Below are 72,089 nucleotides of genomic sequence, written 5' to 3' on the forward strand. Positions count from 1 at the left end.
AATTGTTACACCAGCATGAGGATGTGCCACAACTCCTTTATAGAGGCTATTCTTTGATTGAAGTTTTTTGTGAGTGGCCTGACTTCTGGAATATTGGGTGGTATTCTTTATGGATATTATTTTAGTTATACTTTTTTCGAAGATCGTGGTCTGCACTTTGTAGTGAGGCAATGAATATATTTGGAGGAAAAAAAAAGGGCATCAAATTTGGAGTGGAACATTTAAGAACATGGAAATTATGCAGAAGATATTTGGAGTGGAACATATGAGAAATGGAAATTATGCAGTAGCTTTCACATGTTACTATTTTCAGTGATATGGTGATTGGGTCATTTTGAGCTATGTCTGTGGTGGTCAAAAAATTGCTGATGAGTCATTTGAAGTAGAAGGGCCTGATTTTATTTTCTATTGCAGACATAGGGTTTTGCATATAAAATGGTTTCATAAGCACGTGCACACCTTCCATAGGGTTTTGCATACAAAATGGTTTCATAAGCATGTGCACACCTTCCATAGGGTTTTGCATACAAAATGGTTTCATAAGCATGTGCACACCTTCCATCATGACATCTTGTTGAGTATTTTGAAAGCAAAATTCGAGAAGAAACTTGATAATGGGATGATTGTACCTGCAAAAGTGATATGTGATGATAATGGGATGAGCAACATGTTTTGGTTTTGGCAAGTTTGAAAGGAAGATAAATGTACGAGGTTGTATTTTCATCGTAAAGAAACTTGATACAGGGTTCTGGAAGATTACTATGGTCTTCACTGGTTATAAAGATATGATCGGCTTCCAATTTCTAACTACATTGGAAAAGATTCGACATTGGCACCTAAGAGGCTGAATGAACAACTTAAAGATGTGTACAGAGAAGAGAATGCTTTGAATGATATTGTAGACGTCAAAATTTCGGTGAAATGAATGTTGACCAATAATTAAAATTTCAACGCTCACGTGTCACATAAATTTTACATGTAGCGTGTGACTCAACGAAAAATCGAAATAAATTGGAAAGGTCATCAAATAGGACACGTGTCAATACCTGGCAGAAATGATTTATTTCATCTGATTATTTAAATCCAAAAATCAAGTTTTGGAATTCTATAAATAGGAAGCCAAGGCATTCATTTGTGGGGAGAAAGAAAGAAAGAAGAGAAATTTACATACACACCAAAACCTTGAAGCCTTGAAGCTCTAAAGCTGTCAAGAAAATCTCGAAGGATCAAGAAAGCACTTTTCGTTCTTCGTCAAATCCTCCTTCAAGGTCAAGCCCCAACGGCCCTTGAAGAACTTCCACCGACTCAAGATCAAGCCCCGACGGCCCCTTGAAGAAAGTGTTCATCGTTCATCATCCGTTCATCCTAAGATCAAGCCCCAACGGCCCTTTGGATCAACAATCTCAAACAAACCTATACACCCATTCTTCAAGATCAAGCCCAACGCCCCTTGAAGATCCATTCATCAACTGTTCATCCCTAGATCAAGCCCCGACGGCCCTTTGGATCAACAGCTCATCCACAAACCTACACCCTACGAAGATAGAATCAGAGGATCAAATTACAAAGAGATTGTAACCCCAAAATCATTAAACAAAAAAATATATTTTGTACACCGTATTCTTGTTTCTTGTTTCAGGAATTTTTCGTGTTTACAAATTTGGCACGCCCAGTGGGACATCTCTACCTCTCATCTCTATCCTCAAATCATCGAAAAACGCAAATGGCATCAAGAAATGATCAAGTTGTTCCTGCGATCAAAGCAAAGAACAAGAACATCATCGCCGCAAGTGGTGATATTTCGGGCATCATAACCCGAAGTAAGGCAAGAGATCTTTTTGCCGCGGCTTCCGCCCCTACATTAACTCTGTCAAAGGAACAAGAGCACCTGAGGTACGAGCCTGTGATCACCCTAGCCTCGCTAAAGGCATCAAAGGGGGAAAGCCCGAGGAAATACTCAGAGTCCCTACTCTCCGACGCTGATTCGAGCGGCAGTACAACCATGCAAGTCATGACCACTGGAGCAACTTCAATCGAGGAGCAGCTAGCTCAGATGAATGAAGCAATCGCAAAGCTCACACGGACTGTGGAAGAGAATGACTTGCAGATTGCCGCACTTGTCAACCAACTAGATGCGCTGCCCGACGTGAAAGTCGACCCAAATGTTGGCCTATTAAAGAAAGAAGTCGACAAAGAAGAGGAGCCACCAGCGGAGAAAGTTGAAGAGAAGCCGAAGCTAGACCAAGCAACGGCATCCACGGGATCTTTCTCTATCCAGCAGCTACAGGAGATGATCGCAAGCACTATCAAGACACAGTACGAAGGAAGCTCGCATGACTCCGTACTGTACTCAAAGCCTTACTCCAAGAAGATTGATGCTTTGAAGATGCCAAGGGGTTATCAGCCCCCAAAATTCATGCAGTTCGATGAAAAAGGCAACCCGAAGCAACATGTCGCCCATTTCATTGAAACTTGCAACAATGCTGGGACAGAGGGAGACTACCTCGTCAAACAGTTCGTGCGTTCGCTGAAAAGTAACGCTTTTGACTGGTACACTGACCTCGAACCTGAGTCTATCAACAGTTGGGACCAGCTAGAAAGGGAATTCCTCAACCGTTTCTACAGCACTTGTTGTACTGTAAGCATGCTAGAGCTGACAAGTACAAAACAGTGGAGAGATGAACCTGTCGTCGACTACATAAATAGATGGCACTCCTTAAGTCTGGATTGCAAAGATCGGCTTTCTGAAACCTCTGCCATTGAGATGTGCGTTCAAGGCATGCACTGAGGGTTACATTACATCCTCCAAGGCATAAAACCAAGAACATTCGAAGAGCTAGCAACTCGTTCCCACGACATGGAGCTAAGTATCGCTAATCACAGGAAAAAGGAGCCGATTACTAACTTCAATAAGGATAAAGTATTCGCCCCAAATGTAGACAAGATCGGGAAGAAGCCCGCTAAGGAAGCTTTCACCGTTAACACTACCCCCATCAAGACCTCCTCAGCACCCATCAAGACCTCCTCAGCGCCCATCAAGATCTCCTCCAAGAAGAAGGCGAAGGAGATAAAGACAAGTGAGCCTTCTCGCACCCAAGACAGATACAAGAGCACCTTGAGAGAGTTGGAACAGAAAACGTACCCTTTTCCTGACTCTGACATGGCTGCCATGCTAGATGATTTGCTGGAAAAAAAGGTGATTGAGCTACCCGAATGCAAGCGTCCTGAAGAAATGAATCGCACAAACGATCCTAGGTACTGCAAGTACCATCGTATTGTGAGCCATCCTGTTGGCAAGTGCTTCGTTCTTAAAGAACTCATCATGAAGCTAGCACAACAAGGGCAAATTGAGCTCGACCTTGAGGACACGGCCGCAACGCATACCACTACAATTGCGTTTGGATCGTTTAATCCTGTGCCTCTCCAAACGACACCTGACCGTTCCCGTGAATGCTCAAGTTGCACGGCACCTCCTACACAACCATCACTGGAGAGAAACGACCAAGATGCACATGCTGATGATGAAGAATGATGGATATTGGTAACCTACAAAAAGACAAGGAAACCAAGACCACAAGTCATACAACCAAAGGTGGAACAAAGAAGAAATCACCATGACCGCAACAATGCGAAGCCTAAAAGAAACATAAAGCATAATAAAACAACATATGCCAGGGAACCTATGGAGCAGGAGCCACGCATTCCCGTTTCCTTGCGTGAGTACTTCCCGAATGACTTTTTCCAACAGTGCACTACCGTGGCCTGTCATATGGTTGAAGTAGAAATAGAAGAGCCCTCAAAACGCAAAGCTATCGCCACTGAGGTAGAAAATACCCTTACACCTGGAGAAGGTCTGCCAACACACTTTAGCATCGAGGAAGCGCTACCATTGCCAAAAAAGATGCGAAGAGCACTAGCAGCAGTTTTGGCAGGTCCCGACGACCACGAAGTGCAAGAAAGTAACGACGAAGGCTCGAAGCTTCAACCACATGAATGTGCCACATGTTGTGCCACCCATGACATAATTAACTTCACTGACGAAGACCTACTGTTGGGATCAAAGCCTCACAACCGTCATCTCTTCGTCTCCGGGTACATAAGGGAATACAAAGTCAACCGCATGCTTGTGGATGGTGGGTCGGCCATAAACATCATGCCAAAATCAACAATGACCATAATCGGCATCAAGGTGAATGAACTATCCCTGAGCCGTCTGCTGATCCAGGGTTTTAACCAAGGAGGACAAAGGGCGATGGGCATGATCCGAGTAGAGATGACCATGGGTGAGCTCAAATCAAGCACGATATTCCACGTGATTGATGCAAGAACTTCCTACAGCTTGCTCTTAGGAAGACCTTGGATCCACGCAAATGGGGTAGTGCCGTCCACCCTTCACCAATGCCTAAAGTTTTACCGAGAAGGAGTGAAGGTGATTCAAGGTGACACCAAGCCATTCACCGAAGCCGAATCACACTTTGCAAATGCCAAGTTCTACATGGATGAAGAGACGGTACCCGAAGCCTTTCCGGAAGAGATCAAATCCATGGGCAGAGCAGCACCTAAAAAGCAGGAGTGGCAAGCCATGCCTAAAAAGCAAAAAGAGCAGGCCATGCCATCTTCAAGCAAAGACGATGACGAGTTTGCTAAACCTGTAACAACCAAAGGGAGTAGGATGCCGTCAGAAGGACCGAACGCACCCATATTCCGGTATATCCCGATGTCAAGAAGAAAGAATGGTCAATCTCCATTCGAAACTAGAAAAGCCGACACACAGTGGCACACGGATAACGTGAAGTTGCTCAAGACGAATGCAGTTTTGCCTCTGACACAGCTAGGGGGTGCTAAGGCCGCAAGACTACCACAAGGCTTCATAAAAGCTCTACCAAAGAAGGTGGAATCAAGCTTTCTTCCAACCAAAAGGACCGAGGAAGGTTTCGACCCTAACGCCTACAAACTCATGTCAAAGGCCGGGTACGACTTCGCTTCTTCTGCGGTGGCTGGAAAGAAGGTTTCAAACACTGTCAATGACGAAGAACGTAACCTCACCAAAACTCAAAAGAAGTTGAAGGAGCATGGTTACGGAGTTGACAACAACAAAGCCGGACTTGGTTTCATACCAAATGCACCTGTGATGATTTCAAACAAAGCGAAAAACACTAGCACTCAATTCGTCAGCATGAGCATTGAACAAGACCAAGAAAAGCCTAAACCCTCCCCTCGGACGTCGGTCTTCGATAGGATGAGCCATTCAAGCTCCAGAACTTCAGTGCTTAATCGCATTGGTGGTCAAGATCGAACCTCTGTCTTCAAGAGGCTTAACGCGCTGACATCCCAAAGCTCTGTTTTTGAAAGGTTGTTAAAGCTTAAGAAAGATTTGAAGGTAATGAGAAGCCTTTTGGAAAGAGGAAGACAACACCAAAGGAAGAAAAACTCGATGGGTTAGGAGAAAAAGACGACGTTCGAAGCTTGATTCCTTCAAGGATGAAGCGCCAAGTAATCCTAGAGGTCGACACAAAAGGACCACTGAAGGTAAGGAGGCGCATCATCGTCCACACTGGCCAATCTTCATGCCAACAAACCCAAGAGAACGGCACTGAAGATGAAATCCCTAAGAAAGATGTCACTTCTGGCTCTTTCAACTCCAAGTCTTCACCTCGACTGTTGGGGGCATGCTCCAAGTCAAGTGAAATTGAAGGATGGACTCAGGTCACTCTGAAGAAACTGCACGAGAAACATATGTCTTCTCCACAAGTGCACCAATCAGAAAGGAGGGAAATCAGCTTTTGCCAACCTCCAGGACAATGTGAAAGTGTTGGAGATAATGAAATTTCGACACAAAGATCGTCCATCCCCATCACAATGTGCGACCTCTTCCTAGAAGACTTCTTCAATTACTCGGTCAAGGCTCATTCCTATGAAGATTACGAGGAACGCCTCTCCCAGAACACCAGACAATCCTTATGCCGACAAGCTCGAGAAGACAGCACTGAAGAGGAGATCCAAGATGTTTTCCACATCACGGTTCAAGAAGGTAAAGAAGACGAAATCCCCGAGGAAGATGTCACTGCTGCACCACCACAGCTCGAAGATGGGGGGCAAGCCATGATCGATGATCTCAAGGAACTCAACTTAGGTACAAGCAAGGAACCAAAGCCTATCTTCGTAAGTGCATTATTAAGTACAGATGAGATAGAGGAGTATTATCAGCTGTTGTTAGAGTACAAAGACGTCTTTGCCTGGACCTACAAAGAAATGCCCGGCCTGGACCCTATCATCGTTGTTCATCATCTTGCGGTCAGGCCTGGAACACGACTGATAAAGCAAACTCAAAGACGCTATCGATCTGAGCTTATCCCACAAATCGAGGTCGAGATCGACAAGCTAATCGAAGCAAGCTTTATTCGAGAAGTGCAATACCCCAAGTGGATCTCCAACATCGTCATTGTCCTTAAGAAATTAGGACAAATACGTGTTTGCGTAGACTTCCGGGACCTCAACGATGCTTGCCCAAAGGATGACTTCCCCTTGCCAATCATTGAAATCATGGTGGATGCAACCACTGGCCATGAGGCATTATCATTCATGGATGGCGCTTCTGGGTACAATCAAATTCGCATGGCCTTCGAAGACGAGGAACTAACAGCCTTTCGTACTCCAAAAGGTATCTACTGCTACAAGGTGATGCCCTTTGGTCTAAAGAACGCTGGAGCTACGTATCAACGCGCAATGCAGAAAATCTTCAATGACATGCTACACAAAAACGTAGAATGTTACGTAGATGATGTGGTGGTTAAGATGAAGAAAAGATCAGACCACTTGAAGGATCTGCGAATGGTGTTCGAAAGGCTGCGAAAATACAACCTCAAGATGAACCCGTTAAAGTGTGCGTTTGGCGTCACCTCTAGAAAATTCCTCGGCTTCATCGTCAAGCACCGTGGTATTGAAGTAGACCAATCAAAGATCAAGGCCATTCAAAGCATGCCCGAGCCAAGAAACCTGCACGAGCTGAAAAGTCTACAAGGACGGCTAGCCTTCATCAGACACTTTATCTCTAACCTCGCAGGGCGTTGTCAACCGTTTAGTCGCCTTATGAAGAAAGATGTTCCATTCCTATGGGACAAAGCATGTCATAATGCTTTTGAAAGCATAAAGAAATATTTGTCAAGTCCACCTGTCCTAGGGGCACCTGTGCCCGGGAAACCACTCATATTGTATATTGTTGCTCAGGAAAGTTCAATCGGAGCACTCTTGGCGCAAGAGAATGAATCCCAAAAAGAAGGAGCACTTTACTACCTCAGTCGAACTCTCACCGGCGCTGAGCTGAACTATTCCCCAATAGAAAAGATGTGCCTCGCTTTGGTGTTTGCCATTCAGAAACTCAGACATTACATGCATGCTTACACCATCCACTTGGTTGCTAAAGCCGACCCTGTCAAATACGTTATGACTAAGCCAGTCTTGACAGGGCGACTCGCTAAATGGGCTTTGCTTTTTAATCAATATGAGATCATCTACGTTCCAGCTAAAGCCGTCAAGGGACAAGCGCTAGCAGACTTCCTTGCCGATCATCCAATCCCGGCTGATTGGAAAATCTCAGACGACTTGCCTGACGAGGAGGTGTTCTACATCGACATCTTTCCGACATGGACGATGTTCTTCGACGGATCCGCACGAGCAGACGGAGCGGGGGCAGGAGTAGTATTCATGTCGCCACAAAGGCAAATACTACCTTACTCCTTCCAACTGAATGATCTATGCTCCAACAATGTTGCTGAGTACCAAACATTGATCATCGGGCTCTAAATGGCGATCAACATGAAAATCACAGCTCTTGAGGTATATGGCGATTCCAAGCTCATAATCAATCAACTCTTAACTGAATATGAGGTAAGGAAAGATGATCTCGTCCCATACTTCCGGCTAGCGACCCAACTGCTACAAAAGTTCGAAGCTGTGACACTAGAACATGTGCCAAGAAAGGAAAATCAAATGGCAGATGCTCTCGCCAATCTAGCCTCGAGTATGACACTAGGAAAAGATGAAGTTGCAGACGTGCCAATTTGCCAAAGATGGGTGATTTCGCTCGTTAATGAAATGTCACTAGATGATACAAATGTCATCTCAGTACTTCCAGTCGATGCTGAATAGTGGAGACAGCCGCTGATCGACTACTTAGAGCACGGAAAGCTTCCAGATGATCTTAGACACCGTTCCGAAATATGTCGACGAGGACCTCGCTTCCTTTACTACAAAAGAACACTCTACCGACGCTCTTTTGAAGGAGTGCTCCTGAGATGCCTAGGTGAGGAAGAAGTTAATCAAGCCATGGAAGAAGCACATTCAGGTGTGTGTGGGGCACATCAGTCTGGACCAAAGCTACATTTCCAGCTTAAAAGAATGGGTTACTACTGGCCGAGCATGGTGAAGGACTGCCTGGAACACGCCAAAAGGTGCCAAGCCTGCCAATTCCACGCCAACTTCATACATCAACTGTCTGAACCATTACACCCTACAGTTGCTTCATGGCCGTTCGACGCATGGGGATTGGACGTTGTAGGACCAATTACGCCAAAGTCATTTGCAGGGGAAGCTTACATCCTAGCTGCAACAGATTACTTCTCCAAGTGGGCTGAAGCCATACCTTTAAGGGAAGTAAAAAAGGAAACTGTTGTTCGTTTCATCAAGGAGCATATCATCCACCGATATGGGGTGCCTCGCCACATTATCACTGACAACGGAAAGCAGTTCTCCAACCGACTCGTGGATGAACTTTGCGACAAATACAAGTTCAAGCAGCACAAGTCTTCCATGTATCATGCTCCGGCCAACGGCCTCGCGGAAGCATTCAACAAGATGCTGTGCAACCTCCGGAAAAAGGTAATCGGCCGAACAAAGAGAGACTGGCATGAAAGAATAAGTGAAGCACTTTGGGCATATAGGACTACACATAGGACTCCTACCCAAGCTACACCTTATTCTCTCGTATATGGCGTAGAAGCTGTTCTACCGCTCGAAAGTCAAATTCCCTCACTAAGGATGGCTATACAAGAAGGCTTGACTGATGAAGAAAATGCAAAGTTGCGCCTTCAGGAGTTGGAAGCGCTGGATGAGAGAAGGCTCGAAGCTCAACAACACTTGGAATGCTACCAAGCACGGTTATCCAAGGCATTCAACAAGAAAGTCCGCCCAAGGTCTTTCCAAGACGGAGATCTCGTGCTGGCATTGCGTAGGCCTATCATTACAACTCATAAGACAAAAAGCAAGTTCACATCAAAGTGGGATGGACCCTACGTAATACAAGAGATCTACACCAATAGCGCCTACTTAATCATGGCAGAAGACGGGTTGAAGATCAGCCCCATCAACGGCAGATTTTTGAAGCGCTATTACCCCTAAAGTAAACGCACCACGCTCCTGGCCCGCAAGAGCATAAACTGTGTACGGCAAAATCATCATCAAAACCATCACCCATTTGAACTACGTCATGACTTGATCCCTCCTCAACCAAGGGTACGTAGGCAACTTGAAACTTCAAAACTTCAAGTACAGTCACATCATCAAAAAAAAAAAAAAAACAAAAAAAAAATTTGGAGAATAAAGAGCAAATTCAAGAATGCAAACACTTTATTTCTTTAAAGGAATGATTTGGTTACAAAGTCGTATTACAAGGGTGAGCATCACACCAACGTCACCATTGAGGGAAAACCGTGACCAAAAGGCACTACACAACGAAATCCCGCTACACTTAATGTATACATGTTAGAAGGAGTCCTTCTACACTTAAGACTTGTGCCAAATCAAAGAAAACAGAAGTTGAGACCCACAAAAAAAAAAAGGAACCCAAATGTCAGGCCCATCCCTTCTCAAACACACATAATTGTTTTGAGCTTGCTGTGCAAGGAGCTCTGCTTCTTCTCCCGCCAAGCCCGGGCCCGGCTCTCAAAGCCCAATTTGCGTGTTCTCCTTCGTCCGTCCCTTCGACTTGCAGCTCTCCATAACACAGGTCACGGCCCATTCAAATCCAAGCCCAAGCCATGCATCCCCTCGACGTTGTCCGTACCAGGTTTCAAGTCAACGACGGTCGAGTCTTGAATCTTCCGACTTATAAGAACACGGCTCACGCTATTTTTTACCATTGCTCGGGCGGAGGGCCTGAGAGGACTCTACGCAGGCTTCTCTCCTGCGGTTCTAGGTTCCACTGTTTCATGGGGTTTATATTTCTTCTTCTATGGAAGAGCAAAAGAAAGGTATTCTGAGGACAGGGAAAAGCAGCTGAGCGCTGGCCTTCATCTTGCTTCTGCAGCAGAAGCTAGTGTTTTGGTTTCTTTGTGCACGAATCCTATTTGGCTTGTAAAAACAAGATTGCAGCCTCAGACTCCAAGGAAGAATCTATGCTACGCTTAGCCGACATCAAAGAAGCCGCGGGAATCCCCGAGCACTGCACCGACGACGTGGTTCAGGTCGCTAAACGCAGCAAAGGCCAAGACGTCTGGAAAAAGCTGCTCCTCCATCCCACGCCAACCATTCGTCATATTTTGATCTGTGCCGTCGGTATCCACTTCTTTCAACAAGCCTCGGGCATAGACGCCGTTGTTTTGTACAGCCCCAGGATCTTTGAGAAGGCGGGGATCACCAACGACGATAAAAAGCTACTCTGCACCGTGGCCGTTGGATTCGTTAAGACCGTTTTCATCCTGGTCGCCACCTTTTTCGTCGACAAAGTCGGACGGCGTCCGTTGCTTCTTGCCAGCGTGGCGGGGATGATATTGTCGCTGATGGGGCTCGGCCTAGGCCTTACGATCATTGTTCAGAACCACGAACGGATCATGTGGGCCGCCGTTTTGTGCATTACCATAGTTTTACTCTACGTCGCGTTCTTCTCGATCGGGATGGGTCCAATTACGTGGGTTTACAGTTCCGAGATCTTCCCGTTGAAGCTACGTGCTCAGGGGTGCAGTCTCGGAGTGGTGATGAACAGGGTGGTGAGTGGGGTTCTTTCGATGACTGTTATTTCGTTGTGTGAGGCCATCACGATCGGTGGGGCCTTCTCCCTTCGATCATCGACCTCCGCCATGGCTGCTGCCTTTGAATGTGATCAACAAAACCAAAGTTTGTCAACTCACACCCAAAGACTTCATCCATCTTCTTGCCTCTGCTGCTGCATTTGAATTGGAGAAGAACTTCAATGACCGCTGTCAAACGACTAGCTGATCGTGAAGCTCGACGCTTTGCACTACCTCCAAGCTCGACTCCAGCTCTCTGTTCGTCTTCGTCCTCCTCTGCGAGCCCTCTCCTTCTACCGATCAGCTTCAGCAGGACGGACACCCCTTCCTCCTCCGTCTTCTCTCGAACTCGGCCTGGGTTTTCACCCACAAACCTAGCCTTGCAGAGCACCATATATATATATATAAATAAAAAATAAAATAAATAAAAAATAAAATAAAATAAATAAATAAACAAAATAATAATAAAGAAGAAAAGTATTGATGGTGCCAGGCGCACCGAGAGCAATTATACAGAAAGAAAAAAGATGATGCATGCTACTATTAGCAAGTCAAAAGAAAAAGGAAAAGAGGAAGCAATGATGATGTTGGGAAGCAATGATGAAGGTAAAAAAAAAAATATAAAAAAAAAGGGACACACCAGTCTGGAAAGAAGAAGAAATGATGGAATCTTGGTGGATCAGCACCACCGAAAGCAAAGAAAAGAAAAAAATAATAATAAAATAAAATAAAAGGGAATGATGATGGACGACATCAAGTGAAAAAAAAAAACACATCTTGGTGATGTATATGTTTTATCTGTATTTATCACAATACACTGAATAAAATAAAGCATGTCTATTGATCTCCGAGAGATTACAAGTGCGTACAAAAAAAAAAAAAAAAAAAAAAAAAAAAAAGATGGAGCTTTCACAAAGGATGTTCACGTGAAGCCCCATTACTTGGCAAAACTCTAGGAACGGGAGGCATCAGAGCGGGAGGCATCGGAGATAGATCATTCGAGGCCTCAATACTTGGTGGAACGCTGGATGACCCAGGAAAAAGGTGCCTCTGGAGATAAGCCGTAAGCCTTTGACGGTCACTTTGAATCCGACCTTCAGATTCTTGCAGCTCATCAAGCTTCCTCTTCATGCCCGTCGAATAGTTATTTGCAAGCACGTGCAAACTTCTATTCTCGTGCTTAAGCTGTTTGATCTCTTGCTTGAGATTTTCCACCTCTGCCATCAACGATTCAACTTGACGGGAGCGAGCAAGTAGGCGTTGGCCCATGTTGGACACAGAGCCCAAACACTGAACGCTGAGAGCTAGGGACTCTTGAACGGCCAACTCATCGGACCGTCCTGAAAGCAGCCTACTATCTTTAGGAGTGAGGAGGTTCCTAGCTATTATCGTAACTGTTGTTGCATCCGTCATCATGGAGTCTTCACCTGTAAGAGGACCATTAGAAGATAAGAAAGACGGGCGCCATACATTACCTTGACGCGGCGCACCCGTATCACTGCTGAGACTCAAATCTAAGCAAATGTTAGATGGGTTAGCCATTTTCAAGGGTGTTAAAAGAGAAGGGTTGGATGGAGTAAAATCTCAAAGGGCCGTTAAAACAAAATACACCGAAGATGATGTTCACGAATGGGCAATCTTCAAAGTGTGCATGTTGGAGGTGATCGATACCTCTATTAAAAGGAAAGGCGACACGACCACCGATTCAAAAAGCCAGATTTTCCTGCGTAAAGTTCGGCGACGCTCTCTCGGCTTTTCAGAAAACGCGTGCAACTTTGTCAAAAGATCTCTGACAAAGCCGCATCCGCACTACTACTTGCCATTCAGAAATCAAAGAGGCGTTTGTTCAGAAATCGAAGAGGCGCTTGCTCAGAAATCGAAGAGTCATCACTTTTTTTTTCAAAAAGCCTGATTTGCTGGATCAAAACTTTTGTCGACAATGGTAAAGGAGCAGTACCACCACTTGCTATTGGGAAATCCTTATATATGTCGACCTTCATCTTTTATGGCAAGGCAGACCTGCAAAAAATGCCCAATTCTTCCTCACCTCTGAGGGCGCACTCCCAGCAAAGCCTCTCGAAATACTCAATTTTTTCTTCTTCCCCAAAGAAGATACCAGATGCCTGGAGTACAGATGAGGCAGGAGGAAACGGTAGATCGAAGCATGTGGAGACAAGCACAACAAATATATGTGCTGATTCATTCGCTGCTTCTTCAAAAGCAAAAGTATCTCATATCAACAAGGGCGAAAGCAAAGGTATCTCATATCATGCTTTTTCCCTGTCTTTTCCTTTGCCCTTGTTCTCACCTGCCAAGACAAGGGCAGAGAAAGCAATATGTCGGAACCTCAACTCAAACTTGCGCTGCCACCAAGAAGTGATGGTCCATTAAAATGCAAGGTTTGCATTTCACTCCTGCATCAGAGGACAAATACTACAAGAGAAGATGCTAAACCTGCATAAGGAAATACCACTTCTGCAAAGGGAGCAAGTAAGGCAAGTGAAAATGATACATCGAAGCATGTGGAGACAAGCACAACAAATATATATGCTGATTCATTCGCTGCTTCTTCGAAAGCAAAGGTATCTCATATCATGTTTTTTCCCTGCCTTTTCCTTTGTCCTTGTTATTACTCGCATGGCAAAGAGAAAGAGAGCAATCAGCCGGCACTTGGAGTCAGTCATCCGATCTGGAACCGACCACCTGGAATCTATTCCCTGGTTGCTTACCTAGCGTTGCTCTCGAGTAGTCATCTTCAAAGGTTGATACACTTCCAAAGAAGGGACCACATCTGCTTGGAGAACAGTTAAGACGAGTGACAATGAAACATCAATCTTGTGGATCGTCAGCAAACGCAACAACTGCATATGCTGAGTCATCCTCTAACCCTCTTCAAATATGAATTGGACAGATTGAACAAAGAAACAGGTCATCACCTCCACCTCGTGCTTGCCTGCCATGTGTCTGAATCCTGAAACCGCTCATGGTCTTACCATTACTCAAGATCAAGCCTCGATGGCCCTTGAAGAAATCACAAGTCCGATTCAAAATCAAGTGTTCACCACCCTTGAATCAAGTTCAACTCTAGATAAAAGGAGTTAAGTTCAGACCTTCGGGGGAGACCAAAAGAATCCTCCAGCCCAGTTCAAGATTAAGCCTGTGGAAAATCAACGATTGGAGGAAACCAGAAAATCTTCCAGTCGAACTCAAGATCAAGCCTCGATGGCCCTTGAAGAAATTTTCAGCCTAATTCAAGATCAAGCCTCAACGGCCTTTGGGTTGACATCTACATTAAGGGACTTCAAAACGCATCTTCTATACGTGACAAGCACATGTCTACGACGCGCCTTGAAGTGGGGGCATTTGTAGACGTCAAAATTTCGGTGAAATGAATGTTGACCAATAATTAAAATTTCAACGCTCACTTGTCACATAAATTTTACATGTAGCGTGTGACTCAACGAAAAATCGAAATAAATTTTACATGCAGAAATGATTTATTTCATCTGATTATTTAAATCCAAAAATCAAGTTTTGGAATTCTATAAATAGGAAGCCAAGGCATTCATTTGTGGGGAGAAAGAAAGAAAGAAGAGAAATTTACATACACACCAAAACCTTGAAGCCTTGAAGCTCTAAAGCTCTCAAGAAAATCCCGAAGGATCAAGAAAGCACTTTTCGTTCTTCATCAAATCCTCCTTCAAGGTCAAGCCCCAACGGCCCTTGAAGAACTTTCACCGACTTAAGATCAAGCCCCGACAGCCCCTTGAAGAAAGTGTTCATCGTTCATCATCCGTTCATCCTAAGATCAAGCCCCAACGGCCCTTTGGATCAACAATCTCAAACAAACCTATACACCCATTCTTCAAGATCAAGCCCAACGCCCCTTGAAGATCCATTCATCAACTGTTCATCCCTAGATCAAGCCCCGACGGTCCTTTGGATCAACAGCTCATCCACAAACCTACACCCTACGAAGATAGAATCAGAGGATCAAATTACAAAGAGATTGTAACCCCAAAATCATTAAACACAAAAATATATTTTGTACACCGTATTCTTGTTTCTTGTTTCAGGAATTTTTCGTGTTTATAGATATGTTTATTCTTCTCAGGAAGAAGTATAATATACAATCTTAATCCTAACCAAATAAGGAAGAATAATTACATGAGATTACAAAGAGATTTTTCCCAGATTACACGGGATCCATCCTAAACGAGGAAATACTAAATTATAGGAAACTATACAAGTCAACACTCATTCTCAAGTTGGTGCATATATGTTACACATGTCCAACTTGTGTAGAAACTTAGAGAACTTTTCACTAGAAACTGTTTTGGTGAAAATGTCAGCTATTTAATCTTTCGTTCTAATTGGAGGCACTTCAATTATTTTACCTTCTAGCTTTTCTTTAATAAAGAACCTGTCAACCTTTACATGTTTAGTTCTATCATGTTCCACCGGATTATGAGCAATATCGCGAGCAGCCTTATTATCACAAAACAACTTCATCGCTTGACTATGTTTGACACCCAAATCTTGTAGTAATAGTTTAAGCCATAAAATCTCACAAATACCAAGGGCCATACTTCTGTATTCTGCTTCCACACTCGACCTTGCTACTACTCCTTGCTTCTTCCTTCTCCAAGTAACCAAATTTCCACTAACAAAGGTGAAGTAACCTGATGTTGAGCACCTATCATCACTCGAATTGGCCCAGTCAGCATCCGTATAACCTTTAATACTAAAATGACCATTCTTCTTAAATAAAATCCTTTTTCCCGGACTTCCTTTCAAATAACTCAATATTCTCATAACTGCATTCATATGTTGCTCTTCTGGATCAAGCATGTATTGACTAACGACACTCGAGGCATGAGCAAGGTCTGGTTTAGTATGTGCCAAATACATTAATCTTCCCACTAACCATTGATACCTCCCTTTATCTACAGGTACTTGGTTTAAATCAATGCTCAGCCTCATTCCTTCTGCCAATGGAGTAGTCCCTGGTTTGTATGCTGACATGCCATTTTCTTTTAACAGGTCAAGAATATACTTTCTTTGTGACAAGAAGATTCTTAACTTGCTCCTTGATACCTCAATCCCGAGAAAATATTTTAGAGACTCAAGATCTTTCATCTCGAATTTTGTACTTAAATATTTCTGTAAGGCTGCACGCTCATTCAGATCATTACCGGTAACTAACATGTCATCCATATATACAATGAGTGTTGTAAGCTTTCCATTCCGACGTTTCAAGAACAGCGTGTGATCATAGTTACTTTGCTTATATCCAAATGCTCTCATAGACTTGGTAAATCTACTGAACCAAGCTCTTGGGGACTTCTTCAACCCATACAATGATTTTCGAAGCCTTCACACCTTTTGTCTATGCATATCTGGAATGCTACTCCCTGGTGGGAGTTCCATGTAAATATTTTTTGTGAAATCCCCATGCAAGAATGTATTCTTCACATTGAACTGCTATAATGGCCAGTTAAGATTTGTAGCCAAGGACAACAAAACACGAACTGTATTGATCTTGGTCATAGGGGCAAATGTATCTATATAGTCAATTCTATATTTTTTTTAGCATATCCTTTTGCTACTAGTTTTTGCCTTGAAGTGATCCACCATCCCATCAGCTTTATACTTCACCGTATAGACCCATTTGCATCCCACAAGTTTCTTGTCAGCTGGCAAGTTTGTGATCTCCCAAAGAATGCTACTTTTCATTCATTGTTGCTTGCCAACATGGATTAGCTAAAGCCTCATGCACACTGTTAGGCATAGATACAGTAGATAATTGATGCACAAATGACTTATTTGATTTTAACAGGTGACAGGTAGACACATAATTACTTAACTGGTAGACACATAATAACTTAACAGGTATAACACATTAGACTTAGGGTTGTGCTTACTCACCAAATACCTAATTTTACATTTAGGGTCGACTTCATAAGTAAATTTATGAATACCTTGGTTGACGCGATCAAGGGGAAGACGTGGTGGTGGTGCATCCGGGATTGAAGAGTATTGATTACAGTTATTGGGATTCAAGATCGATTGTGAGGTAGTTGGCGACATGACTGTTCGGTGGTGAGAAAACTGGAAGTGAGCTATCAGGCAGTGAATTATCTGGCGATGTCGACTTGTCCCTTTCAAGGTTTTCAACATTGTTTCCATGTGAATGATCACCACTTGTCTCCAAGACATTAACATTTAGCTCCAATTCATTCACATCATTGTTTACGTGTGAATGATCACCACTTATCTCCAAGACATCACCATTTAAATCCAAATCATCCACACTATCTAAATCTAGAATAGTATAATCAAGAGTTTGAACTTCTGTCTGATTCTCCCCCTGAAGTGAAGACTCGAGATTGGCAAAGTACATACCATTCTCATGAAATGCAACATCCACAATGACAAACAATTTCTTCGTCAGAAGGTGATAACAACGATACCCCTTTTAATTTGAGGCATACCCCATAAACACACACTGTAAGGCTCGAGGTTCAAGCGTACTTCTCTGCTGTTTGTGAAGATGAATGAAGGCAACACAGCCAAACACATGAGGTGGAAGGTTAGGAACTGTAAGAGCATCAACATATGAAGAGAGAGTCTGAAGCAGTGTCTGAAAGTCGACTGATAGGGAAGGAACACAATTCATGAGATATGTAACTGAGGTGGGAGTTTCTCCCCAAAAAGATAACAGGAGACGTGCCTCTAGCAAAGAGGCACGAACAACCTCTAAAAGCTGACGATTCTTGAATTCTGCAACACCATTTTATTGTGGAGTATATGGACATGTAGTCCGATGAACAATACCATGATGATTAAGAAAGACACGAAGTTCAGAGTTTACATATTCACCGTCATTGTCACTCATGAGAACCTGTATTTGTGACTTATATTGTAGTTGTACCATTTTGTAAAACCGCTGAAACAAAGAAGTAACTTCACTTTTGGACTTCATCAAACAAACCCAAGTCATACATGTGCAATCATTAATAAAATTAACAAACCAATGAGTATCACCAAGTGTAGTAGTTTTAGATGGTCCCCAAACATCATAATGAATTATCATAAATTAGATTGAACTTTTATTCAAACTAGGCGGAAACGAAGTATGATGACTTTTAGCCATTTCACAAACACCACATTTAAAGTTAGAAATATCATGCTTAACAAATAGGCTAGGAAACAACCACCACAGATAGCCGAACGAAGCATTTCCAAGTCAACGATGCCACAACCAAATCTTCGAAACTTTATTCTTATCCCCCTGATTTCCTTCCACTGCAAGAGCTTGAGTCAACAGTCGAGAACTGTTCGATGTCAGCTCCAAATAGTAGAGCTTCCCCTTCCTAATACAATAACCAATCATCTTGCGAGTCCGAATGTCTTTAAAAACACAAAAAGAAGGCCAAAAAATCACAAGACAATGCAGGGCGACAGCTATTTGAGAAACAAATAATAAATTATAGTCAAGAGAAGGAACAACGAGTACAGAATCAAGATTCAAGGTATCAGAAAGTGAGACATTGCCTTCCCCGATAATGGGGGCAACATTACCATTGGTTATGGTTTTAGATCTGTACCTGTCTAGAATCACAAGTCATATGTTCAATAACACTAGAATCAATTATCTATGTATTATTCGTAACAGATGCAGAAACCTTTAACGCCTTACCATCGTTAACTGTATGTTCAAAATGTACCTTAGTTTCACCAATCAATACACGTGGCTTATTACATTCGGGATGACGAGTCTTGTCCCAATTAACAGTATAGCCAATAAGTTCTAAACAACGATTTTTAGAATGTCCTCTCAAGCCACAATAAGGACAGTTGTTGGGCGGATGATAGGAAAAACCACAGGTCCGAGCAGTAATGATTTCATCACGAGCCATTTTAATTGCAGCGTGTGGGCCACAAAAAAAAAAAAAAAAAAACAAACAAAAAAACAAACAAAAACTCAAAAACAATGTTTTCCCCTTTTTTTTCTTTTTTCTTTTTTCTTTTTTTCTTTTTTTTTCTTTATTCCTTTTTTTCTTTTTTCCTTTTTATTTTTTATTTTTTTTCTTTTTCAACGCTTTTGCATTTTCCTTTTTTAATTGTTTCCTTTCTCTAGACTTCCTTCAATTCACACAGATATCAAAAGTTTGCAGTGGATGGGACTTGTGCAAGCAAAAGAAAAAAGAAAAAAAAAACTTGCAGCAAATGGTTCGTGGACTGATGCGATGGTGGGTGCAAGCAAGTTGAGTGGCGGATCAGACGTGGCTGGTTGGTTCAGGCAAAGAGGTTCGGCAGCGGAAACGATTGTCGGGTTCGGATTTTGGATTGCAGCAGGCGACAGCCAACAGTGGCAGATGTGGGGGTCTAAGTTCTAGGCATCAACACAATTCATATAGACTTCGATGCAACGAAGCAAACGAACATGAGGGTTCGGTCCAGCAACGATGGTGCCGCTCACTAGTTATATGGCGCATAGCATAACTAGCGGTGTGGCTAATGATCAGACAGCGTGCTGCACAATCTGGTCGTGCGGCTTGGTGATTTGGATTCTTCACACAGCAACGAGTTTTTTTTTTGCTTAACCTAGGCTCTGGTGCCAAGAAGAGAATGCTTTAAATGATATCTTTATTCTTCTCAGGAAGAGGTATAATATACAATCTAAATCCTAACCAAATAGGGAAGAATAATTACAGAAGATTACAAAGAGATTTCTCCCAGATTATATGGGATCTATTCTAAATTAGGAAATCCTAAATTATAGGAAACTATACAAGTCAACATACAGGTGTTCTGAAATATTTCAATGTAGGCATAGGCGATCTTCTTTTCTTGTGTGAAACTCCTATTAGAGCCTTAGAGGAAGTAAAGTTTTGTGTTCACAGAAACTACATAGAAGATATGTTGTTCATTCCGCTGTTTGTTTAAAAGATTAGGAAGGAAAGTTATGGGTGGGTGAATTAGGACATGAAAATGAGAAAGGAGAAGATATTATTGTTGTGCACTCATGAGATGAACTTCCCTTGCAAATGCTTCTATCCTTTGTTTCTACAAGTTGTTGTTGCCTATATTGGAAGTATTTTGAAAATTTCTTGCAGATCTTTTGTGTTTTAGCAAGTTGTAGCAGGACATGTTCTAGCTTTTCCATATTATTACAGATATGAAGATCAAGCGGATGTCTCAAATTGCAAGACTCAATAGTCTATTTCATACTCATATTGCTGCAATCTCAGGCTTGGTACCCACTAAGATTGAGGGGGGATGTAGACATATGTCTCTTTATCATTGCCACATCAGCCTAAGTAGTTAGAATGTTTGTTAGGTGGTTAGGGGATTTGCTAGTAGTTAATTGTTACTTTGTGCTTAAGTAACCTTGTATTGTTCAGTATATAAGGTGCTTCAATTTACAAATGTAATGAGTCAATCATCTTTTTAGAAATATAGAAATATATAACTATCTTTTCTCTCTGAAGTTTTTATCTAATTCTTCATTTTCCTTTGATTCTTTCGCAATGTAGTTAACAAGGAGGTGATTTTTTTTTTTTGGAATTCAACCTCCTTGCAACCACCCCCACCATCTGTACAAAAACCTAGATAACATATCACCGATGTTGATCGGACGTGGAGAAGGAAAAAGAGAGAAGGAATACTTGGATGTGGATTTTACGATGCGTAGGAGAAGAGAAGTTGGAGAAAGCGAGCGTGATTTGTGAACCGACTAATTATACGGGGTTTTGGAGAGTAAAATTAGCGGGTGTGAGGGGAACTAAATGGTGGGATAGGTTTAGTGTATCCGATGCTTAATTTGTACAAATAAGCACCAAACAACTACTACAGTATTATTAATACTATTCGATCGTTTATATGACATGCCAAACAAGGCTTAAATGTATCTCATCTCTATTAGAAATATGATACAAATGATATTATACATAAATGGTAAGAATAACATTTTTATATCTAAATTCAGAATTCATAAAATTAATATTACTAGTAACCTGGCAAAATTCGAAGAAAATTAGTGAATATTAAAAATGGGTCATTCAATCTTATCAAACATAACGAAAAAAACTATTAATGAGAAGGCATCACCATTGTGTGTGAAACTCATTATAATCAGAGACATGCATACATTATCAAGTACAGTTATGTACTAGGAGTAGGGCCAGGCATAAAGCGGTGACAAATACAACGGCAGAAACTTTTTTAAAAGGCCCACCTAAACCATGGCACATCAAGATTAGGGGTGGCCATAAAAACCACCAAACCGAGAAACGGAATCGAACCGTGATAAAAAAAAACCATAAAAAACCGCGTTGACAAAAAATATCAAAACGTGAACAAAAACCGAACTGAACCATTTCAAACGGTTCCGGTTTGGAAATATTAAGAACTAGACCGAACTACTTTTAATATAAATTATTGTTTTATTATTATTTTTATATAAATAAGACATTTTTCCAAGAAGACCATGTGCATAAGCCCAATATTTTTCTTCACTTCTCTCTCCCTCCTTTGTTGTTTTATCACTTTTCTCCCCTACATTATTTTTCTCCGTTCTTTTCCAGTATATTATACATTATGTACATTTTAGTTTTAGTTTAAGGTCTACACTTTGGTCTTGATATGAACCTTTCTATCTTTTGATTTATTATATGCACACTTTCTATCTTCCGGTCACAAATCTCCTAGATCTAGTAGTGGAAACTCAAATTTACTTGAATTTGTGGTTGAAATATGTGTTTGGTCTTAGAAGTAGAAAATTAGAAAAAACATATATATAATTTTGGTTGGAACCGTAAACCGGCATGAACCGAACCGGAACCGTTATGAACTGAACCATACGGTTTTAGTAATAAATATAAGCAGAATTGCACCGTTGAAATTTTCCGATTTTAATTCTATTTTGAAAATGAAACCGGGGCGAACTGGACCGTGCCCACCCCTAATCAAGATAACCCTCTCCTTTGGTGGGAGAGATTCCATTAATTTAATCAAATGACTTGCTGAATTTTAAAAACTCGCCCATTGAAAAATAAATATTGAATACATTGTCTGACGAATACTTCACATTGCGCGATGAAAAATTAATACTTCATCGCGTAAATTCCAAAATAAAAATTAATTCGAGTGCCCAACTTTTCGTTCCAATTTAAATTTAAGACTGATTGAGCGACGAATCTACCTTAATTGTGACAGCCCGTCCCGGAATTTTTAAAACGTACGTGTGAAAGGACGATTTTGCCCCTAGTGTGATTTTTACGTTGTGTGGTTGTTTTGAGCTTGGTGTGGTTGGTTGTGGACCATACACATTTCCCTACACATTTCCCTTATCCTTTCCCTGCCCTGCACCCTGTCCCTTGCCATTTCCTTTCCCCATTTGTATGGACACACCCCAAAACCCTCAAAATCTTCACATATCGAGGAAACAAAGTACATATTCATGCTCGTGAGGTCCGTAGAAGGTAAGGATACCTTCGTTTTCACGTCGAACTCGGGATACCCGATTTTTGTCACTGTTCATGCACACGTTAATTGTTGTGTTTTTTGGAATTTCAAGCTTGTAGGAAGCTTGGTGAGGTCTTTATGAGACTCGAGGTGGTTCGTTTGAAGGTTTTAAACGTCGGGATCGTGAGTTTTGAGGTTGGTCGGAGTTGGTGGTGTTTTCTCGGTGAGATTCTGTGTGTTTTAGCACTTGAAAGTGGTATGAATTTGTTCCTCTCGTTGTAAGCTTCATTTTGGTACCAATTTTGTGAAATTTGGTTGAAAAACGAAGAATATACGAAGTTTTAAAGATTTCACGATTTTCCGGCGCCGGCGGCAGCGCTAGAACCTCGCCGGAGAAGACGACAGAATATTCCTTACGGCGTTAACGGAATCCGTTAAAGTTAATGGAATATTCCTGATGGCGTTAACTGACGCCGTCAGTGTGCCAGGCACGTGCCTGCGCGTGGCCGGCGCGTGTGACGGTGAAATTTTTTTCTAAAAATATGGGGATGTTCCTAAGGTTGAGTAGATCACGTTGGTGTATTCATACACCCCATTTGAGCATTGTGTGAGAAGTTATTTCATAAGGTAGGTTATGTGCTTTAAAATTAACGTTTTTATAGTTGTTTCGCATATAGGTGATACCTATCCCGAGGACGAGCGTGGTCACTCAAGGCAAGGGGGTTACGACCCTTCCATACCAGTGAGTGGGCTTTTGGTTTTCCGTATATACCTATATACTTACGTTTTTCCCAGAAATTGATTTGAAACATTATACGTTATATGCCATGCCTATAGTTTGTTATTTATTTACGCATTATGAGTTGCATATGTTTATATATGTTTGGTGCTGCGGAAGCACAGGTAAGTGCCAGGTGAGTTATGATTTATGTTTACATTCAGTAGTGATTTGAGATGCATAGAGAGCTCATAACCTGCACCCCCGGTGTTAGTGCTCCCGCCCAGAGTTAGGCACAGTCCTTCACGTGATGTTCACCTCCCGCACCACACGCTCATCTTGGATCCAAGTTAGGTGCACAGGCTTGTCGTACAGACTACTTTAGGTGGTTCCGACTCGTAGGTGACCGGCGATTATTCGCTCAGCCTTCACGTGATCGTAGCACTTGAGCGTACTTATATTACACCCAGGCTTGTCGTACAGACTACTTTAGGTGGTTCCGACTCGTGTGCAGGTCTAGTTAGTGGGACGGAGATTTGAGCTTTAGATTCAGCCGTACAGGTCACGTTAGGTGACTCCGGCTGACATTGATGTGATATTACTTTAGCACTTGCATTTTACTTCGAGGTTTTGGCATAGCATATTTTTCCGAGCATGATACATATGTATATTATTTTTCTGGGAAGTATACAAGTTTTACGGCGAGGGGTTAGAACTTATTTATGAAATGGTTTTTGAAAAGCTTTGTTTTTGCCCACTCACGCTTTTGTTTTGCACCCCTCCAGGTTCTAGTTGGCTAGCATGTTTGGTGGCTTCCCTGAGGATTTCCCCGGCATATCTAATAGACTATCACCAGTGTAGAACCACCTTCGGGTATGCTTTTGTAGTATCGTTGTCTCCCAGACTGCATTAGGTCTTCGTGCTCTGAACTTTGTGTTCACACTTACGCTTGTACTTGTTTGTTATTACTTTGTGTAAAGCTGGTTCTTTTTATTTATTCGTACTATTTTTACTATTATTTTATTTAGCTTCCGCACTGTGCACATGGTTACGTCACTTCCACGTGACGGCTAGCATGCCTTGATCTCGATCGAGGTGTGTCATTAATCCATCGTCACGCAAGTTCCAAAAATTTTAAAACCTGCCAAATTTGGCTTACCTTTGAAATTAAAAACCTTGCGCTACAATGTCATATTTGCGAGACGAAATTTATATAAGGAAAATTAATGAAAGGGTTTGAAAATTTTGAGTTTCAACGATAAGGACAAAATAAAGGGTAAAGTGAATAGTACCAAGATTGATTTTTTAGTGTAAAAATGTAGTTTTTTGTTAAAGTGAACAGTACCGATAGCTTTTCGTTAAAGTTCCCTTTTATATATTTGTAGCATAAGTGCTATTTAATTTGTTTTATTTAGCCTTTAATTTATTACAAATTTAATATATACAAAATAAATAGAATACAATTAATATTATTAAAATTAATTCACAAGTTTACATTAATCCTCATCAAACTATAATAAATGTCACAATCGTCACTTTCATCATTTTTGGTATCTCATTCCTCCTCATCGGTTGGTACATCAACATTGTTGTTCGGGGCCTCAGGTGCATTGTATATTGACAAGTCACTAAGGTCAAATGTTAGACAATATTAGTATCTAGAGTGTTTCTACACGAATTTATATTGAAGTTTCAAGCTGTTGGTCAACGAAGTTGTTGTCGGCATCGTTAATAGGATCTCAGTTCAGAATATAATACATCCCTCTGTGGTCAATCTTCTGAACAATTTCCATCCTCTCCTAGCTTTTGGGTTCGATGTAGAAAATTTGTTTGGCCATCGTTGCTATCGTCTCGCATAACGCTTCTATTCCTATGTGGGTTTATATCAAACCAACAACACTTAAAAAGAATCACTTGGCAACAATCTTTGTAAAGCAATTGCACAACATTGGTTAATTTGCTATAGAAATCAATATCTGCAATATCGCCCATTCCCAGGACATGTACCCCTCTATTTTTAGTGCACAACTTGTCATCACGAACCGCCGCCCCCCAAAAACCTAACGCCATATTCATGACTACCTAAGTACAATAGCTTAGGGTTCAGATAGCCAAGTTGTATAATTCCTCAGTGTAAGCAGGCGAATTCAGTTCCTTCAATTTCTTCACCTAATTTATTACAAACAGTTAACATGTTAGTTTTACCAAATGTGAGCAATTGACATGAAATTACAATTATGAAAATAGACTAAAACAAAGACAACTTACTTGTTTGAAAACCAATGAGGAAACTTAGGAAACTTAATGGTGCTTCTAGGCATATAAATGCGAATGATATTCCTGCTTCATTAACTCTAAATGCTAATTCAGGTATGCCATAATCTCGTCACAATTGTTAAGTACAAACCAATGCACTATCTCCATGTCCCCTTGGATAAACGACTCACCTAGTACTAGTTCACCAAAGGGTCATCCGATTTGGCCAAAAACAGAAAGTTTTTCCTTCCTTACTCCACCATTATTATTGCGCTAAGGATGATTGAATGCCATCTCAACACCTTGTAGGTACATAGCACAGTATGTAAGGGACTCATACAACCCAAGCCTTCATAATTGATTTTTCGGGCTTTGTCCCTATTCCATACACTTTTATTTAATTCACTGAGTTGTCTGTAGAAATATAATATTATGATTCAAATTAATTAAATCATCAATTAATCACGAATTAATAAATTTCTGAAGATGAAATACCTTTCTATTGGATACGTCCATCGATAGTTGGCAGGTCCGGCAAGCATTGCCTCATCCGACAAGTGAATCATCATGTGGATCATGTTTATGAAGAAAGATGGAGGAAATATTTGTTCAAACTTGCACAGGACTTCGACAATGTCATTATGCAACTGTTTAACATCGGACTTTCGCAATGACCTTGCTGATAACTAAGGAAAAAAAAAAAAAAAAAATCTCTCCAACAACATAATTGGCTTAACCACATCTTCGGGTAAGAGGTGTCGAAAACCAACCTGGAGAAGGCATTAGAGTATCACATGACACATTTTGATAAGTTTTTTTGCTACGCATACAAGTCTTAAACACACACTCATTTTTTTTAGATGTACCGACTTAAGCATCGAAGGTCCATTGACCAAACTCCCCCTTCCCCTTCCCCCCACCCCACCTTATGTGTGCGCAAGGTTTTGGTCATTGATCAAAGGTGTTGATTGTATTGTAGGTACAAATTCGTCAAAACTGAGGACGACGAATTTTTACGACCACACTTATTACTTAAAAAACAATCTCACTTATTTGGATAATAGTATAATACTTGTTTGGTGCACTTTTTTTTTTTTTTTGGGTAAATTACACAAAATTACCTTAATTTTGAGTCAAACCACAATATCATACCTCAAGTTTTAAATATTGCAATGTCATACCTCAACTCATGAATTCATTGCAACGTTAGACTTCCGTTAAATTTTCTGTCAATAGGCAACTCAATCCCCTAAGAGCACTTCCAGTGTAGGAAGGCCCCCCTGAACAATATGCAACTCAATCCCTTGAAATGAACAGTAACTGACCAAGTGCATATCCACTCTGAAATTGCATAGCCTACACAATTCAATATTAAAATATTAGCATTTGTTATTTTATAAAATAACAAAAGATAACATTATTTTTAATTTCAAATAATAATAAAAGATTAGTTGAAAGTACTCAAAAATGTTGAAATGTAAAGTAAAGTGAAAAGGCATGGTTACGTATTTATAGAAAAAAAAATTAGTTTTTTATATTTTTTTAATTAGTTTTTTTTTTTTTTATAATTTTTAAATAATTTAAATTGTGGCTTGTGGCTTACGTTAAATATGCAAGCGTTGGGCTAGGCTATTATTGCCTAACTTCTCTATCAGATTCGCTTTGGATCCAATTGTCTGAGTAAACTGGAGTGTTTTGGAGAAGGGAGAGTGGATTGGGTTATCTTATCCAAATGGGTGTTTTTATGCACCAAATTAAAGGGGCCTACTCCCGTCAACCCCTCGAAACCCCTCCTGCACTTCTCCAAAACCTCCCGCCGTCACAGCCTCCACCAAGTCCTCTGCCAGTCCACCAGCACGCAAACCATTTCCCAGCTCGCACATCAGGAACTTCGCGTGATAGCGGCAACGACGCCGACCATTTCTTCAACTTGGAGTTTGCAGAAAAACCCAAGAGCTCTGTGGAAATGGGGATTGTACGGACCACAAGGACGTGGAGGCCCGAGCTCACGGCGTCGCTCACACGTGGCATAAGATTTCAAAATTGGGGAAAACATTGAAAATGATATGGATCAGGGTTTGTAGGTGCATCAGTCGTTGGGAGATAATAATTGGGACAACTGGTTGTGCAGGCTGCATCTTAATTTCCTAGAATAAACTGAAGCATTGGGTCTTTTCCTGAGTGCTCGCGACTCAAGCCGGTTGTGGATTGAGCTGCAGCTGCGTCGCGAGGAAGGTGATTCGTTGTTGTTAGACAAATAAGGAATATGGTTGGAGTCCTTGTGTAATTGTATATAATATTATTATTGGAAGAATAAGCCGTCCTACAGCCGTCCTACCTTGTCTTACCTACACACTAGCCGTCCTACAGCCGTCTTACCTTGTCCTACCTACACACTAGGACGGCTACCTTGTCCTACCTACACATTTGTATCATGTATATATATCCTTGTAATCTTGTAGAGAAAAATTAATGAGAAAAAGCATTTTCTTCCATATTTTCTACATGGTATACAGAGCAGGTTTATAACCCTAGCCCTAATTTTTTTTTCGGCAGCTTTCTCTGCCGTTCCCATGGCTGTTCGTGGCCCGTCCCGTCCCTCCTCTGCTCGTCCTCCCCTCCACTGCACCTACTGCAATTTTGATTATCATATCCGAGACACCTGCCATAAACTTCATGGCTATCCCGTTGGCCATCCCCTCCATGGCCAACCGTGGCGACCACCGCGCCGTGCCACTGCTTCCAGTTTTTCCCGCAGCTATGCACCTTCCAGTCCTCCCCGGCAGCCGCGGTTTTCTGCTTCCCGGCCCCATAATTTCACCCAGGCCCATCACGTGCAAGGCACCCAGGCCCCCGCCTCCTCTTCTACTCCAGCGACCCACCAAGTGCACGGGGCCCAGCCCACTTTGCATGACTTGCAGCTTGCCATTCCTGACCTCTCTGCCGAGCAGCACTCCCGTGTTCTAGCTGCTCTACGTGACACTACCACCCCTCCTCAGGCCAATGCCGTTCTCACTACTGATTTTGCCCAAGGACTTGGTTTCGAAGGCGATGATTGGTGTGGGTAAGCGACGTGGCAATCTGTATTACCTTGTGGCCCTTACCTCTTCTTTCCCCACCCGTCAACTTCTCTGCAACATCATTACCATCCCCTCCTTCCCCCCCCCCCCCCGCTACTTCCTTACCTTTCACCCTTTTACCCACGAACATCCCTACCCCCCCCCCCCCCACTACCTACTAATCCTCCCCTTCCCCGCACCTCTTCCCGTGCCCATAAACCTTCATCCTATTTAAAAGACTACGTTTGCTCGCAGGTGATTCTGCCATCCCACCCATCTTCGACTTCGCAACCCGGTTCTACACAAGGTACGCGATATCCACTTTGTAATTTTCTCTCTTATCACCGTTACTCTCCCAGGCATTTTTCTTACATTAACTCTGTCAGTCGGACTGTGGAGCCTTCCTCCTTTGCCGAGGCTGCCACTGACCCCAATTGGCAACGTGCTATAACTGAGGAGCTTCAAGCTTTACATGCTAATGGTACTTGGACTTTAACTTCCTTGCCCCCTGGCAAAATTCCCATTGGTTGTAAGTGGGTGTACAAACTCAAGCACAATTTCGACGGCTCTATTGACTGCTACAAAGCTCGTTTGGTTGCTAAAGGCTTCACTTAGGCTGAAGGTATTGATTATCATGACATTTTTTCTCCTACTGCTAAGATGATTACGGTGCGTTGTCTTCTTGCTCTTGCTGCTAGTCAGTCTTGGTCTCTTCATCAGCTTGATGTTAATAATGCTTTCTTACATGGTGACTTACATGAAGAAATCTATATGTTTCATCCTCCTAGTCTTCGGCGACAGGGGGAGAATCTTGTGTGTCGCCTTCACAAGTCACTTTATGGTCTTAAGCAGGCTTCTCGCCAATGGTTTGCCAAATTCACTAGTGCCATCATTTCTGCCGGTTTTCAACAATCCAAAGCTGACTATTCATTGTTCACTAAAAAGTCTGGTATTTCTTTCACAGCTTTGCTCATTTATGTGGATGATATTGTGATTATAGGCAATGATGCTAGTGCCATTAATTATCTGAAGTCTTTTCTCCGTGATCATTTTCGGATAAAAGACCTTGGTGATTTAAAATATTTTTTGGGTATTGAGGTTTCTCGTTCCAAACAAGGGATTTATATTTCTCAACGCAAGTATGCATTAGAGATTCTCAAGGACTATGGTTTTTTGGGAGCACGACCCATTGCTTTTCCTATGGATGACACAAAATTATCTAATAAAGGAGAACTTCTCAAGGATCCTGAAAAGTATCGACGATTAGTAGGTCGGTTAATATATCTCACTATCACTCGGCCGGATATCACCTATTCTGTGCATGTTCTAAGTCGTTTTATGCACGAGCCAAGGATATCTCATATGGATGTTGCGCTTCGTATTGTTCGTTATTTGAAGGCTACTCCAGGTCAAGGTTTATTATTTCGTTCTGACAACCAGACCAAGTTAACTGCGTTTTGTGATTCTGATTGGGCAGGTTGCCCTATTACTCGCCGTTCGACTACTGGGTATTGTGTATTCTTGGGCGGTTCTTTGATTTCTTGGCGGACGAAACGACAGAAAACCGTTTCGCTCTCTTCAGCAGAGGCGGAATATAGGGCCATGGCAGGTGCTTGTTGCGAGATAGTTTGGCTTCGTTTTTTGTTGAAGGATTTGAACATTGCTTTGGATGGTCCTTACATTTTATTTTATGATAATCAAGCAGCGTTACATATAGCTGCCAATCCTGTTTTTCATGAACGAACTCGTCACATTGAGATGGATTGTCACTTTATACGAGATAAGATTGTAGATGGCACAATAGAGACCAAGCATGTGGGTACGGCACAACAGTTGGCAGACTTGTTTACCAAACCTCTTGGGAAAGAAAAGTTTTCGGGTATGTTACGCAAGTTGGGAGTTCTTGACATCCACTCTCCAACTTGAGGGGGAGTGTTAGACAAATAAGGAATATGGTTGGAGTCCTTGTGTAATTGTATATAATATTATTATTGGAAGAATAAGCCGTCCTACCTTGTCCTACCTACACACTAGCCGTCCTACAGCCGTCAAGCCGTCATACAGCGGTCCTACCTTGTCCTACCTACACACTAGCCGTCCTACAGCCGTCAAGCCGTCCTACAGCCGTCCTACCTTGTCCTACCTACACACTAGGACGGCTACCTTGTCCTACCTACACATTTGTATCATATATATATATCCTTGTAATCTTGTAGAGAAAAATTAATGAGAAAAAGCATTCTCTTCCATATTTTCCACAAAACATTCTCTTCCATATTTTCTACAGTTGTTGATGGTGACAGAGAACCTTAATTTTTTCGAATTTTGTTTTAAAAAATCGGGCGCTCGAAGCTGTTAAAGTGGTCTCTGCTTGGTGGTGCCTACTGTTGCACGAGTTGAAATTGGCGTCGAAGGAAATTGGAGAATGGTAGAAGAGTATAATGTGGGAGAAGAATCTGGGTGTGTGCATGTTGTTCAGGTTGCTGTTCAAATTGGGATGGAAAATTGGAAATGGTGATGTCGCTCAGCAAAGGAAAAAAGGGGATGTTGATGTCGCTGCAAGCCTCCACATCTCCATATCTGGGCTCATCATTTATTAATATTTAACTTTAATTTATTAAAAAAAACCTTAATTTATTACTATTTAATTAATTTCTCAATTTAATTGGAGGGAGTGGATCTTGACACGTCAGCAGTTAACAGACATATTGACGGGTTTTTTAACGGAAGTCTAACAATATAACGAATTCATAAAATGAGGCATGACATTCCAATGATGTTTAAAATACAAGGTATAATATTGTGGTTCGTTCTATAATTAAAGTAATTTTGTGTAATTTATCTTTTTTTTTTCTTTTTGGTTAGGCCGGGTTGAAAATGGCAACTTTCTTTAATTTATTAATTTAATTATTCATACATATATTATATATAGTATTATGGTGCATGTGGCGCAAGCTTGAATGCCTGACTTAACCATGCATGTCTGTGTTTATGAATATTTCTCAGCAATATTTTGGAGACAGGAGAACAACTCCACAGATTTAGAGAGCATGACCACGTGATCAGAACCGTTTATCACTTTCACTTCATTTGGCGGATTGTTTTTTATCATGTAGTTTTGCACATCCAACACTATCGCATGGTCTTGGTCGGACACGATGAACACTCTAGGAACTGATCCATATTTCTCTTTCGTGAGCCTTATTACATCGTAATTGTATAGAGGAGTAAATCTCACCAATGATAACCCTAGGGTTAAATCCTGCACATTATATAAATCACCAACCAATAAGAGAGCAGAATAGGTTTCCTATCTATTGCAATAGACACACTTTAAGACTTACCTGTGGTGGTGAGAGCTGGTAAAGTTCTGTCGCCAAGACCTTAGGCCCAAAGAGAAAGGAGGTTGCAGGGTTGTTGGTCCCGTTATCATATCTGAACTGAGAGTCCATAAAATCAAATCTTTTGGTAACCTATACATTTTTTTGAAGAAAATTATTTGTTAGTTAATTACCCTTTTATATCTCATTCAGTAGGATTTGGACAACAATTTACAAGAGATCAGAGACACACACATATAGTTTCATTTTACTGAGACACACCCAAATAAGTTTATCTAAATAATCTCTTGTAGGGTCCAATTTCCAATATATTTCAACGATCTAGTTGTTTATCTTTAAGGTCTTCCGTCAAAGATCATTCTACATCATCCAAATCTAAAACTATATATACGGACTTTGAACTAAATGGTAGCCATTTCATTGTTTTATTAAGAATCGTATTTGTCTACTTGCTTCACTATATGTAATTTGATTGATGCCTTAATGGTTTTTTATTGTGTATTTTTTTTGCAAGTATGATGTATGCATGATGAACGACAATATAGACGACTTGAGTCATTGAAAAAAGTTACAAAATGCACACAAGGTGTCTTCTAAATAAGTTTATTTGTGGAACTTCCAATAGAGAGGGATATAGTTATCCCATGCCTATTCATCACATTTTTTATTCACAAGATACGATGAATAAGGTACGGCATATGGTCAATTACAACTCATAGTAATAAAGCACTATTAAGGACATATAGCGCAACTGAATCCATGTGTGCGAAATTCATTACCTCTGCAAATATAGTTGAGTAATTAAGAGTTGGACCAGACATGAAAGCCGTCACATATACCGCAGCAGCAATTTTCTGAGGAAACCTCTCCATGAAAATAGATATTACGGCTCCACCCAAGCTGTGAGCTACAAGGATTACCTTCTCCTTTGGTGGTAGTGACACCATGAGCTCCGTCAGAGGCTCGACATATTCCGATAACGAAGGGAGTTGCTGTACCTGGATCGGGTTGATCCCGGATGCTCCCAAGTCTAGAGCTGTGACATTGTGACCCGAGTCCTTCAGGAGAGTCGCCACCTTATACCAACTCCATGCTCCATGACAAGCTCCATGTATCAACACAAAATGTTTAGTCCCAGATGGAATTTGGGGTTTGTCGTTGAAGTTGGGTTTGGGTTGGGCGGATGATGTACTATGTTTTGCTAAGCAAATAAATAAAAGAAAAAACGCAAAATGCTTTTCTACCATGTTTCCCATTTTCTGTATCATTTACCTCTATTTCCTTTGCTTTGCATCTCTCGTCTTGCTTATATATATATATATATAGAAATCGATCTTAGAACTAAAATTTGCTTAAAAGTCAAAAGTCAGCGAAGTTCAAAAGTATAAATCCCAACTTTAATTTGCTAGAAAAGTATTCCTAACTCGTAGGTACGTTACTTGGTAAAGAACCTAACTGGTTAATTTCGTCTTCTTTTTTAGTAATGCATGGACTTGAGAGGATATATATATATATATATATATATATATATATATATATATATATATATATATTTTAAACAAGAAATTAATTTATCAACAAAGCGCCGAGGACAACCGATACAAGAGGAGATAAATAATAAAGTTTGCAGAACAATAGCAGGACAAGAATGAAACCAAACATAATGTGAAGCAATAGAATGACCATAGTTGGCAACAGAATGACTTTAGAGGATATGTTACCTCCGTCATGTAACATATGTAAAATGAAAAGAAAAATTTTCATTTGTCGTCGATTTAAACAATTATTTCGAAAATTAAGGCATATGTTCTGACTCTTGAATCTCATTCTCATGCATAGTAATACTTATTTGTGATAGATTCTGCTTCTCAGAAATAACATCATACCTACGTACTATTCCCTTTCACCCACTTACCCTTGTAAAATGCACAGACTGGTCCTCTGATTCGCCCTGGTGTTGGACCAGAGGTTTGGCTAATTTTGGTATTGGACGGTAGCTGAAATTCAACGAAAGGACGTAGATTTGTTTGGATTTATGGACTCTATTTTGACACATGCAGGCAATAAGTTAGCCGTTCTTTTGGTGAAAGGCAATAACTTTGCTGTTATTAAATTACGAAATGCCTCCAGAATGTTATGATTTAACAAGCTGAAAGTACAACAATGTCTAGGAATTTTTACAAACATATAATCGTAGTACGTACATATGCTTTGTAATGAAATGAAAAAAAATTGTGAAAACCAAATACAATTAGGATTATAATGATTTTGTTTCCGCAACAACATGAAAGACTTGAAGAATTGAAAACTAGACTGTTGAAGTGCTTTCCAACAGTATAAGTCTTGATTTTCAAGGAATAAATTGTATCTCATTCATTCATTCATCATTTTTAGTTACAAGAACAACAAAACATATATAGAGGAACCTATAGAAAAACTAAGAGGAAAGCTACGGAAACAATGGAGAGTTAAGACCCCTCCATGACACCTCCACCTAACTTAAACCACTAATTAATCCTTACAATGATGATGAGGTCTCCACTCTACCTAACTAAACATCATCAAGGCTTGCATTATGCCTAAAGTAGATATTAAACTAAGATGCACTAAAGCATCACTTAAGTTTTAGCCGAAAGTTTGAATCCATGCATTAGCTAGCTTTCCATTATTCTATTCTTCCATGATACTCCATGATGCTTCCAACTCTTAGGAACCCTACTTCCAACCCTACTTCAAATAAACAACCATCCAATACTCCTCCTCAAGCTGGATCCAGAAGGTTGATGGATCCAAGCTTGGAGAGGAGTCTTTGAAACTGATGAGAGGCCAGAGGTTTGGTGAATATATCGGCCAGCTGATCGGAGCTTTTTACATAATGTGTCTGAATCACCTGCGACTGTACTTGTTCACGAACATAGTGACAGTCGACTTCAATGTGCTTCGTCCTCTCGTGAAAGACTGGATTTGATGCTATGTGCATAGCAGCCTGGTTGTCACAAAATAAGGTCATTGGTTGAGTCGTGAACACACCTAAGTCACATAGAAGTCCTTTTAGCCATATCAGCTCACACGCGGTTGAGGCCATTGCACGATATTCAGCTTCGGCACTTGATCTTGCGATGACAGTTTGTTTTTTGCTCTTCCATGTGACCAAATTTCCACCGATAAAGGTACAGTAACCAGTGGTGGACTTGCGATCGATGGCATTTCCTGCCCAATCTGCATCGCAGTACCCCATGATTTGAGTGTTGTCATTCTTCGTCATGAGGATGCCACGACCAACGGACCCTTTTAAGTAACGTAAGATCCTTTTTACAAAGTTCAAATGCTCGATGGTGGGGGAATGCATGAATTGACTGGCTATACTCACTGAATATGAGATGTCAGGTCTGGTGATCGTTAGGTAAATCAGCTTACCGACAAGCCTCTGATAGGAACTGATATCCGAGAGTGGTGTGCCTCCCAAGTCAAGTTTGAGCTTGCTATCGAGAGGAGTAAGTGCAGGCTTAGCATCGCTTATATTAGCATCCTTGAGTAGGTCCATGACATATTTTCGTTGATTAAGAAATAGTCCCTTGTGAGAAGATGCCATTTCGATTCCAAGAAAATACTTCAGCACCCCAAGATCTTTAATCGCAAATCTTTGTTGAAGTGACTTTTTGAGTGTGGAGATCTCTGCAGCATTATCACCTGTAATTATTAAGTCATCCACGTATATCAACACAACTAATTTGCTCGCAGCTCCCGTGCGAACAAATAATGATGAATCTGCATTACTCCTTTTGAAACCAACACTATGAAGAACTGAACTTAGTTTTGCATACCAAGCACGAGGCGATTGCTTCAATCCATAAATCGACTTATGCAACTTACACACCAAATCAGGCTCCTGGCTTTGAGGGTGTCCTGGTGGCAATCTCATATAGACCTCTTCTTCAAGATCACCATGTAGAAAGGCGTTCTTTACGTCCATTTGGTACATGGACCAACCCTTATTGACGGCAACAGACAATAGGACCCTAACTGAGTTCATTTTTGCAACAGGAGCAAATGTTTCTTTGTAATCTACCTCAAATGTTTGAGTGAATCCTCGAGCCACCAGCCTGGCTTTATGTCTTTCAATTGAACCATCAGAATTAAACTTGATCTTATAGATCCGCAGCCCACTGCCCTTTTTCCTTTTGGAAGTTTGGTGATGCTCCAGGTGTTATGTTGGTCCAGTGCTTTGAGTTCATCTCGCATTGCTTCTTTCCACACAACTTGGTTATTAGCCTCATGAAAGTTTTGAGGCTCACTGTGACTTGAAATGGTATTAAGAAAAGCAGCATGAGATGGAGTCACCTTTTGATACGACACGCAATTGGAGATTGGATACCTCGGTTTATATGTGACAAAATCTTGAAGTCTTGTGGGAGGTTGTCTATCACGCCGAGGGTTGCGTCGAGGTACTGGGAGAGTTGTCTCATCCTCGTTCAAATTATCAGCCACACTTTGAAGATTTTCTTGGTTGCCGATGTTATCATCATCCACAGAACCATCAGGATGAGTGCCTTCATTGTTGACTTCAGTGAGTGGTGTAGGAGATTCATCATTGTTGTCATGGTTAGAACCTCTTTCGTTTAAAACATCTGGAGTGCTGATTCTTGGTAGAGGAAGCAGATCAAAGATACACTCCCCCTGACCTGTGGCTTCAAGTGACTTGCTGAAAAAAGGGTTAGCTTCATGAAATCGAACATCTTTGGATACAATGATTTTTCTCAGTTGGGGATCATAGCACTTATATCCTTTTTGTGTTGATGAATAACCAAGCAAAATGCATTTGAGAGCTCTAGGGTCCAATTTATCTTGATGGTGTGACTGAACATGAACAAAACAGACACAACCAAAGGTTCTAAGATGTGAGAGGTCGATTTTTCTTCCTTTCATGACTTCAAGGGGAGATTTAAACCCCAAGACTCGGCTAGGAAGTCTATTGATGATGTACACAGCCGCCATGGCTCCTTGGGACCAAAATCTCTTTGGTACATTCATGTGTAACATTAATGCTCTTGTTTTTTCCAGTATGTCACGATTTTTCCTTTCGGCTACACCATTTTGTTGAGGTGTGCCAACACAGCTTGTTTGATGCATGATACCATGATTGCTCAAATATTGTGACATGAGATGGGACGTGTATTCGGTGCCATTGTCAGATCTTAAAGTTTGAATTTGAGAAGAAAAATGGTTCTTAACAAGGTTGTGAAAATTCTTAAATACTTCCATCACTTCACTCTTAGACTTTAAAAGGTACAACCAAGTGGCTCTAGAGAAATCATCAACAAAGATCACATAATACTTATAACCATCAAAAGATTCAAACTTTGGTCCCCATATATCTGAGTGAACTAGTTCGAAAACTTTACTAGTCCTAGATAAGGATGGGTTAAAAGGCAATCTAGTGTCCTTAGACAAATGACAGGTTTCACACGAAATTAAATCATTCCCTAAATTTGGAAACAAAGATGACAAAACAGGTTGAGAAGGATGAGCTAGACGTTGAAGCCACAATTGACTATCTTGGGATGGATTGGACTTGGCTTGAAATCCCCTGGGACTGCTCTTTGATATGTAATAGAGACCATCTAGATAAAACCCTTCACCAATCGTCTTCTTGGTGAGACAATCCTGAAAAATGACATTGTGAGGAGAGAAGATGGCTAAACAATTCAAGGTATTGGTGATTTTTCCCACAGATAGAAGTTGAAATGGAAAAGAAGGAACATATAAGGCTACTGACTCAATTTTGTCCGACATTAAGTGGATATTTCCCTTGCCTAAAACCTTGGAACTCTCACCATTGGCAGTTGAGACTTGAGAAGGTTGCGAAAATTTTTCAAACTTTTGAAACTTAGAAACATGATTGGTCATATGATCTGTGGCACCCGAATCAACAATCCAAAAATCATGCATCATATTTACATTAAGAGCAGTTTTGAAAGCAGTCATGATACCTTGCATGTCATCTCGGGACATGTGTTGTGTGTCTCTCAGAAAACCAGCGAACTTGCCTAGCAAAGCTGTTAAGTTTCCATCTTCAAAAACGACCGTTTGATCACTTTTAACCTCTTCTTTCTTGCTTTGAAGATATGCTGCAAACTCATTTATGAGTGCAGCCGGATTTGTTGTGAAGCTCTTGAGTGCGTCAGACCCATGTGAGGTTGAGGTAGATGCATTGTTGGCTTTGTGTGGTGCACGGTTCAGTCTTTGTGAGCCCTTGTTATCCTTCATGAACTCTGGCTTTAATTCTGGATGTAAAATCCAGCATGTCTCCTTAACATGGCCAGTATAGTTGCAATGTTGGCACTTCAAGTGTGGATTCTTCACTTTGTATTTTCTTTCGTTGGTTAGGTAAGACCTTGCTTCAGTTACATTGGTCTTTATGCCAATGTTCATGACTTTCCTTCGTACTTCTTCACGTTGGATTGTTGCACATACACTAGTGAAGGAAGGTAGTTCAGGGTTCATGAGTATGTGGCTTCGTAGGTCTTCGTATCCTGAATCGAGGCTTGACAAGAGTTGGAATATCTTGTCTTCTTCTGCCCTTTTCAGTAGCACGGACGCTTCAGTTGTATGAGGCCGATACATTTCCAACTCATTCCACATGCTCTTCATGCTGCCAAAAAGTTGAACAAATGGCTTTCCTTCTTGTTGCAGGTTGGAAATGTCCTTATTTAGTTGAAACACACGTGCAGCATTGTTTTGATTGCCATACATCTCCTTGACTGTCTCCCATAGCTCGAATAATGATTCAGAATAACTGAATATTTCAGCTAGTTTACGCTCCATGGAATTTAGGAGCCATGACATAACTAGCTGATCCTTGCAAAGCCAGTTTTCATATGTTGGTGAGGAAGCATCAGGAACTTCGATGCTTCCATTTATGAACCCTAGCTTGGACCTTCCACCTAGAGCAAGGCTCACCGCTCTCGACCAAGGTAAGTAATTAAACTCATTTAACAAGACTGAGCTTAACCTTTGATTTGGATTTACATCCACCTCAGACATATTTCCGGAAGAAAGAACTGGTGAACTTTCAGCATCTGACCTAAGAGGATTGTCTTCAGCCATCTTGAGGATTGATCACGTTCGGATGAAGCTGAAGCAGGTTATTTTTCCTGCTCTGATACCATCTTGATTTTCAAGGAATAAATTGTATCTCATTCGTTCGTTCATCATTTTTAGTTACAAGAACAACAAAACATATATAGAGGAACCTATAGAAAAACTAAGAGGAAAGCTACGGAAACAATGGAGAGTTAAGACCCCTCCATGACACCTCCACCTAACTTAAACCACTAATTAATCCTTACAATGATGATGAGGTCTCCACTCTACCTAACTAAACATCATCAAGGCTTGCATTATGCCTAAAGTAGATATTAAACTAAGATGCACTAAAGCATCACTTAAGTTTTAGCCGAAAGTTTGAATCCATGCATTAGCTAGCTTTCCATTATTCTATTCTTCCATGATACTCCATGATGCTTCCAACTCTTAGGAACCCTACTTCCAACCCTACTTCAAATAAACAACCATCCAATAATAAGGATTTAAAATATGAGCACAAAATAACGAACTCCAATTTATCCTGCAACTATACATGATTTTTCTTTCCACAGTAGCACTAACCACTCTGGTGTTTTGCGAATATCTACTCACAAAAAATTTGGTTTCACTGTTCATTGCATTGGAAACTACACTTCTGCAGCTTTCTGACGATCTATAATTGTCTGGGCGAAAGAGTTAGACACCGAATCAATTTTGACGACCAATGAACATGATGCGCCCATCGGGACTTCGAATATAAATATAAAAATCCACTATGATGCCACTTGATGTAGGACAAGATAAGGGTCTCGAAGAGACCGGGGGATAGGAACTTGGGATTCACTCAAGACGAAACACACTCTTCATAATTTTTTATTTTTTTTTTAAGTTAACTAATTGATTGTTTTAACTACTTGACTATCTTTTGAGTACGGAGCCCTTTAAATAGAGAGATACCTTACAAAAATGGGTAACGCTACACTTGCAACATTTTTCATATCACATTTACACCACCTCTCTAATAGAGATAGAGCCCAACAACATAAATGTGTTAAAAGTATTATTTTTGTACGAAGATAGGATAAATAGTTAAATAGTAGGGGATAGTTGCTAGATAGCCCAATAACCACACTGCTACAAAAAAGTGTTTCCCGAGGAAAGACCATTTGTAACATATAAGTTTCTCAATACTCGGGCAAAATTCGAGAAGTAAACATTTGCCTGACGAAACCAAAACCTTTCGTTGTGCAAAATACTTTAGGCGACAAACGACTTCGTCGCACTAAGCTTTAAGGGACGAAGCAATTTCTTTGCAAGAATATTAAGGCTACAACATAATTTCATTGCTTTAAGGTTTAGGCGACGACTTCTCTTTGTTTCAAAAACCTTTGTGTGATGAAAGTTGTCGTCGGGCATAATTTGTCCTATCATATTTGGTTTTCGATTTTTTTTATTTTGTTTTTTATGTAAAAATATTTCAGCGAGCATAATTTTAAGCAACGGAATGTGTACTAGCGTTAAATTTGGGGTGACGACATCTTTTCGTTGGGCAAAAAAATTTTTAAAAATTATTTTTTATTATTTATTATTCTTAGTTATTAATTGTATTATTAAATTAGATATTTTAATTAACTTAATGGTTTGGTATTTAAAACAAAAAAAAATAATTAATTTAATTATTATTTATATTATACTTAGAAATGTACTTACAAACAATAAAAACTTATACTACCCTAATACCAAAAAAGCTATAGAAGTAGGGGCTCGAGGTCATCTGGGTGGGACGGCTGGGAATCTGTTGAATGGAGCGGCTGGGAACCTGATGGCTAATGTGGCTGGGAATCAGATGATGACATCAGAAATCTATATCGGACAACTGGAAGGTTTGTAAGATCTGGCTCATCTGGTCTTCCTGGATTGCAAGCTGCCACTTCAAGTCTTGAATTTCCGTCGTCAACGTGGCGAGTTGTTTCAAGCTGTCTCCGGAAGATGAGGCATCAATGTCATTGTGTTGTGCATTTCCCATCCCACTTAGAAACGTACTTACAAACAAGAAAAAAAATATACCACCCTAATACCAAAAAAGCTATAGAAGAAGGGGCTCAAGGTCATCTGGGTAGGACGATTGGGAATCTGTTGAATTGAGTGGCTAGGAACCCAATGGCTAATGTGACTAGGAATCAGATGATGACATCAGAAATCTATATCGAACAACTAGAAGGTAAGATTTGGCTCATCTGGTCGCCTTAGATTCCAAGCTGCCGTTTCAAGTCCTGAACTTCTGTCGTCAACGTGGCGAGTTGTTTCAAGCTGTCTTTGAAAATGAGGCATCAATGTCATTGTGTCGTGCATTTCCCATCCCCTGATAAACCCTACCAGACCTATAACTAAAAGTCTGATCAAGCGTCTCAATCATGATTTGAAGACCCACATCCTCGGTCAAAGTCACCCCCTTAGAGCAAGCCCAGCGTGGGCAAATGCTCGGGGGACAGGGGACAGAACAGGGGCCCAAGGCCCGGTGGATCAGCTCCAGCGTGGGCAAACCCGAGTGAAGGTGGAGGCCCGAGCTCCGGGCCCGTGGAGAATTGCCAGCCCGAGAGCCTGAGGCCATGTGATGTCATCGTTGACGTCAGCCTGGCGTCAGGCAATATTTAATTTTTTTTGTGTCAGGCGCGTGCACCCCACTCGCACGTGGGGGCGCGTCGCCGACACAAAATCAGAAAAAAAAAAAAAAAAAAAAAAAAACTTTTCAGTTACCGTTGGGAAGCCACGTGGCTTCCCATGGTCCGTTCGATCTCAACGGTTATTTAATTTGGACCGTTCGATCTCAACGGTCAAAAAAATTAAAAAAGTCTTATTTAATATCCACCGTTCGATTTGAGATCAACGGTGGATATTAATATGCTTTATAAATAAAAAAAAATAGTTTTAAAATTAAGAAAAGTTACCGTTGTGACACGTGGCACAATCTGGAGTGTTGGAATTCAAATTTTCTTATATCCAACGGTAGAGATTAATTAATTGAATAAAAATTAAAAAAAATTGTAAAAAATTCAAAAAAAAAAATCTGAAAAGTCTGAAAAAATCTGAAAAAATCTAAAAAATCTGAAAAAAATTGTAAAAAAAATTGTTTTTACTTTTCTATAAATACATTCTCATTATCATCTACCTTACACAACAATTTCATATTTTCTCAACTACTTTCAATCACATTCCTTTCTTTGTCTCAAAGTTTGAATCCTTTTTTTTTCAACAAAATGACCACTGGTGCAAGTACGAATTGGTCGCTTATTGAAGATGTTGCGTTGTGTACTAGCTGGGTTGAAGTTACTCATAATTCGTTTACGGGTAATGAGATGCAGTTGCGAGAAATGTGGAGTCTTATTCATACCAATTATCTTGAGAAAATTGGTGGGAAAAGAACCAAAGAATCGATGTCCAGTCGTTGGAAATTACTTAGCCAATCGTTTAGTACGTGGAGAGACGCCTTGGCACAAACTAGTAGTAATATTCGAAGTAGGGAAAATTACTCGGATCAGGTAACAATATAATATTTATTTGATACTCAAATTTACATTATAATTATTTGTTTGTATTATTTATTTGTTACCTACATAATTTATTATTTATTGTTTGTATTATTTATTTGTTACCTACATAATTTATTACTTATTGTTTGTATTATTTATTTGTTACCTACTTAAATTATAATTATGTTGTTTGTATTATTTATTTGTTACTTATTTTCATTATAATTATTTATTTGTATTATTTATTTGTTACTTATTTTCATTGTGTAGGAACTTCAAGCACAAGCTTGGTACGCTGCCAAAACCAAAAGCAAAAATAAATCATTCAACCGGTGGGAATGTTGGAATATTGTCAAAGATTGTCCTAAATTTAGAGTTGTGCCAGTCGGTCCAGAAGTGCACATGAACATCACCCCTCTACACTCTACACCCGATCATGTCTCGCATGTTCATGAAGATGATGCAGAAGAAGTGCCCGAAACGCCCCTCCTTGAACAAGCGTCGGGTTCGACCCGTTATCCAATTAGGCCTCAAGGTAAGAAGGCTTCAAAGAGAAAATGGAGTGCTTCCAAGAATGATTATGCAAAGTTCATGGAAGAACTTACTCACCAAGGTGAATTGACTTTGGCGAGGGAACTGGCGAAATATGAGGTTGATAAGGCTAGAGAGGACGCAAAAGCTGCAGCTATTGAAAGGAATTTCAGGCTAATGAGAGAGAAAGAGAGCTACTTAGGCAAGAAAGGGAACATGTTAGAGAAGAAAGACGGGCTCAACGAGATCGTGAGATTATGAACACGTCTTTAGAAGGGAAGTCTCCAAATTCCAAATTTTTTTGGAAGTCAGAGAAAGCGGACGTGGTGCGAAGGAGGCGTGCAAGAGAAGCGATAGTAAGCCAAGGTGGTCTTAGCACCATAAGAGAATATCATCCTAGCACCACAAATTGGTTAAGTGATGATGAATAGAGTACTTTTTGTAATCGGAGCCCATAATTTTCCAATCACTTTGGGTTGTAATTTATTATTTATTGTTTGTATTATTTATGTTGTTTCCAATTTATTGAATATTTATTCAAATTAATTTGGTAAGTTATTTATACTAAGAGAATATTTATTGAAATGACAAAAACACACCAAATAAAATTACATAAGCATACGGAATAATTAAAAACTGACTAAGAAAATTACATAAACATACCAAATAATAAAACACACCAAATAAAATAACATAAACATACCAAATTCAAAAAAACACACTAAATGAACTTAATTATCTTCAGCTTGTTTCAATGCCCACTGGTGCTTTATCAAGTCAATTTGTCGGGCATTGTGCATGTCAGGCATTTGAAATACAGTATATCGTTGAATGAGTCTTTCATTGTAACGTCCATCCCTTTGTAATGGCTCATGTTGCACGGGCTCATCGGTGGCGTCATGAGCACAATATATATGTGTTCTTGAATTGTTCATCATGTCTGGCTCATATTCATCAACGGCTTCATAATCGTACTCATCTTCCATAATCATGTTGTAAATAATGATGCACGTCATCATGATGGATCAAAGCGACTCTACATCAAACAATCTGGCAGCACCCCTGATGATCGCCCAGCAAGCTTGGAGGATACCGAAACAACGCTCCACATCCTTCCTGCACCCCTCTTGACAGCTTGCAAAGTGTTTTTCCTTTGCACTTCACGGACGTGACACTGTTTTGACAAATGTTGACCATCGCGGGTAAATGCCGTCAGCTAGGTAGTATGGCCCGTTGTACATACGTCTGTTGACCTCATACGTGACTTTTGGTGCCTTTCCTTGCAGGACATCGTTGAACACTGGGGATTGGGCAAGGACGTTGATGTCATTTTGAGCTCCCGAGACCCCGAAAAAGGAGTGCCAAATCCATGTATCAAAAGATGCCACCGCCTACAGAATGATACTTTTTGCTCATTTTCTGTCCCCATAAGCGCCTTGCCACGCACTTAGACAGTTTTTCCACGTCCAGTGCATACAATCAATGCTTCCAATCATCCCAAGAAAACCACGCATCTCGGCCTTCTTCAACAGCCGTTCCAAGTCCATGTTTGTAGGTTTGCGGAGGTACTCAACGGTGTAGATAGATTCGATTGCTCCTCAAAACCTCATCAGGGACTCAAGAATGGTTGATTTCCCCATCCTCGTTATCTCATCCACTTGGTCTGCAGATGCTCCATATGCAAGTATCCGCAAGGCAGCAGTAATTTTTTGCTTAGGCAGTAGACCCATAGCACCAAAAGGATCTTTCTTTTGCACAAAGTAAGAATCATGGTTGCAAACAGCAATCAATATTTTGTTGAACAAATGTCGTTCCATTCTAAAACGACGTCTAAAGTACGTATCAAGGAATGCACTATTAGGAACAAAATAATCATCCAAGAGTTTCATACCTCGTCGTTGCCTGCTTCTATCAAGGTTTCCGGAACGGTTGGGCCTGCAGATCTGAGCCATAGCTTGGACGACTCGACGGGAATGTGAGGCTCTGCCCATTCTTACTTCGTCATCTCTCCTTTTATGCTCCTCATCCTCTTTCCTCTCATTTTTTGCCCCCTGGTGATTAAACATTGCTTCTGATTGGTTAAACAATTCTTCCTCTTCCTGATCGAGTTCCCACATCATCCTTGAGGAAGAAGAAGACATTGTAAGAAAGAAACAGAAACTATGAATAATGATACAGACTTTTGTGAAGAAGGAAGCAGAAACTATGAATAATGATAGAGATCTTGAGAAAATTGGTGTGAGATTTGTGAGGATAGATGGTGGATTATATGGAGGATTCAGAAAGGATTATGTTGTACATAATGCCACGTGACATGCCATCATTCGTTACAAATCTGATGGAAATCTATCCTCAAAGATTGTGAATAGATTATGACACGTGGCGCGACGTGATTGGTTAATAATCTTATCAGAAATCCATCACCAATAATTGTATTTTCAGATAATGACACGTGACATAACGAGTACGATTAAAAAAAATTTCGAAAATCCATCCCCAATAATTGTCTTTCAGATTTTATGACAAGTGGCGCAACAACAACAATTAAAAATCTTATTCGAAATTACAAATAAAATTATTTTGTATTATTTAGTAATACTTCGGATAATGACACGTGGTGCAACGAGAACAATTAAAAATCTTATCCGATATTACAATTAAAATTATTTTGTATTATTTTATAAATAAAAAAATACTAATATTTTATTGCCTATTGCCAGGACTATTGAAGTGTAACGGTGGAGATGCAAATGCTATTGCCAGGGTTATTACTGTTCATTAGGTGGATTGAATAGTGCATAGCCTGGGGGGGAGGGCTCCAACGCTGGAGTTGCTCTTAGTGGGGATGTCTGGGGTAGCTGCGATACAAGAGCATTGTGATAAGAAAATACATACATATTATTATTTTTAATACTTATAAATGAAAGAAAAGTAACAGTTAAATAAACTTACATGAAACTGCTCAACCGTCTTATCCCTAGGTCAAATATAAACTTCCTTGAACATGTTGATCTCTAGAAACTTATAATCCTCCTAAAAAAAAAGTTAAACATATAATCCTATAGGAACAATATACTTTTACCTCTCGTTGCTTCTCCAACCTATATGAGAAGGGCTTCAAATCCAACTGGTGGAGAAGTTTCTTGTTTGACCTATTGATCTTGTTGGTCTAAGATCCCTTCTGTTAAACACAAATTTATTAGTGCATATATTATAAATAAAAAATATTGCTAAAATATTATTATACCTACCAAAAACTTTAGGTCCTGAAAATGTTTGCACAGTCACTCCCAATCCTTTGGGCTCTCCACCAATTACTTAGGGTGCCTTTTGCAAGAACGGACTCCACATCAGGAAAAGCCTCAAAATGGTGATGGAGGTTGCTCTTCCATTAGGCGCACCGTTTCGTAAAGAGCTCTTCTATGTATGTGGTCAAGTTGGCATCGAGGTATTCAACATTATAGTTCAGCTGCAAATATCAAAAATATTAAAATATAAATAATAGTAGACTTAATTATAAAAAGTATTATTAAAATTTGAAAATACTCACCAACAACTCATGTTACATCGCCTTCTTCATCCCCTTTGACACTTGTCTTCAAGTTCCCACTGCATAGGGCAATGGGTCCGCACAACGCCGTGGATCAGCGAGTTGTACTGGTCAGACATACGCGCGACATGGTATCAAAGATCATAACTGAAGGTGATTCTCTAATAACATGTAAACCATAATACAACACATGTCCACATCTGGCCAATATTTTCAACAATTATATCATCTAATATCCACATAAAACCAACATTGCAGTGGATGACGTGGGCACCTAAGAAACCACAGGAGCAGACGATGTAATCGGCGTAGGCGCCACAATCGATGGAGCATTAGCCGGAGCAGGATGTGCGGGAGGTGCACTAGCAGCTGAGCGACGGTGCATGGTAATCAAACGCGACATTGTAAAATTTGTGAACGAAAAAAATATCAAATTATTCCTAAAATTATAAAAATTAATCCCCACTCGAAGAAAAATGCTCATCTACCACGGTTAATGTCCGTGATAGATTGCAATCCATCATGGACATTGTGCCCGTTAGTAATTTGGATGTGATAAAAAGTCTCAGTTTCTACCACTGGCTATGCCCGTTGTCAAATATAATGTAACCACAAACAGTGCCCGTTATAAATTGGAATTTAACACCACGGGTACTATGGTCGTTGTGGATTACTAATTTACCACAAGTAATGCCCGCTATAAAAAAAAAATAAAAAAAAAAAAAAAAAAAATTCCAAAAAAAAAATATATATATAAAAACCCACAAAATTGGAAATTTACTAAATATACAATTTTTTTTTTTTTAAAATAATCACATATTAAAAAAGAATTACTACTTGTACAAAGCTAACAACACCACCATTGATTTATACTATGAAATATCAAACTACATAGGAAGCATTCACTAGGCCTCAGATAACAAGGAAAGTTAGTTGAAAGACTTCACTTTTCCTTAAACACCTCCAAACGCCTTTTAAAGTTAATACTATGAATTTGTCATTAACCTATGAACAACTGAAATTATAAACGTAATCACAAACATTCAGTAGTATTGAAAATCAATAAGCACCGACAACAACAAACAGACTCAAAACTAACGAAAAAGCATTACTTGAATTCTCCTATCGGTCAATATATATGGAATCATTGTACTAAATAAACAATTACTTGAAATTGGGAATTACCATTTCAACCAAGTTTCTTGAAGTTATTTAGTGAGCCACCGAAGAGAAGGATCTTGGAGTCCTTGACCTTGAGGTAGAATTACAACTTGAGGTAGAAGCTTGAACAAGGGAAATTGCCATTACTGCAGAAAAGATTCAAATAAAGCAATAAAGCATAGTGTGAGAAAAGACTCGAGTGCACATCAAAATACACATAAAGGAAGAAAACAAAAAAATATATAATGAATAGGCAAAGAACATGGATAAGGCAAATACATTTTCTGAGAAGCCATGAACACGAGTCGCACCATTCATAGCCACCATCTGCGTCTCCATTCATTAAACACCCATAACCAAAACGTATAAGAAAACAACTTGAAATTAGAAGTGCCATTTATTTACATCAAAGTAATTTGATGCAATTATATATAGAGCAGGCGAGAGACAAAGTGACCTTCGTACAAACTGTTCTTTATTACACTGGAGCTTTTCCCTTAACATCTCAATCAGAACAAGACATACTCATGCACATACCTAAGAAGCAAAGCCGATCATCCCACTGATTTTTTATCACAATGGACATATTTCAATTATATGGGTTACCAAGATTTATTCAAGCTTAAGTTATTTAATGAAATTGAGGGAAACATCTTCAATTTACTAACCATATGATGGCCCCTGAACTAGTTTAGTGGAGAAAATGGAAGCTGCGATCAAACAAACAAAACAACTACAGCAGTATTAGAACAAATATAATACAAAATTAAAATACAAGAGCAAAGTTCCAAATTTTGAGTGAGAATATAGAGAATCAAATTCAAAACCCTAAACCAAAAATCCGTCCAAAAATTTGCATACCAATTTCTAAGCCATAAAGTGAGAAAGGCTAGCAAATGCAAACTGCCCTGCAACCTAATCGTCATCCACCATCATTCATAAGAGAAAATAAGCATAGGGGTAGTTTTTTAACAAGAAAAACATTACTGCGATAAGTTATTATCAAAGGCTCATTAATAAAGGAATCTCCAAAAAAAAAAAAAACGATGCAAATGAAACTCAAACTTACCCAACCCAAAAAAAAAAAAGGAATATTCATCCAAATTTAAACTCTTCCTACAGACGAATCGATGGAGTGCGGAGCAATGGACAGACGGATCAATGGAGTGAGCAGCGGAGGTGAGAAAGAAACCAAGGCCGAATTTATAAGGTTTTTCAACGAAATTGGGTAAATTGCTACAAAAACAAAGCTTTTGATGGCAGTTTTGAAGATATTCTGGTGCATAGAGTCCCATCTTCACAAAGTTGGCTCGGAGGAGGAAGAAGGGTTCTTCTGGCATAAGCAGAGGGACGAATGGGAAAACGTGAAGAAGGTTTGAGAGGAAGTATAAACAAGGGTGCTTGTGGGGACATAGGATTAAAGTAGATATGGAAGCCACTATGAGAGAGAGAAAAGAAGAGGACAAAAATTGAGGAACTGAAAAAGAGGAAGGTGTTGAAAACATTGGCATTGTTATGAATGCCCAGACACAGATTTTTCAATACCCACAAATGTGATGTAGACTTTGGAAACAAAATGGTCGTATTTTCAAAGTCATGTGATGTAAATTTCAAAATGTAATAATGCTAGTTGCTCTATAAATAGAGCACTCGATTGCAATCAAAACACATAGCAAGAAAGGAAAGATCTATAACATCAATATCTATTCCTACCTCTTTTATTTGTCATCCTCTTGTGCTATAGTTACAGTGTAATATTTTGCACCTACTTCGCTCCTGTTACTAGTAAATGTTATCTCTCTAACTTTGACCTATTTATAATACGTTATCAGCACAACTTTCTAAATATAACCATTCCTCATTTCTCTTCGCCGAAAGAAATCATTTCTCTTCACTGAAAAAAAAAACGTTTTCTCTAAGGATTTTACTGTTCATCTTCTTCCTCTGCCTCAACTACTGGATATACCCTCGCGAAGAACTGTTTGCATCATGCTTGCTTTTAGTTCTCAACCTAACAGTTACATATATCTTTGATTTCTTGTTTGGTGTAAATCTTGATTACTAATCCAGTATTTATTTATATTAATTTTACTACAATGCAAGATCGTGCGGTACAATTGCCCATCTTGAACTGCAAATTTAATCTTACTGCAATCCATGATGGTGCGGTATCATCTCCTATCTTAGACTGCAGATCTAATTTTACTGCAAATTTTAGGTGGAGCGGTATAATCGCTCACCCTACCCTGCGTATTTAAATTTGCCTGCTGTTTAATTTCATTGCAATTTTAGGTGGTGCGGTATAATCGCCCACCCTGCTCTGCATATTTAAATTTTCCTGCTACTTGAGTGGTGTGGAATAATCACCCATTCTATGTTATGAGAATGGTGCGATACAATTGCCCTCCTCATTCATCATGTAAATCTTGAGCTTGAAGTTTCGAGTGCTTATCATTTTGGCCTAAAGATCAAAACGAAAAATTTGTAAGAACCAGATTTTCTAACACTATATTCCCCATATTACATATTATTGCAAGTTCTTACACATCTCAGTTTTCTTTCAGAAAAGAAAATAGCAAACTTGGCAAAGCTTGATTTTGCTGCCCTGTACCTTACCTGGGTATCTGGAAGCAGGAAATCTTGGAGATACCATTACGGAAGAAAACAATTCATCCTTTCAAGATTTGGCGAAGGCCATGATCTTTCTTCGTCGCCATCTTGATGAGGGACTAAAGAGCGAGTACTTAACGGTTGAAGATCCGTTAGCTCTCTAAAAGGCATTGAGAAACAAATACAATCACCAGACAACGGTGATTCTTCTAAGGGCTCGCTATGAATGGACTCACCTAAGGATCCAGGATTTCAAGTTAGTGGCTAAGTATAATTCTGCGTTGTTCAAAATTACCTCTCAGATGAAGCTCTATAGGGATACCATTATAGGAAGATATGCTGGAAAAGACTTTCAACACATTTCATGCCTCTAACGTGCTCCAGCAGCAGCAGTATAAAGCACGAGGCTTCACTGAATACAATCAGCTGATATCTGTGCTCTTGGTAGCTGAACAAAACAATGAGCTCCTGATGAAAAATCATCAGTCCCAACCCACTGGATCTGCACCATTCTCAGAAATGAATGCTGCTTTCCTTAAAGTGAACGCTACATCCTCTGGTGGCAATAATCATAAACGAAGACGTAGCCATAAGTGAAGCCTTTGGAACAGAAAAAACAAGAATCAAGGTGGTCAGTTTCACAACCATATTCCAAGGCAAAATTCAGGCCCGAGCTTTAAAAATGGAAATCACCACAAAGGCAAACCTCGTATGAACAATGCTCTTAGAAACTCTGATGGAGCTTGTCATAGGTGGATGGCAATGGGCACTGGGCGCGTATTTGTCGTACCCCAAAACATCTGGTGAATCTATATCAAGCCTCTCTCAAGGAGAAAGGCGTTGAGACTAATTTCCTCGACCAGGCTAATCCAATGGATATACCTGATCCAATGTGTGACTTATCAGGGCAGTTGAACACAACCCACCTAGAGGTCTTGGACTTCATGGTGGAAAAGGGAAATTAAGTATACCAGTCCAATTAAACCATTGATAGTTGATGTACTTTTATTATGCTGAACTTGTAGTTTAAAAACTAGCATTTCAAATTCAATAGAAGTGGCATTTAAATTTCCTATTATAAATTACTTTCAATTATGATTCCCTTACTCATAGAGTATGGATAAAAACTATGGTCATTCTCAAAACATGAGAAATAGCAGAGACATTTGTCTTGCAGACAGCGCAACCACGCATACAATACTTCGAGATCGAAAGTATTTCTCAAGATTTATGCTTACAAAAGTAACGGTAACAACAATATCAGGGCAATCATATGTGATTGAAGGCTCAAGGAAAGCCCAGATTATGTTACCAAATAGAACAATATTGTCTATACAGAATACGTTGTACGCTACTCGATCTACTTGAAATTTGTTGAGTTTTAAAGACATACGTTTAAATGGATACCACATTGAAACAAAAAGTGCAGAAAATATGGAGTATCTATACATTACCTCCAATAATACCCAAAAGCGTATATTGGAGACATTGCGTGGTTGGATGAGTGGATTGTATTATACATACATAAAGACAGTTGAATCACATACTGTAATGAACCAGAAGTTCATTGATTCAAAAGTTTACATGTTTTGGCATGATCGTCTGGATCACCCAGGATCTACCATGATGCATAGAATCATTACCAACTCTAATGGACATCCATTATTGAGCAGACACATTGTTATCTCAAATGTTAACCCTTGTGAGGCTTGTTCTCAAAGGAAGTTGATAATTTGACCATCACAACTAAAGGTTAATGCTGAATCCCCATCATTTCTGCGAAGAATTCAAGGGGATATTTGTGGGCCTATTCAACCATCTTGTGGACCATTTCGATATTTTATGGTTTTGGTTGATGCATCTACCCGATGGTCATATGTTTGTCTCTTGTCTACTCCAAATGTAGCTTTTACGAGACTTCTTGCTCAGATAATTAGGTTGCGATCACAGTTCCCAGATTATCCCATTATGAATTTACGTCTCAAACTTTTGATGATTACTGCATGACATTAGGCATTGATGTTGAACACCTTATTCATCATGTCCATACTCAAAATGGTTTAGCAGAAACATTGATCATGTGGCTTCAGTTAATAGCTCGCACTCTACTCATGAAAACAAAATTGCCAGTTTCTGCATGGGGACATGCCATCTTACATGATGCATCATTGGTTCGATTAAGACCTATAGTCAACCACAAATACTCATCAGTACAACTCATGTTTGGGCATCAACCAAACATTTCACATTTACGAGTTTTTTGTTGTGTTATTTATGTACCTATTGCACCACCACAACGCATTAAAATGGGACCTCAGAATTTATGTGGGTTTTGATTCACCATCTATCATTAGATATTTGGAACCCTTGACAGGTGATATGTTTACAGTTCGTTTTGCTGATTGTCACTTTGATGAGACAGTTTTCCTGACATTAGGGAGAGAATAGTCCGTTCCAGAAGAACGGTAAGAGCTGACATAAGTTGTACCCACCTTGTCTCATTTTGATCCACGTAGCACTCAATGTGAAAATGAAGTGAAAGGATTGTTCATCTTCAAAGTATTGCCAATCAAATGCCAGATGCATTTAATGATGCTATGAAAATTACAAAATCACATATACAAGCTATAAATGCACTTACAAGAATTGATGTTCCTGTTGAACAAAATAAAGTGGCAACGAATGATTCATCTGGTGCACGCCTAAAGCATGGTAGACCTCCAGGTTCAAAAGATTCAGCCTCTCGAAAGAGAAAGTCGAAGGCACAACTAAATCCAAATGAAATCATTCAAGAAGAAAAAATGAATGACACATCCACAATTCATGATTCTGTACTTTCAGAAAAAGAAAAAGTCCTTGATGAGACACATATACCTGAAGAAACAGAGGTACATGAAAGCAAAGAAATCTCCATAAATTATGCTTGTACTAATGAATTGTGGGATCGGAATGAAATAATCATCGACGACATGTTCGCATTCACGGTAGCCACTGAAATTATATTAAGTGATGATCATAAGTCCCGTTCTAATGATGAAAGCAAACAGAGACAAGATTGGTCTAAGTGGAAAGATGCAATCCAGGCAGAATTACATTTTTTGAAAAGGCAAAATATTTTTGGACCAGTAGTCCAAACCTCGCCTGGTATAAACCCCATGGGTTACAAATGGGTATTCACAAGAAAATGCAATGAGAACAACGAGATTACAACATATAAAGCAATACTCGTTGCACAAGGTTCTTTGCAAAGACCTGGAATTGATTATAAGGAGACATACTCTCCTGTAATGGACTCAATTACGTTCCGTTACTTACTAAGTTTAGTGGTTTCAAAAAAACTTGACATGCGACTTATGGATATCATCACCGCGTATCTATATGAAAATTAGATGCTGACATATATATAAAAGTCCCAGAAGGACTTAAGTTGCCTGAAACAACTAACAAACCACGAGGTATGCTCTCAATCAAATTAAGGCGATCATTGTATGCGCTGAAACAATCTAGACGAATGTGGTATAATCGTCTTAGTGAGTCCTTGATTGAAGAAGGATATATCAACAATGTCATTTGCCCTTGTATTTTCATTTAGAAATCTAACTCTGGATTTGCTACAGTGGCAGTATATATCAATGATATGAAACTAGTTGGAACCCCTAAAGAGCTCAATAAAACTACTGAATATCTGAAAAGCGAATTTGAAATGAAAGACCTTGAAAAAACAAAATTTTGTCTCGACTTGCAGATCGAGTATTATGCTAGTGGATTTTGGTCCACTAATTAGCTTAGATTGAAAAAATCCTGAAGCGGACAAGGCTTATCCACTCAGCACGCCAATGGTCGTTCATTCTTTGGACATTAAGAAAGATCCATTTCGTCCAAAAGAAGATGATGATTTGGTTCTTGGTCCAGAAGTACCATATTTGAGTGCAATAAGCGTTTTATTGTATTTAGCACAATGTACTAGACCAAATATAGCTTTTTGAGTCAACTTGTTAGCAAGGTATAACTCTGCTCCAACAATTCGTCATTGGAAAGGAGTCAAAGTTGTATTGCGATACCTTCGTGGGACAACAGACATGGGTCTCTTCTACTCAAAGAAACCCACAAATGACTAGATCTTTGTTAGATATGCAGATGTTGGTTTTCTCTCTAATTCGCATAAAGCATGCTCACAAACTGGATATATGTTCAAGAATGGAGATACAACAATCTCATGGCACTTAACAAAGCAAACATTAGTTGCTACATCTTCAAATCATTCAGAAATACTTGCTTTACATGAAGCAAGTCGTGAATATTCTTGGTTATGATCAATGATCCATTATATTCGGAATTCATGCGATCTACCTTTAAAGACAGACACTTCAACTATCATTCATGAAAGATAATGCAGCTTGTGTTGCCCAAATGAAGAAAGGATTCATCAGGGGCGATAAGACTAAATACATATCTTCAAAGTTTTTCAGTGCACATGAGCTTTAGAAGGCTAAAGTTATTGAAGTTAGATAAATCTGTTCCAATGAAAATCTAGCAGATTTGTTCACCAAATCTCTACCAAAGTGCATGTTTCAGAAGATAATGCAAAGTATCGTATTACGTTGACTTACCAAACAACTAAATTTGGAGAATGCGGAATCAGGGAGAAATATATATCAGGGGGAGCATCCATGATACATGCATGTTGTACTCTTTTTCCTTCGATTAGGATTTTTCCCACTGGGTTTTTCCTATCAAGGTTTTAATGAGGCAACATAAGTATATTTAACACTATATCAACAATCCAAGTAAAGTTGTACTCTTTTTCCTTCGCTATGGTTTTTTCCCACTGGGTTTTCCCAAGCAAGGTTTTTAACGAGACAACTGATGTTGATATATGGGCATCCAAGGAAGAGTGTTGAAAACATTAGCATTGTTATGAATGCCCACACACAGATTTTTCAATGCCCACAAATGTGATGTAGACTTTGGAAGCAAAAGGTGTGATGTAAATTTCAAAATGTAATAATGTGAGTTGCTCTATAAGTAGATCACTCGATTGTAATCAAAACACAGAGTAAGAAAGGAAAGATCTATAACATCACTATCTATTCCTACCTCTTTTATTTGTTATCCTCTTGTGCTATAGTTACAATGTAATATTTTACACCTGCTTCGCTCCTGTTACTAGTAAAGGTTACCTCTCTAACTTTGACCTATTTATAACAGAATGGAAGATAAAGTAGAAGAGATGAGGGCATGGAGAAGGTAGAGAGCACGCAAAGTGGATTTGTCAAATTTCAAAGATGTCTAAAATTTTGCAAAATTTGGTGTCCCGCCTTCTCTATTTTTTTTTTTTTTTTTTTTAAATTATGAATGACTGTACCACACGTTATGCCTGTGGTAGATAATAAAAGGCGTTGTGGATATTAATCATATTGATCACGAGCATCACGCATGGTGGCTTAGTATATTTACAACAAGCAACTTTGCGCATGGTTATTAACTACTATTTTACTACGGACTAATATTTGCCTGCGATAAAAAATTGTTATACACCATGTGCTCACTATGCCTGTGGTAAATTTGTATTTTTTACAATGAACTCTTAATGCCCGTGATCAAATTGTCGTGGTAGATGAGCTGTTGTCTTGTAGTGCCTAAAACTAAAATCCTAATCTACAACTAAAATCCTAAAAATTAATTCCAAAATTAATCCTAAAATCTAATCCTGAACATTAATCATAATTTAATCCTAATCTAAATTAATCCAAAAATTAATAAATAAATAAAATAAAAACTGAACAAAATTTTGATCAGCTGCATAAACAAAAAATCCTAATCTGCCCGCCCCTCACCCACCGCCCTTGCACCACCCCTGCACCGTTGAAACTCCCCTTCCCCGCCCCTGCACCACGCCGCCCCCTAGAATCCAATGTTGAAACCCCCATACCACCACCGCATCACCATGCCACCTAGAACCCACTGTCGAAACCCCCACCCTACACGCGCCCAAATCCCTAATATGCAACCCAAAATCCTAATTAACCCTATTAACCAAATAACATAAATAAAAGGCTTTTTATTTAGGGTTTCATAACTCATCACTTTTATTCTTAAGATTTAAAATCAATAAAAGTGGTTCCTGAGTTTGTCCATTATCAATCATTTTAGTCATTTCTTGAAAAGTTATGTTAAATAAGGACCAAATGATAAAAATACCCTCAATTTAATAAACAATGGGCCAAAATGATTTGACAAAAATTGAGGATCTTTATGTCATTTTCTCCTTCTTTTTTTTTTTTTTACGACGTCATGTTCTCCTTATTTAATATATGGAGATTTTTCAAGGAATGACCAAAATGATTGATGGTGGACAAACTCTGAGACCACTTCTATTGATTTCAAATCTCAAGGACCAAAGTGATGAGTTATGCAAATCTCAGGAACCATTTTGGCTAAAAAGCTTGAATAAAATTAAAATTAAAATTTGAATTAGAAACTACCTTAACTTGTAAGAGGGAGAATGAGGGAGGGTCGGAAAGGCAGTGAGATCGGAGTGCGCAGTGAATGCCGATCGGAGTAAGATAGAGAAGGAAGAAGAAATGAGGCATGAGATATAATTGAATACGAAGCACATTTTTGTGTACCGCCAAAATTTTTAGAGCCATGCACGACGAAGCATTTGTCGTGTAAGGAGACTCAAATTAAATTATAACACTTAATAACTTGTATATTATTTTGGGAATTGGGAGGCGACAAAACCCTAGTAAATTTCGTTGCATAAGGCATTTTTAGGCAACAAAATAAGATAAATCGCTGCCCAAAGACACTTAGCGCGACGAAATTTTGTGCTTCACAGCATAAGTTTTAAATTAATTATAAACCATTCTTTTCATTTCTGAATTAAGTAATTTTTTTTCTAGGATGATCTTGAAGAAGAGATCTAACTATTAAACAGTTTATATTTTAAAATCAACTTTTCCAAATGTCAATCACATTATATCACTTATGCAATTCGAACATCATCTAATAGTGACGTCGTAACATTTGCAAACTTCAAATGAACCTCTTAATATATGAGGCGTAAGATGAACGATCTCATGGTCAAAGTATGAGTATTGGTATGTATAATAAAACATCTTTGGTAATATCATAGTGCCAAGCAATACCCTATTTTGAGCATCATGTAATACTTTCATGATATTTACAAACTTGAAAAGAAACGTTAATCTATATGGCTACAGTGACGTGATTAATCAATCTCATTAATCTATATGGCCACATTAGTGATTAATCAATCTCATTTCACAATGACTTCTTCATCTCCTCAAGCATTTTTTTTCCTAGATGGTCACTCCATTGACAATTGTTCCGCACTAACGCCTCTTTGTCATGCACAAGCTTGGCATGCGCCTCCCTCTTTGTCATGCACAAGCTTGGCATGCTCATCTGGTGATCATTCATCAGATGTCTAACATTGCAAGACATTTTTTTTCTTCCCTACGAAAAAACAAAAATGTTCAAAACCAATCATAAAATTCTACTAAAAAATCGGCATAACCACCCCTAAAAATTAAGAATTTTCCATAACCTACAAACTTGGATATACATATTGTCCACGTCCAACCAAGATTTACAAAAACAAACTAAGCAAAATAATAAACTTTTATTTTAATTATGCAATAAAACTTTGCAACAACAAATAAAAAAAATAAAAAAATAAAAACCCTCAAAATTCATACAAATTAGATATTACCTGTCTGTTGCACTATCAGATGCCTGACCATCTGGACAAACAGTTGGAGCATCAGCGAAATCTGATGAAATTACCAAACGCAATATCTACAAAATTATAATTTCCATAAATTCGCAAGCCCACAAAATTTTAGACACGATTAAACATTCAAAAAGTAATTTTAATAACCCAAAAAATAATTCGGAGAAATGAAGACTTATTGTCGATATCTTCGATTATCGACGGTGATAGTAGGTAGCTAGGAAAAAGGAAAGAAGATATGAGATATGGGGCAGAAGGAAGTTTTGGATTTTGGAGGAGAAAAAAAAACATTGGGAATTGGGAAGGAGATAAGGAAGAGATAAAATGAGGTGAGAAGGATGCATTTTGAACTGGGAAAACCCATGTGCGACAAAGCCTTTCGTCTCTTAAAGTTTCATCTTCATGGCCTTTTAACTTTCTACCATTATTGTCTCATATAACTTTCTGAAACTTCACGTGACGAAATCTGAAGGTTATTTGTCACGCAAAAATTTTGTTTGACGTGCAAAAAATGGCGCCAAACCCTCATTTTGCTGCAAATTTTGTTTAGAGTTTGTGCGACGAATAGATTACGTTGTCAGGCAAACAACTATTGCACGACGAAATGCTTTGCCCCGCAAATTTTTTGGTTCTTTTTTCTGTGAACATTTGGCGCGATGAAATGTTTGTTTCGTCATGCAAAGTTATCTAGAGCTTCGTAGTTTTAAGTTCTTTTGCGTAAGTAGTTTTTCCTATTAGTGACAAAAAAAAAAAAAAAAAAAAAACATACTTTGAAAGATGAGAAGCCACCACAAGCCAAGCTAAACGCAGGGATCATATTTATGTTCGTGCATGCACTGCATCAACGTATAATATCTTAATAATTACTGTTCTTGTGCACATAAAGAATTGATATGAGATTTACATATAGTGCGTCATGCCTCTTGAACAAAAGTTCCTGGACACGTAATTCTTGGTACATGAATCTCATTTATTCATTTACATTTGGGTGAAGTGCCGGTTTAATTTCTGAATTATCATCTCAGTGAAAATTAGGTCTTTGAATTTTTATATTTATTAAATAACTCCCTAAATTCATTAAAAATTGTTAATTTCATCCCTACTATTATATTCAAAGCTATTTTATCCAATTTTTCGTCAACTTAAGTCATTTGACATACTATAGAGTGTAATACCGTCATTTTCTTGCCAATAAGCCCTCGACATTTCATATATGTTGCCATTCTAACGTCTAATTTACCCTCCAAAGTTAACTCCATACACTATTTATTTATGTAAAATTACCAATCTACCCTCCAATGTGTATTACATCCAAGTAACGTGACTTAAATTGACGGACAATTGAATATAGTATCTTCGAATCTAATATTAGGGATGTAATTAGTATATTTTTATAATTCAATGACTAATTTTTCTGTAAAAATATTTTAGAGACCTAATTTTCACTCAAGTGATAATTCAGAGACTAAATTAGTAGTTCACTTTATTTGGGAGATTGTTCTTGATCATGTAATTTTGCGCATCCAACACTATCGCATGGTTTTGGTCGGCCACGATGAATACTCTAGGAACTAATCCATACTTCTCCTTAGTGAGTTTTATTACATCATAATTATATAAAGGAAAAGTTCTCACCAATGATAGTACTAGATTTAAATCCTGTCCATTACAAACATAAAACAAGGAAAAGTTTAGCTAACCAATATTGGAAAGCCCGAACTTATTTTTTGAAACTATTAGCGCTATACTCTTACACGACATCTTATATTTCTAGTGTGTGTTAAAGAGAACACGATAGGGTTCTTATATACTGCAATAGACACACTTCAAGACTTGCATGTGGTGATAAGAGCTGGTACAAACTTGTCGCCATGACCTTAGGCCCAAAAAGAAAGGAGGTTGCAGGGTTGTTGGTCCGTTGTCATATTTGTATTGAGAGTCCATAATGTCAAATCCTTTGGTAACCTATATGCATTTTTAAGAAAATTATTTTTTAGTTAATTTCCCTTAAGTAGGATTCCAAATGCAATGAACAAGAGATCATGTTAAAGTGTTGTGACAGATATTTAAAAAAAAAAAAAATTAAAAAAAAAGTCATATTCATTCATCACATTTCCTTATTCACCAGAATGAGGTTTGTACAACATATGATCAATAAATTAGGTATACAGTAAAACCTCTATAAATGAGAATGTTGGCACTGAGAAAAATTATTATTTTAGAGTATTTATTAATGAATAAAAAATTTCTCTGTTTTGTTTTTTTTTTTTTTTTTGTTTTTTTTGGTGATATTAAGATAATTTAAGAACAAGATGATCGTCACTTAGTACTACGATTCAATAGTATTCTCTTTCACTTGCAAGTGAGAGGTCTTAAGTTCGATATTCGCCAAAGGCAAATTTGAACTACATTATTGCTAGCTCATTGTGAGGCTAAACATACCTCATCCACTTTAGGTCATCTCCGACCGAAGGGTCCAGTGAGCCAGAAGGCCGAAAATGGCCCTAAAACCGTCTCCAACCGAAGACCAAGCCAAATGGCACGTGGACCCCACTGGACAAAAAACGGCCAAAGGGCCAACCGGGATGCCCAAATAAGTGAGCTAGTCGGCCTCGGCTAGAAAATTTGAATCTCAATGGCTAGTTGACGTCAACTAGCCGTTATTTTTTATTTTATTTTTATGGGCCAAAAATTTAAAAAGAATTTTTAATTAAAGCCCATAAAGGTGATTGGATCTATGTAGGGATGTTGATTTTATAAGCATGTTTAATTGCTCAAACCTCTCCCTTGATTGCTCAAAACTCTCCCACAATCGATGTGGGACAAATATAATGGGTGCCATACATGCAAGGTTTTGCTTGCTCAAGTCTCTCTTGATATGGGACAAATATAATGGGTGCCCCAAATATAAGTTTCCTATTAGAGAAGATAAATGTGCATTTATACATGTAACTATCCCAAACTAAGTTGTACTAGTAATTGGACACTTAAATTAAAAAATTAATTTAACATACAACTATTAACCGCCACAATTAAGTAGACATGAAAGCGGAGCCAATTACTACGACGAAGTAAGTGTTTTCACAATTTATTTTAAATATTTAATTATATTACATTTTATTTAAGTTGTTGTAGTTTTTAAATTTAAATAATAAATTATGTTTGGCCCTCGGTTGGAGATGTTTTTTGTGATAGGGCTAAAACGACCCCTATGGCCCTTTGGCCATCGGTTGGAGATGATAAGAAATATGATCATGCACTGTTCATTAAAATATTAATTTCTTGAAGGGTTAGAGGGCTAAAACGAGCCTTCGGTTGGAGATGGCCTTAGTGTACATAATATTGTTTGTACACACCCAGAAAAACCAAAAAAAAAAATTTAATTTCCTCGAAGATAAAGTACTTAACTCGTTCATCTACATGGAAGAGGATCCTCTCCTGAGCTCAGGATGAGGATCCTCCTGACCACGAAATCCGGGCCGTTCCAAATTAATCCAACAGTTCCAAATAGGGGGTCCTCTAAAAGTTATAATAATTGTAACCGTTAGATTAAAATTGAACGGCCCGGATTTCGTGGTCAGAAGGATCCCCATCCTGTGCTCAGGATAGAATCCTCTTCCCATCTACATGACATCTCATTTATAAGGAATAAAAAAATTCTAAATTGACTGATGAGACAACGGGAGCATTTTGCAAGTATAAAATTGAGCATATCTCTTCTAGTTAAAAGATTTGCAAACAATGGGTTCGACAAAAATATTAGTTGATCACTGCTAACCAATCAATAGTATCAAACAATCTTAAAAGTTCAACATGATATTTGTCGGATGAGATGAAAGAAAACAATGTTAAGAGGTTCAAACCAGCAAAGTATTCCGAGTTTGAAAAAGTATGAGTGGTTTCTCCAATATCAAGATAAAGTGAATATGACTAGAGAAATGATAGCAGAACTTTTAGACTTTTAGTATATACTAGCCTTCATGCACGAGCGTACACGCGCATGCAGAAGACATTTTTTTGAATCACGGCGCACTACTCGCGATTTACACGTTTTAAATGTATTTATATGCGAAATTGACTAAAGGAAAGTCAAATATTTGAAGTAAATGAATAGTTTTAGATCATGCTTGAAGAAACCCCTAATAAACCAATTAAAACAGCTGAATTCACATAATAAAATCGGTTTCTATATAATTTACATTAAGAATAGAGAAAATAATATTTAATAAATAATTGATTGAATCATATTATTGTTAGCCTATTGTGAGGCTAAGCCCACCTCCCTCCACCTTAGTGTAGATAATATTGTTTATTTAAAATTAAAATAAAAAAAAAACAATCATTTGACAATTAATTTAATCACATTATTATCTATGTGCGAAAGACTTTTTTTATAACCAGCATTACACATCTCTTAAAATGTTTTGAACGTATTGAAAAATAGAGAAAATAATATTTAATAAATAACTGATTGAATCACATTATTGCTAGCCCATTGTGAGGCTAAGCCTACCCCCTTCCCCTTAGTGTAGATAATATTGTTTGTTAAAAAAAAAAAAACAATCATTTGACAACTTATTTAATCACATTGTTATCCGCGTGCGAAAAACTTTTTTTATAATCGGAATTATACGTCTCTTAAGATGTTTTGAACGTGTTTAAAAATAGAGAAATTGAATCACATTATTCCTAACCTATTGTGAGGTACTAATTTAAAAAAGCACCAAAAAGTAAATTATTAAAAAAATACTATTAAAATGATGAAAATGCCCCTGCTTTATTTGATGCATTATTTTGGGATGCCTTTGAAGTTTTTTTTTTTTGGGGCATTTTTGTCCAAATATTTTTGTTGAAGCATGGTGACACCAAATCACTATTCACCTTTTCCATTCTTTTTATATATAATAGATGAATTTCATTACCTCTGCATATGCAGTTGAGAAATTGAGAGTAGGACCATACATGACAGCCGTGACAAATACCGCAGCAGCAACTTTCTCAAGAAATCTCTCCATGAAAATAGATATTACGGCCCCACCCAAGCTGTGATCCACGAGGATAACCTTTTCATTTGGTGGTAGAGACACCATGACCTTTGTCAAAGGCTCGACAAATTCCGATAACGAAGGGAGTTGTTGTACCTGAATCGGGTTGATCCCGGATGCTTCCAAGTCTAGAGATGTTACATTGTGACCTGAGTTCCTCAGAAGAGTCGCCACCGTATACCAACTCCATGCCCCATGACAGGCTCCATGTATCAACACAAAATGTTTTGGACTTTGAGTTTTGTTGTGAATGTTGGAGGGCGGGGACGGGGTTGAGGTACTCGCTTTTGCCAAGCAAATAAATTAATGAAAGGAAAAATAAAAGGAGCTTCTCTGTCATGTTCCTCAATTCCAATTTCTGTATCATTAACTCACAATTTCCTTGTTTTGGTTTGCTTCTATCTTCTAACTTTTATATATAGAAATCCGTCTAAGAACTAATAATCGACTCATGGGTAATGCTATGAAGAGCAAATAAGTAGACTAAATTTTATAAACTAAATGATATGGAAGTTAATGATTGGATTATTACTTAAGTGTTGATTAATGTTTTTATTTCTTGTTGGTGACATATCATTTAGTTGCAAATTTAGTCTCTTTAGCATACTCATCGACTCAAAAGTCAAAAGTCTTGAGTTGAAAAGTACTCCCAACTCCAATTTGCTAGAAACTAGTTTTCTAACTCATAGCCACATGGTAATGTTACCAAATTTTTAAACCAAAATTTGTAAACCAATTGATGTGGTTGTTGATTATTGAATTATTACTAAGTATTGATTAACGTGTTTATTTCCTATTGATGACACATTATTTAATTTGTAAATTTAGTTTGAAAATATATTAGTATACAAACGTCACTGCTGCCGCTCCATTATATAAATGGCGTTTATCTTGATCAAGGTAACTAAACTAGACGAAATCTAAGGATATATACATTTTGTGAAAGATTAAAAATATAATAAAACCAAAGAATATAATGTTTGAAAAAAATCTCAAAGCATTCTCTTCTCAGATGTTATCTCCTTCCAACAGTTGCTTGATAGAGTTTCCATCACCCTTTACAAGGTTGGCCTCAGTAAATTCCAGGTTGCTTTGCGCCAACTATATAGATTTTCACTATTTCCATTAAGAAATAATTGCAGGCAATCAAACAATTCATTTATGGGGAAACATATAATTGACATCTGATGGCAATGGTATGAAGTAATCTACAGTACCATGAGTCAAAACAATAGGAGGAAGGAGAGAAGCAACATTTCTAACATTCTGGTCTTGAATCACGAGTTCTTCTCAGACTAAAACTATGAGAGTACAAGAGAATATGTATGGTGAACATTTTAGGAGACCAAGAAGTCTGTACCCTAGAAAGATTGAATGATATAATACCTCGACGGTTGAATTGATCCACTAAGTTAAGCAAATTGTACCTATTTGAAATCAAAAAACTCAGAAGTAACAAAAATACATGAGAATCAACTCGAAGGAAGTTGAGAGCAGCTTTATTTGGTGAGAAAACTTCTTGTTTATTTGCATTGGATATTGTCATTTTTGGTGTAAGAAAAAGAAGCATGTACATATAAACATAAAAACTGTATTCCTGGTCATTTTTTAATGACATGATTTGTACTTGGTGCTGTCGTTAGGGTTTGATTATGGGTGTGCATTTATTAATAAACCTTGATTTTATTGCTAGTCATATCTTGTACTTGATAGTAATTATGCAATAAAATTATAGTGACATTTTATATTTAAAATTTAAGTTGGGTGTAGAAAGAGGTTATATGAGTTTAAATAAAATTTCCCTTGTTGTTATTGAGGGGAAAAAGTGTTCAAATTACGAAAAGCCTTCTAGAATGTTATTATTTAACGAGTTGAAATTACAACAATGTCTACGAATATTTACAAACATATAATGGTAGTACGGACACTTCGCAGCGGAATGAAAAATTGTGAAAACCATATACAATTAGTATTATATTATGTTTCCAAAACAACATGAACGGCTTGAAGAATTGAAAACTAGATTGGAAGTGCCTTCCAACAATATAAGGCTTAAAATAAGGATTTTTAGTCAAAATAGTCTATAAGATTGGCATGAGATTTAAAATCGATAGAAGTGGTTTCTAAGTTTGTCAACCATAAATCATTTTTGTCATTTCGTGAAATTTTTTGTTAAATATTGACCAAAATGACAAAAATGACTCAATTTAACAAACAATTGGCCAAAATGATTTGATAAAGTAGAGGGTATTTTTGTCATTTTATCTTTGTTTAGTGGAGATTTAACACGGAATGACCAAAATGATTGATGGTTGACAAACTCAGAGATCACTTCTATTGGTTTTAAATCTCAAGTACCAAAGTGAAGAGTTATGCCAATCTCAAAAATATTTTGATTAAAAAGCCACAAGATAATGAACTCCAATTTATCCTACAACTACACACGATTTTGTTTCCGCAGTAACATGAAGCGCTGTAGTGTTTTGCAAATATCTATTCACACAAAATTTTGTTTAATGCATTGTTTATTACATTGGAAACTACAAAAATCTCATTTGACACTCTAAACTTTCTATAATTAGAAAGAACATTACACTTGTGAGGAATGTAGAATGAGATTTTTGGAGTGCTAATAACAATTATATATATATATATATATATAATATTGTCTGGTCAAAAGAGATAGACACCTAATCAATGACAACCAACGAAGACGATGTGCCCACCAAGATTTTGAAGATGAATTTAAAAACCCGCTCTGATACCAGTTGATGCTAGACAAATCAAGGGATTCACTCAATTATGGGATTCACTCAATTATGGGCAACGAAACGTGTTTGACATCGTTACTTGTGGATTAATTAACTCAACGGGACTAAAAGCCCAATAGTTAATTTTGGAAGTATGAAACACTTTCTTATATTAGTTTTTTTTTTTTTTTAAATTAACTAATTGACTGTCTAGATCATATAGAGCTAGTTAAATGGAAAGAGATATCTTACAAAGATAAGGTAGATAGTTAATGGGAAATTTGAAAAAATAATCAAATTTTAGGTCCCATATAAAATTATAGTCATTAATTTAATTTTATGAATTATAACCAAAACTTGATTTAAAATTACTAATATACCCTTAATTTTAGGGTTTCTCACGACAATTAAAACACACTTAACACACTTAGATCGGTTGGATGATTCGGTCTAGGTTTCCATTACATGAATAGGTCCCACACTCGCACAAGTATAGTTTTCCAATTGACACAACCTCTCGTATCTGTGGACATTACATTGTTCTTCACAAACAGAGGCTCCAAGTGCTCCAGCATTAATCTTCGCCCTCATATGAGCATCACACCTCTTGTCATCAGGATCAGCTGCCTCCAAATCTACAATGATCATCCTACGAGTGAGAATCAACTGTACTTACGCCTGTTGTCTGCTCTGGGCGTTTAGCCCGGCAATGTAGAGGAAAAACTGAGCTAAACAAATGGTACCTTTCAATATCCAAAACACTACAAAAACACCGCATGCTTGAGTCGAAAAGCTCTTATCTCCATAACCCAGGGTTGTGATGGTAGAATAAACAAAATAAAATGCATCCACAAGGCTCAATTTCTCAACAGTATCTAGGAAGATTGTGCCACCAATATGAGTAGCAAAAGAAGGATAAAGACCACTATATTTGTACCTTAGCAATCATACATATCACGAACTTACAAAACCACTATCAAAATACTCAACAACATGGTGCCCTCAATTTGAGGTTGTTGCGCAAGCAATATATTTGTTGTTGACAACGTTCCTGACTGATAAACATCAAGATCTTCAAACTCCAAATGCTCCAGCATTTTCGCCCTCTGGAGAATCACCTCTCTCGTTACTTCTAGTACGTGTACATCGGCCTATGTCTTGGCACCACCAGACATGGTATCTTCCTCCTATCCACCACTTCTAAATCCCGCTTTAAAACTTCCAATTGCTTGCTTCCTTCAACAAAATTGGTCTCAGTTGGAATGTACACAAAATTTACCGACCCAACATCAAACGAATAGTAAAGATTTCGTATAGCTGGGGCACTTGTTCCAATCGGTTTAGATGAGTTTCCAAGCATGTTGAACTTAAGACTGTAAGGCAGCCACCACGGTTTCCATGCATGACTGTAATGGCCAATCATACCTGTGATTGCCAATACAAAGTTACAAACATGGTATGAAATCTTGAATATATGCATAACATGACATTAAGAATTTATGAGTACTTTTACATCAAATTTTGGTTATAATTATTATAAAATTAAAATGGTGGCTGTAATTCTATATGAGGTCCAAAATTAAGTTATTTTCCAAATTTCCCATGGTTAATAGTAGGGGTAGCTGCTAGGCAACCCAATAAATAGAAACTAAAAACATAACTTTGAAGTCACTTTGTACTACGGTATAGTGATTCCTCTTTCCTTGTAAGTGAGAGATCTTTGGTTCAACCCTCGTCGTATGCTAACTTGAACCACATTATTGTTGACCCATTATAAGGCTTAGCCCACTCTCTTAACCCCTTAGTATAGATAATATCGTTTATTTTAAAAAAGAAAACATAACTTTGAAAAATGAGAAGCGACCACAAGCCAAGCTAAACGCAGTGACCATGTTTATAGTAGTGCGTCATGCCTCTTGAACTAAAGTTCATGGACACGTAATTATTAGTACTTAAAGCAATCTCATTTATTCATTTACATTTTGTACTATGGTGCATGCAACGCAGGCTACCTAGTATGCCTGAATTAATCATGTCCGTCCATGTCTTTATGAATGCTTCTCAGCAATACTTTGGAGGTGGCAGAACAGCTCCACTGGTTTAGAGAACATGACCATGTGATCAGAACCGTTTATCACTTTCACTTCATTTGGGGGATTCTTCTTGATCATGTAATTTTGCTCATCCAACGCAATCGCAAGGTCTTGGTTGGCCACGATGAATACTCTACGAACTGATCCATACCTCTCTTTCGTGAGTTTTATTACATCATAATTATATAAAGGAAAAAATCTTACCAACGATAACGCTAGATTTAAATCCTGTCCATGACAAACATAAAACAAAAAAAAGTTAGCTAACCAATACTCGAAAGCCCGAACTTATTTTTTGAAACAATTAGCGCTCTACTCTTACAATACACCTTATGTTTCCAATGTGTTATAAGAGAACACGATAGGGTTCCTATATATTTCAATAGACACACTTCAAGACTTACCTGTGGTGGGGAGAGCTGGTACAAGATTGTCGCCATGTCCTTAGGCCCAAGGAGAAGGGAGGTTGCAGGGTTGTTGGTCCCGTTGTCATATCTGTATTGACTGTCCATAAATTGCCTTCCTTTGGTAACCTATACATTTTTTAAGAAAATTATTTTTTAGTTACTTATCCTTAAGTAGGATTCAGAAAACAATGAACAAGAGATCATGTTAAATTGTTACTTGTGACAAATATTTTAAATATGCCACATTCATTCATCAAAATAAGGTTAGTACGACATATGACCAATAAATTGGGCATACAGTAAAACCTCTATAAATGAAAATGTTGCGATCAAGAAAAATTATTACTTTAGAGAAGTATTATTATATCGATAAGTAAATAATTTATAATTTATTGATATATGAATATTTATTAATGTATGAAGAATTTTTTAATTTTGTTCAATTTTTATTTTTTTTTATTTTTGATTTTTGATTTTTTTTTGATAAAGAGACATGTTGGGACCAAAAGAATTTATTATTATTTTTTTTAACAAGTGGTATTATCTATATTAAAGGGAAGAGGGTGTATTTAGCCTCATAATGGGCTAGCAATAATTTGGTTCAAATCCGTCTTTGGCAAGAATCGAACCTAAAACCTCTCACTTACAAGTGAAAAGGAATACCGTTAGACCGTAGTACTAAGTAACTTATTATTTTAAAGAGGTCATTATTGTATCGATAAATAAATAATTTATTTATTTGTCGATATATGAATATTTTTTAATTTGTAAAGTATCTTACAAAAAACAAAGATGCATGTATATTTTAGGGTTTTAAAACTTTTAAGGTGATTTAGGAACAAGACGATCAACTGTTTTAAAAAATTAATTTCCTAGAAGATAAAGTACTTCAATGTTTTATATGCAACATAATCTCTTTATATATAAGTAATCTCTTAGACTCCTAATCATTACAAGTATCGTAACTTATCCATCTATGACATCTGATTTGAAAGGAATAAAAAAAAAAAAAATACATTGATTGATGAGATAAAGGGAGCATTGTGCGAGTATAAAAATGAGCATATCTCTTCTAGTTAAAAGATTTGCAAACAATGGGTTCAACAAAAATATTAGTTGATCTCTACCAACCAATCAACACTATCAAACACTATTAAAAGGTCAACATGATATTTATCGGATGAGATGAAAAATAACAATGTTAAGAGGCACAAACCAGCAAAATATTCCGAGTTAAAAAAGTATTGTATGAGTGGTTTCTCCAATATCAAGATAAAGTGAATATGACTAGAGAAATGATAGCAGAACTTTTAGACTTTTAGTATATACTAGCCTTCATGCGCATGCAGAAAACATTTTTTGAATCGTGGCGTGTTAGTCGCGACTTACACTTTTTAAATGTATATATATGCGTAAATTGACAAAAGGAAAGTCAAATATTTGAAGTAAATGAATAATTTTAGATCATACGAGAAGAAACACCTCATAAACCAATTAAAGCAACTGAATTCACATATTAAAATCGGTCTCTATAGAATTTACATTAAGAATAGAGAAATAATATTTAATAAACAATTGATTGAATCATATTATTGCTAGCCTATTGTGAGGCTAAGCCCACCTCCCTCCACCTTAATATAGATAATTCGTTTATTTTAAAAAAAAAAAAACAATCATTTGACAATTAATTTAATCACATTATTATCCGTGTGCGAAAGACTTTTTTTATAACCAGCATTCTCTTAAGATGTTTTGAACGTGTTTAAAAATAGAGAAAATAATATTTAATAAATAACTGATTGAATCACATTATTGCTAGCCCATTGTCAGGCTAAGCCCACCCCCTCCCCCTTAGTGTAGATAATATCGTTTGTTATAAAAAAAACAAAGAATCATTCGACAACTTATTTAATCACATTGTTATCTGTGTGCAAAAAACCTTTTTTTATAACCGAAATTACATGTCTCTTAAGATGTTTGAACGTGTTTAAAAATAGAGAAATTGAATCACATTATTGCTAACATATTGTGAGGTACTAATTAAAAATAAATAAAAAAAAGCACCAAAAAGTAAATTATTAAAAAAATACTATTAAAATGATGAAAATGCCCCTACTTTATTTGATGCATTATTTTGGAATGCCTTTGAAATTTTTTTGTTTTGGGGGCATTTTTGTCCAAATATTTTGTTGAAGCGTGGTGACACCAAATCACTATTCATCTTTTCCATTCTCTTTATATATAACTAGCAGAGAGCACACACTTTGTGTGTGTGAATAATTTCTCTTAATAAGTGCATATTTTTTCTTAATATTACATAATTATTGTTTTGTCATAGGAAAAATAGGTATATGATTGTCATTTTTAAAAAAAATGAGGGTAAAATTGGAAAAATAGGGATATGATTGTCATTTTGTCAAAGGGTACAAATTAAAGCCTTTTCAACCGCCCACCTCCTCCCACATTCTCCTTAAGCGCAACTGCTTCAGTTCATTCAAACTATCCAAAAAATATCATGATTTCACTTACGTGTATGAAAAAATGATGGTGGGACAATTTCTCTTAGTAGGTGTATATTTTTTATCTTATGTAAATATTTTAATACAAAATTACTATTTTGCCCTCCTTATGTAAATGTTGTGTATAAAAAATAAGGGCAAAGTAGGAAAAAAAAGTGGAAATACTTCAAAAGATACAAAATTACTATTTTACCCTTCTTATATCAACATTGTGCATCAAAAGTGAGGGCATAATAGGAAAAAAGGGGGCAAAAGTTGACAAGGCCTCTTCTCTTAATAGAATAGATAGATGAATTTCATTACCTCTGCATATGCAGTTGAGAAATTGAGAGTAGGACCATACATGACAGCTGTGGCAAATATCGCAGCAGCAACTTTCTCAGGAAATCTCTCCATGAAAATAGATATTACGGCTCCACCCAAGCTGTGACCCACGAGGATAACCTTTTCATTTGGTGGTAGAGACACCATGACCTTTGTCAAAGGCTCGACGAATTCCGATAACGAAGGGAGTTGTTGTACCTGAATCGGGTTGATCCCGGATGCTCCCAAGTCTAGAGCTGTTACATTGTGACCAGAGTTCCTCAGAAGAGTCGCCACCTTATACCAACTCCATGCCCCATGACAGGCTCCATGTATCAACACAAAATGTTTTGGACTTTGAGTTTTGTTGTGAATGTTGGAGGGCGGGGATGGGGTTAAGGTACTCGCTTTTGCCAAGCAAATAAATGAAAGGAAAAATAAAAGGAGCTTCTCTGTCATGTTCTTCAATTCCAATTTCTGTATCATTAACTCACAATTTCCTTGATTTGGTTTGCTTCTATCGTCTTACTTTTATATATAGAAATCCGTCCGAGAACTAATAATCGACTCAGGGGTGATGTTATGGAGAGCAAATAAGTAGACTAAATTTTGTAAATTAAATGACATGGAAATTGATGATTGGATTATTACTTAAGTGTTGATTAATGTATTTATTTCTTATTGGTGACACATCATTTAGTTTGCAAACTTAATCTCTCTAGCATACTCATCGACTCAGAAGTCAAAAGTCTTGAGTTGAAAAGTATTCCCAACTCCAATTTGCTAGAAACTAGTTTTCTAACTCATAGCCACATGGTAATGTTACCCAATTTTTAAACCAAAAATTGTTAACCAATTGATGTGGTTGTTGATGATTGAATTAGGGGTGTGATATC

At 38.4% G+C, this 72,089-nt stretch overlaps 2 protein-coding genes, 1 long non-coding RNA gene and 2 pseudogenes across 7 annotated transcripts; 1 reads left to right on the forward strand and 4 right to left on the reverse strand.

Annotated features, from left to right (window-relative positions):
* Positions 1–10,034: 10,034 nt before the first annotated feature.
* Positions 10,035–11,168, forward strand: LOC148698691 (polyol transporter 5 pseudogene; annotated as a pseudogene).
* Positions 11,169–31,379: 20,211 nt separating this feature from the next.
* Positions 31,380–33,142, reverse strand: LOC137746480 (methyl jasmonate esterase 1-like). Its single transcript, XM_068486502.2, has 3 exons — positions 32,629–33,142; positions 31,853–31,981; positions 31,380–31,770 (listed from the first exon to the last, which is right to left on the reverse strand). Exons 1-3 carry the CDS (start codon positions 33,115–33,117, stop codon positions 31,498–31,500), a joined length of 891 nt encoding a protein of 296 aa, XP_068342603.2. The 5' UTR covers positions 33,118–33,142; the 3' UTR covers positions 31,380–31,497.
* A 12,511-nt stretch (positions 33,143–45,653) lies between these two features.
* LOC137743847 (uncharacterized) lies at positions 45,654–48,755 on the reverse strand. 5 transcript variants are annotated; one of them, XR_015956729.1, is made up of 8 exons: positions 48,569–48,755; positions 48,376–48,417; positions 47,987–48,244; positions 47,732–47,853; positions 46,821–46,915; positions 46,547–46,653; positions 46,248–46,465; positions 45,654–46,177 (listed from the first exon to the last, which is right to left on the reverse strand). It is a non-coding gene; the product is annotated as an uncharacterized LOC137743847 (long non-coding RNA). The 5 variants fall into 5 exon arrangements; XR_015956728.1 differs by lacking the exon at positions 46,821–46,915 and having other exon boundaries at positions 45,662–45,854; positions 46,079–46,177; XR_015956727.1 differs by lacking the exon at positions 46,821–46,915 and having other exon boundaries at positions 45,656–46,177; positions 48,569–48,754.
* A 9,296-nt stretch (positions 48,756–58,051) lies between these two features.
* Positions 58,052–67,294, reverse strand: LOC148698692 (methylesterase 1-like; annotated as a pseudogene).
* Positions 67,295–67,736: 442 nt separating this feature from the next.
* On the reverse strand, positions 67,737–71,704 carry LOC137749032 (methyl jasmonate esterase 1-like). Its single transcript, XM_068489215.2, has 3 exons — positions 71,194–71,704; positions 68,369–68,497; positions 67,737–68,192 (listed from the first exon to the last, which is right to left on the reverse strand). The coding sequence occupies exons 1-3, from the start codon at positions 71,677–71,679 to the stop codon at positions 67,920–67,922; spliced, it is 888 nt and encodes a 295-aa protein (XP_068345316.2). The 5' UTR covers positions 71,680–71,704; the 3' UTR covers positions 67,737–67,919.
* Positions 71,705–72,089: the final 385 nt, after the last annotated feature.

This window comes from Pyrus communis, chromosome 2 (assembly GCF_041283825.1).
Source record: "Pyrus communis isolate YQ-2024b chromosome 2, ASM4128382v1, whole genome shotgun sequence".
Lineage (NCBI taxonomy): Eukaryota > Viridiplantae > Streptophyta > Magnoliopsida > Rosales > Rosaceae > Pyrus > Pyrus communis.

Bases quoted from the DNA above. Each gene is read 5' to 3' on its own strand.
- LOC137746480 (XM_068486502.2), bottom strand. From the start codon at position 33,117: ATGATACAGAAAATGGGAAACATGGTAGAAAAGCATTTTGCGTTTTTT. The intron at 31,982-32,628 runs GTAATGAATTTC...AAAAATGTATAG, and splicing joins ACTCAACTATATTTGCAGAG to GTTACCAAAAGATTTGATTT. The intron at 31,771-31,852 runs GTAAGTCTTAAA...TATAATGTGCAG, and splicing joins ACCAGCTCTCACCACCACAG to GATTTAACCCTAGGGTTATC.
- LOC137749032 (XM_068489215.2), bottom strand. From the start codon at position 71,679: ATGATACAGAAATTGGAATTGAAGAACATGACAGAGAAGCTCCTTTTA. The intron at 68,498-71,193 runs GTAATGAAATTC...AAAAATGTATAG, and splicing joins TCTCAACTGCATATGCAGAG to GTTACCAAAGGAAGGCAATT. The intron at 68,193-68,368 runs GTAAGTCTTGAA...TGTCATGGACAG, and splicing joins ACCAGCTCTCCCCACCACAG to GATTTAAATCTAGCGTTATC.